This window comes from Cynara cardunculus, assembly GCF_001531365.2.
Source record: "Cynara cardunculus var. scolymus isolate 2C chromosome LG 13, CcrdV1, whole genome shotgun sequence".
In the NCBI taxonomy this organism is placed as follows: Eukaryota; Viridiplantae; Streptophyta; class Magnoliopsida; order Asterales; family Asteraceae; genus Cynara; species Cynara cardunculus.
This window is the reverse complement of record NC_037540.1, coordinates 34,741,516-34,806,508: the sequence shown is the minus strand read 5'-3', so window position 1 is coordinate 34,806,508 and position 64,993 is coordinate 34,741,516. Positions and strand designations below refer to the sequence as shown.

The window sequence follows — 64,993 nt, the reverse complement described above, 5'->3', positions numbered from 1 at the left end:
ATATCGATATATTTTTGTCAAATTTTTATGATATCGTCAAACATATATTTTATTCAAAAATAAAAACATTATCGCTTTCTCAAAATCATATAAAGTCATATTATAACATCGACTGAGATAAAGAATAAAATGAAATATTAAAAACACGATGTATCTCGCTGCATTGCGCGAGTACGCTTCTAGTATATCTAATATGAAATATATTATGTTTACATCTCATTTATTCTCAAAATACAGTTTTCTTCTATTGTTTTTTTTGTTACACCTTTGGAAGGCAAGGAGTGTGACAGCATACATGCTTCCCTTTACTCCACAAATTGCAAATACTAATTTGTTAAGAATTAATCAGATTGAAACTCATGCCCCAGGAATCCTAGACACAGGGGGTGCGAACTATTTTTTCCCGGTTTTCAATTCCTCTCCGGCGAGGTTAGCTGGCCAGCATCAACGAGCAGCGGGTCAGTAAAAAATATGCTAGTGTTCTTTTGTCAATTTTAATTTCAAAATGACTTGTGAAACTGAGAAAATAAGGTTGCATGTCCGTGTTGGAGGAACATGGGAAAAAGTTAACGATGCTATGGAGTATGTATCTCTAAAAGTTATGCAACATGACGTACTTTTGGCATACAACATTAGACATTCAAAGTTGGTTAGCTATGTTGCAAAAATAAATGAAATAACTAGTGCCTTTTAGGTTATCGTACAATTATGATGAGTGTATTTTTTTTTAGTTAGCCGACGATATCGGTTTATGGATTTTGCTGTCGTGTTAAGAAGACCGTCTATACTTTATGTGTCGGTCGAAACTTCTGTTAGTGGTGGTATTTGATCAAGTAGAGTAAGCAATGTCGGAGGAGGTTCCAACCCACCTCCGATCAATGAGGCTCAACATCAATTTGTTCATTACAGTCAGTCTATTTATCAAAGTCAATAGCAATTTGCTCCTCAAAATCAACCTCTATTTTTTGATCAACAACAGTTTCTACCACACGAGCAGACTCCGTATGTGCCCCAATTTGTGTCCCGAAAGGAGCCTTCTTATGGTTATAACAATGACTAGATTCCCGAGACGGAAGAAACTGATAAATATGCTAATGTTCTTAAATTGGGTATACCTGAGATCAATTCAGACTCTGAAGATGGTGAAGAAGAAGGAGTAGGAGAACAAGAACATATTTTTTTTTTCACAGCTAAAATAAATTGTCGATAAATTAAAGATTATTATAAATTAAACTAGATTGAAATGATTAAACAAATTGATTACGATGTGTAAAGATGACTACTTAAATTGCGAAAATATTAAACGACAGTCATGATATAAATAAATACGGAGCAACACTCTTGCAGCATCCCCTCTGAAATTGCATAAAATATCTAACAATTAGCAATTAAACTCAAACAATTAGGTGGCGTTTGGTTCGCATAATGTGAATGAATCTGATGAAATTGGAATGTTTAATTCCTTTGACGAAATTACATTCCATTGTTTGGTTCATTCTTTTCTTTGGAAGGAATCTCTAAAATCCATCAGATTTCACAACCAAAGAAATTGAACATTCTTTAACAACTACATGATATTTTGATGGAATGAAATTTTATATTTTCTTAATACCAAATATACCCTCACCCCAATATAACCTAATGTCATAAAACACAATATGACCTAATCTAATAAACAAGAAGCCGACACCTCCAAACTCGATTTCTTATGGGTTCTGCATCGAACTCCATCACAAACCAAACTTCAATCACATAACCAGGTTCAATTTATACTTGATACCTCTATTCAATTTCACTAGGTTCTCTATCGCACTCTCTATTCGTTTTCTATGTGGTTGATTTATGTCTAGTTGATTTCTGTCATATACCAGACTTTGACATTGTAGAAACCATCGATAAAGCAGGTCGATTTCGAGATTTGAACTCGATTTTTGAAATTTGTTTTCTCTTCTCGATTTGAAGTATAGAATCTGTGATAAATCTATATATAAATCTATTTTGTATATAATCGTTACAAATTTGTATATAATCTATTTTGTATAATCTGTATAAAAATCTGTTTTGATAAATCTATGAGGGTGAATTCAAAAGATTTGTCTATAATTTTCTACAATCTGTTTTGTTGAACGCATTTATTTACAAATTAAATTTATCAAAAAGGGTATTTTAGTCATTTACCATAATTTCATCCCAATTTTATAGGTACATTCTATGAACCAAACATACATATTCCAATTTCTTTAACGGATTCAATTCCAGTTCTGCCAAACAAAAGGTGGTTAATCCTGACAACATTCCATTCCAATTCATTCAAAGTCAAATTGTTTTGACATATTCAATTACATCCAAAAACATTTTGCAAACCAAACGCCATCTTAGGCTCTTATACTACATTTATATCATAAATAAAAAACTGAGATATTTAGTTAAAAAGACTAAAAGTTTTAGATTTTTAAGGAACTACACTAACGAAAAACAACATAGAAGTGGCCGAGAACATAAATTAAGTCGATGTTTATCATGGGTTGTCAATATTATACAAAATACACCCTCCATTGCGATGTGTGGATGTATTAAATTATGATAGAGCTTTGACAAAAAAAAAAGCAAAAAGTCAGACGACACATTTGGTTGTGCGACTTACATCTGCTTCACAAGAGTGTTTATGTCGTTTTCTCATTTGATATAATTTTAGGGTTTTATACCTCTTTTAACCTTCAAAATTTTCAAACCCCTCATTTTGGATTTAAAATGCATTCGTAAGGGTATTTGAAGCATGTCACTTGAAATCAAGCAGTTTTTCGGATCAGATTGACATTATCCTCGTTTCCAAAATTGCTTTGATGGGGGTACAATTGATGTTTGTCAAGTGATGACCAATTAATATGATGTTTAGTATGATTGTCCTTCGAGTGGCTTCAATTGCATATATAAGAGTTAGGACTGTTTACCAAACACTTACTTGTGTAAACACTTACCAGCAAAATTTAACATTATCACTTAGTTACCGGGTAAAATTTTAGTCTACCGAAACAGTATCATATGCAACGATTTACCCAGTAAGCGCTAACTGTGGTAAGAGTCGCCACCCTCACTTATCGGGTAAGATTCTTTGCCACATTCACCCGGTAAAGTGATGTGACTTGATTGGTAAGCGTTTACCCGAGTAAATCTAATAGAATACCATAAATCTGATAGAACTAGATATTATAACTTGCTCCTACGACACATGATTATATACACATAAAATACCTAATGGGATGGTTCAAGATAACCCTATTAATTTTAGAATTCAACTGATGTTGAACAAATAACCCGTTGTTGGTTTTACTAGAGATCTAAACCGATAAGATACGGTTCGTATATCGCTATACGTATTTTTACATATGTATCGAATGTACATATAAACCAAATCCATTAGATTTCTAACAAGATTTAAAAATACTTAACTTTTTGAGAAATCCTTCATTAGTTGTAAATAATTTAGTTTTCCAACATTTCCGATACTAGTTCTATAGGGAGCAGGTTATAACATATAGTTCTATTAGATTTAGAATTGACGAAATGTAGATGTACGCGAATCTATGAAAAATACACAACACGTATTATTAATATCGACGAAAACACAGTAAGGATAAGTTTTGTTTAATTTTCAAAAGCTCATAATATTTATCGATTTTCGGAACAACACAAAAAAACCCGCTCATATATATATATATATATATATGACATAATATGCATCCGTGTACAGTTACAATGGATACAACCATTAATTGCTAAATTTGAACATGAATGTAAAACTGATTTCCAAATCTTTTCAGATCAGATTAATCTATGACAGTATTCCACGTGTTATTTTTGGATAAAGCATATAACGTTTTTTTAATGAAATAATCCAACATGGTATATTTCATGTACCCATTTCACAATTATTTACAAAAGTTGGAATGGTTTTTCATTGATTTACAAAATTTGGATGATTTTAGCAATGGTTTTTAAAATGTAGTGAATAAACTATAATTAAATAAAGAGTAAAATACGTAAAATAACAACTTGTTTTTTATAAATTTTTTTATTATAACATTTTATTTTTAGTTTTTCTTATTACAATAATGTACTTTCAAAATATTTTTTATTAGGATTTCGTATTTTAAAAAGTTTACCCGTTATAGCATTGGATGACCTGTCACATTTTGAACAAGGTTTTTCTTTGTTAACGTGTCAAACTTAAAATGACATGAAAGTCATATAGGATAACCTGCTAAACATGGGATAACTTATATGTCATTTAAAAGAAAAATCTAATTTAATGGGTAATTTAATTTAAAAGGTTACCCAATGCTATAACTTACATGGGATAATGTACATGTAGACAACCTATATGGACGATGAGGTGACAAAAAAACCTAGTATAATGGATAAATTTAATTTAAATGTTACCTAATGCTATAACAGATAAATTTTTGAAAGTACAATGTTTTAATAAAAAATATTTTAAAAGTACATTGATGTGATAAGAAAAACTGAAAGTAGAATGCTATAATAATTTTTTTTATAAAAATAGGTTGTTATAAATTGTAATTAATTTTGGGAATTTTCTATCAATTTTAATAGTTTAGGGGTAATTTATGCAATAAGTCAAAACAATTGGGGATGTAAATGTGAATTTTTCTTTTTACAAGCGAGCAATTTCTGTATTTATATCAAGAAAAACCCCGTCTCGAACTTCAACGACCACCGTGTTCATACTCCCTGCCCTAAACTTCTTGCGTTCACAGCCAATTCCCAAATCCGAAAATCGGAGTTCTGACTTATTCATGTGCATTTACCCAAAAAGGAGATTACGATGTGAAATGAAATCGAATCAAGCGTCGAAGAACAACCATATATGGCAGTGGGATAGATGAATTTTGCAACTATACGTTTCAAACAAAGTGATTTTGCAAGCAACCAACTTCCTAAGTAGAACTTAAAGCGAGGATCGTGCACCCAATTTAGGTGCATCAGGTAATTTAATTAAATTTATGCTTAATTGTGCCCTAACATCCCCGTTTTAGCTGATGCTTGGGTCGTTTATGGTAGTAGAAACCCTATTTCGAAGACACTTGCTGTTATAATATGTGCTTGAAATCATTGACTATAAAAATCCATCTTAATATCGCTTGTGCTTAGCTGATGTGGTTTAGTAAATATTTGTTATCGTCATGTGTAGTTATCATTAGCGTTTCTCTTTGATTGTTCACCATGTTACTGGAAAAGATGCATTGGCCTACATGTCAGAATATTTTCTGCTAATATTGCAGCGAACAAGTAGTATGGCGGCAACTCCGCAAAATGTCGAGATGGAAGCAGCAAAGTTCCTGCATAAGCTTATTCAGGAATCCACCGATGAGCCCACAAAATTGGCTACGAAACTACATGTGGTAGGTCACATGTATGAGTGTATCTCTTTCTTTTCTTTCTGATTTTGCTGAGTGCATTTCTTTGATGATGATTTTTCTGTCATATATTACCCAACGGGTACTATTCTCAATCTATTGTGCATGCATAACAGCTAAAAATTTACAGAACTTTTATAGGAGGCAATTTTTATGTTCCAGTCCAACACAATACTTTCTTAAAACTAATCAAACAAAGAAGAAAAATAAAAGATTATCAAACCTGTACATCATGACTTCGTGATATCACTTAAAAGTTACATGTTAAATATCCCAACTGTTTCAGAATCTAAGCTATAAGATATGTAGGGGCTGTTTCTGTATGGTCTAATGAGCTTAATTTTATGGATGGCTTATTCACTCAGCCATATCAACATGTTTGTGTGCATCTTAATGGTTAAGCTCTTACTATTTTGGTTTATGAGTTCCAGCTTATTTGCTCAACCACTTTACCCTTATGTTTTTCCCAACCATTGCCCTTCCTCTCAAGAACTCCAACCCTCCCCTCGTCTATGTCCTCCTTCTGCTGCTTGGTCAGCCCTCTTGTTGCTTACTGTACCTTCTTCATCATCTCCTCTTCCCTCTAAACTTTTAATCAATGGATGGCTTATTTTCTCTTGCTGCTGCTCATTGATGGATCCAGTGAAGCCATCTAACCTCCAAATGGACATTTCATGTATGGGCAAACCCTAGATTAAAAAAATACACACACAGACACTTAAGCTAAGTTCTCTGTGTGTGTGAGAAGCAAATACAATCAATGGATTCCAATGAAAGGAAGTTGTTCGTAGGTGGGATAGTTTGGGACACCACTGAGGAAAGGTTAAGTGATTACTTTGGGAAATACGGTGATGTCTCTAACACCGTAATCATGTGCAACAAGATCACGAATGCCCATGTGGTTTGACTTTATTGTGCTCTCAGATCCGTCTGTTCTTGATTTTGTTCTTCAAGATTAGGGTACATTATTGATGATCATAATATAAGAAATTAAGGATTATTTACCTATCGGTTTCCTCCTACGTCTGTTTCTTTCTCAAAGACAGTCTTCGTTGTTAGCCCAAGCCTGATTTTCCTATGGTCATAGCTTTTTGAAAATCAATATCACATCCAAAACCACCTATGCTGTCTTTCTATCTGATAAGGAATTTTGTGATTACTTTTAGTATAAATTGGTGTATACTTGGACAGGATTGAACAGGACCAGAAAGGACAAGAGAACAGGACTAGAGAGTAGAGAGGACAAGTTGTTTGTTTGGTTTTTGGCATGACTAGGATTGGACAAGGAATGAGTCAGACAAGTTAGCCATAAATGTTGTTTAATGATTTTATATGGTGGTTGCCTGTGGTGGTGGAAGAGGAGGTAGTGATTGTGGTGGAAGAGGAGGTAGTGATTGTGGTGGAGGCGGAGGTGGTGATAGTGGTGGAGGTAGAGTTAATGGTGGTTGTGGAGGATGTGGAAATGGTTGAAGGTGGCCGTGGTGTGCGTTGACAATGATGGATATGAAGGTTGTGGTTGTGAAGAGGTAGAGGTGGTGGTGGCTGATGTGGTGAAGGTAGAGGTGATGATGGATGGTGGTTAGTCGCTGATGGTGATGAAGGTGGCAGAGATGGACGGTGGTAGTGGTGGTTGTGGAGGACAAGGAGATGGTGGACAGTGATGGCGGTCGACAGTGGTGGATATGGAGGTAGAGGTGGTAGTTGTGGAGGAAGTTGTAGTGGTAGTCGGTGGTGGTGGAGGTGGTCGTTGGTGGGTGGTGGTAGCTACTGGCGTTAGCGATGGGTGGTTGTGACCATTAAACCAAATACGACATATTAGGGTTATATATAAAATGATGGAAGATTGGTAATATTTTGTTCTGTCCCATCTTATTCCACCTATTTTGGTGGGGAAAAAAGTTGCAGGTGGAACAAAAAAAAGTCTTTTTTGTCCCATTCAATCCCATCATGTCCCTGTCCTGCGTCATGCCAAACATGGAACAGTGAGTTGGTCTTGTTTTGTCTAGTCTCATGTAACGAACACAACCTACGGGGTAAAATGGTCATTTATACCATTCACATGTTCAACACAACAAATACAAACTAATTTAGCTTAATCCATATGGACAACTTAATTAGTACAAGGACTAATTGAAAAATAACCATACAACTCCATTATATGTTATGTTGTGTTGCCTTTCTCAACTTCAGTACCGTCACCGTGCTTAGACCGCTTGTATGGTGATCAAGTTTGAAAAAAGAGCATCTGAATGCAGTTGTTACTTGGGTATCAGACTTTGCAGAATTGAACAATAACAAAGCACCTTGACACTTTCATCTATGATCCACTTGGCTCGGTGGATGGTTCAGTTGGGAGAGCTCTACTCTTGCACTTTACTGGTAGTTTCACTTTGATTTATAAGATTTAGAGCCAGAACTTGTGTAGTAGGGAATGATCATGCCCGTACACAACAATTGTGGCCATTGAGTTTATCAGGGCTGATTTCTTGCAGTCACTATTTGCCGGGATTAATCCGGGCATAACCTGGGACACCCTTCCTAAAAGAAAATAGTGTATGATATTAGATTAGGCACAAATAGCTTTAGACTTCACAATCATCCCCAACAATATATATCGTTGTCTAAGTTTAAATATCTAGAAGAGAGTGAGATCTAGGAGACACTATCAATAAATTATATGATATTTTTGTTAAGCTGAGAAGCAATTTTGGAATTTCATGTGGGTTGATTAATATGTAAAAGGTTGCTGAGGATATTTTATTCAAGTGATAAGATACATGTTTGGGAGATGGGTGTGGCGTAGCCGAGATAATCATTTTAAGATGGATGCATACGAAAACTATTGGGTGATTCATTAGGAAGTGAACTCGTGAGGAGATGGCTCACTGGTCCATATAAGAGTCAAACCAAGAGAACATGCATAACATATTTTTCATATTTTGTGTAGACCATGTAGTGTGTCCATGACAAGGAGTAGTATTATAGATATTAACAGTAATGGTGGAGGTAAGTAGAGACCTAAATTAAAATGGAGGATGCTTATTATGGAAGATAATCCAATTCCGGTAGCCTATTCATATTTGGCGTTGTATGGTCATCTGCTCACAAGTCACAACGTTTGCAGTAGGTATGAGGAAGGAATTGATTGAGAAAAGTGGCATCTCATTCTCAACAAGAGTCCTTGCCCTCACAGGGACTGAAACTGGCTGTCCAAGCCCTAGGGCAACAATAATATGAAGAGCTGATCCATTTGTTCGTTATGTGCAATGCAAGAAGTTTCTTGGCTCATAGGGGTCAACAAGTCACGTGTCATATTCAACCTATTTCCTTGCAAGTCTGGTAGATGCAATTTTAATGAGTAATTAATTAGGATGCTCTAAATAGTAAGGATCTTTCTTCTATCTCAATCGAATTTGTGAAAAAGAGAAGAGCTCCTTGCTTCTCTTTGCATCATTTATAATTCGAGGATTTGCCTTTCTGCAAAAAATCTCATTTCCTTAGAAAACCAAGTGGATTTCCGATGGAGTTTTTCTATCTCAGTCAATCATTATGTGGGACCTGCTGAGAATGATAACAGCGTGTCTTTTCTTCTGCTTACCATGGAAAAGGATGTCTGCCTCTCTTCTACCAGAACGTTTCTCTTGACATGAATTATATATGAGAAAGCCGATTCATGTAGCTGAATTGCTGTTATTGACATAAAAGGTATTTATTGGTTCTCTCTTGATCTATAACATATTCACTTATTTTTTCATGGTTCACAGATTTTGCAGCATATGAGATCCAGTGGAAAGGAAAATTCTATGCCATACCAAGTGATATCAAGGTATGAATGTCAACACCATGTGCACCCTGACAACCATTTTGGACTTTTATAGGGACACCAGTGGTTGTGTTCCTTTCTAGTTAAAAGTATAGTTGGGATCGATATCTTTATAAAAAGCCAACAATTTTTTTGTCATCATGGCACGGCTATAACGAGATCACATGCTCTATGCTGCAAATAATCCACTCCTTGGTCCCATTTTATTGTTCTTTTGCAAATGCTCTTTAGAAGTCAATAAATTATTGGAGCTCGTTTTTTTTATGATTTTTTCCTTGTATATTCTCACTTGTCAAATCAACATCTCTGGCAAAAATATTATGGTTAGCCTTGGAACTTAACTTGAGCTAATGAAGAACTTCGCTTTGGATCATCACAAATAATTTTGAACGGTACTTGGTCAATATTGCGGGAATGAGGAAGTAATTACAAATACTACAACAGCTTTCACTAGGTGGGCCATTAGGTTTATTTTAACAGCTTATAAGAATCCAACTAGTTGCTCAAACGGGTGAAATGGCTACATCTGCACATTGTAAAAACTTTGTGTTGCAGTATTTATATTTTGAATCCCATTTTTATTGTGTGATCTTTAATTTTGATCTTCTAAAGGGCTATGGAGACAGTTATAAATCAACATGGTCTTGACATTGAGGCTTTAATGGCATCACGTCAACCTTTGACCAGTGGGACTCAAGGTGGAGAGTCATCCTTGTCGCAAATTGCAGGTATGCAAGTATCCTGTTCCAGTAGTAAATTTTATATTTTCTATCATTTTACAAGTCAAGAAGCCTTGGTGCACTGGACTCTCCCATATTACATGATTTATTCTTCTACAATTCAAAATGATATAATCGAACTGTAGGTCCTTCACAGCAAGCTGCAGTGGAAAATGATTCCAAAAGTACTTTAACTGCTGAAGATGCAGCAAAAATTGCTACATTTTCAAGCAAGCCACTGCATGCAGGACATGATATTTATCAAGGATCTGCAAATCAACTTAACTGTAAGTGCTTGAGTTTGAAGGTTCCTTCATGTATTCCAAGTTTTTGGGCAAATTTCTAGGAAAGTATGTATGTTAAGAGTATTGTCCATGTTTTTTAGCATTCAAGTACTATACTCCCCAATTGCTTCACTCTCCATTTCTATACTCTTGCATATTGTATTGCCCTATACTGGCTAAACCACTAAAAGGAAAATAGACTATAATTAGTTTGATATTGACCATAACCATTTTTAACACATTTAGTACAAATGTCCTAATATATGTCGGTTGCTGCAAAATTGAAATCATACAAATTCGCTACAACTCTATAAGGAGGATATGTACGGGTAAGATATCGAGTTACTAGCAGGTTTCATGGGTTGTAAGTGAGTAATGTGGGTGTTCTTTGAAATTGGATGCTAAATTATTAGTGTGGCGCAAGTTTGTCTGTGCTGAATTTGACAAACAAATTTGAGACAGTGAAAAGGATCATACCAGAACTATGCTGTTATATCGGTCAGAATACAAAATATCGGTCAGGACCGATATTCGATATATCGGTTATATCGGTGATATATCGGTCCAAAATAGCGGTTAACATAATATTTCTTAGAATTATATATATAATATGCATTAATTAGAGTTTAAAAATATAGTTTTAAAATTAAAACATCACATCATCTAAAGTGTTCAAAAACGAGCTAATCGCAAGCAATAGGTTCGGCATCCGAGAAAAGAAGCCAAACCGTGACTCCATGAGAAGTCTGAAGTTGTGAGAAGTCTGAAGTCGTGATTCGTGAAGTGAACTAGGTGTCTGTGAAGTGTGAAGTCGTAACTCGTAAAGATGAAAAGAAAGGAAGAAGACCGTTGGAAGGCAGACTATTAATTTCAGACCTAATAATATACGTTACCAAGCCCAAAAAACTAAGCCCATGAAATAACAAAAGCCCAAATAATTGAACCCTAAAAAATCGATATATCGGTCCGATATATACATCAAAATATCGCTAAATATCGGGAAAAATCGGAAAATATCGCCGATAATATCGGGGACGATATTTTGACCGATATTTATGCAGCRATATTTTGCCTAGGTCCGATATCCGATATATCGACGATATATCGCGATATTAATAGCATAGTACCAGAATACAACACACTGAATTGGGGTTCTTTTGTGAATGCTTGATTACACTCTCAGCAAATGTTGAAGCTTGTTGAATCCAGGTCATTGTATGGGTTCTGTAAGTTTATACATGCAGAGGCTTTAGGAGACGTTCAGGAAGTGTGGCCATGGGAAGGTATCAATTATTGTATGTGCTATTGGAGGGATAGGAGAGTGCACAGGAAGACACCATAGTCCTGTATAATAAAATTAAGACAGTAGCATCATCTCTGTAATATGTTTGATTAACATGTTACATATGTATTATGATCACACATCTGGCTCTTGAAAGCTTACGTGTCATGAGTAACATAACAAGAGGTCGAGGTTGTGTGGAGTCATGGGTTGAAAACACTGGGTATAAAAGTATGCCATATGGTGCCGCTCATCCTGATGATTTTTATTTCGTAGCGCGGCATGTATTATGTTTGTCCTAGGAGTGCATATGTATCCATCAGTCTGCATGCATCTGATTTGTTGGTCTGTTTTAGCAGTATGAACCATTATGATTTACAATGTTATTGGTTAAACCACAGTTTCTTTATCAAGACGGGTTATTTTGTTTTGTGGATCATATAAAGTTCTATGCCACATCATTTTGCAGCTATCAAGAGTCATGGATCAGATGCCGGTTTTTCTGGCTCATATGAATCAGCAGAACCAGGGAACCCATTATCCATGCAGTTCAGCAATTCATATGATAACCAGAGTGCTGCGATGTTGATGCACAAAGGCCCGGCTGGAAAGGCATTGGAGCAAGAAGGAAGATTTCCAAATGTGATGGCGAATTCAAGCAAGACAGTTCAGGTACGACTATTATATCATTTACTTCCTACTCTTTCAACGGAACTAGGTTTTTTGTTCTGGTTGCACTCACTAGACAAGACTTTCTTGATGAGAAGGGGTTAATGAAATTTATGATGTTTTGTGCTCTTAACATTCGTGCCATCTGTTATATCATAAATATTTAGATTGTTAGCTCCAATTTTAACATGGCATAGCACATGCACTCCTAGAGAGGATTCCTTGATTTTTCCTTCTTTTGTGTCTCATTGATTAGCTTTTCAATTAGGATTTGTACCCTTAAGAAGGTTGATTATTTCTTCTGTTAGAATTTTAACATGTATATAGTACACCTTGCAAGAAATACAGTGGGTAGTCTTCTTATTTTTGGTGAATTCTTTCTCTGTACCCTTGTAATGCAACCAAGAAAAGTAGAAGCCATTATAAAAGTGGATGCCCGTCAGCTGCTATGGCTTCCATCTTATTTTATAGTTCAAAATGGAAAGCTAACCAAATTACGTAAATAATACGGGAAACCTGTATGTGAGGTAGGAGCAGGTATAACACTCTTAATCGATTGGTGGCATGCCGCCCTGTACATTATTTACGGGTCCTTAGTTAACTAGAAAATGCTCAAAGGTATTGTTATGTAGAATTATACACAAGATAATACTCTGAAATTGTGTCTCTTCGCCATTTTCACCATTACAAGACAACATCTTTTTGAATTTGTTTTGCTTTACTTTTGTAAAAAATAGATACTTTTGGCTTGAATGCTGATTATTGTAAAAAACAAATCACAAGTTTGTAACTACCTTCATCAGTCTTCTGTCATTGATCACAAGTGCCATTAAGCTGTATGCCACATTCTGATATACATTGATATTTGTTAGGTATAAGCTTCAACTGTTCTAAAGCTTCTTATGCAAAATCCAGGTTCCTTGTAGAAGTCTCAGTGATTCCTGGCTATGTGGATCACAAGTCACAACTCACTCATATTTGTTTGTCTAGATATGTGAAAACTTCATTACTTCTGCTCTTCTTTGTTATTATTTATTTGATAGAACTTGTTCTGTGTTTGTATTTTCTAGCAAATAGTTTAGCACCTCCAGCAGCCTTATACTATATACTGTGTAGTTAGAATAATGGAAACTTCTTTGATTATCACATCCAAATAAGTAATTTATCTACATGATAAATTGATAATGTATAATTGGCCTTGCTTAATATTCTTTTGTTTTGTTACAGTCACTTCCATCCTTACATAAAGTATGGTTTCAATGCTCTAGTTTAATCAGTTACCAGCTTAGTTTTGTTAGATATCATCCTCTCATGACCTTCCTTTGACAGGGTGGCATCTCAAACAATGTCGCTGAAATGGGAATGTTTCGAACTGACGCTTCAAGAGATACCGGAAAATTACCCGTCTTACAGGCTCCTTCTGTTGGACCTTCCATGCCTTTCAAGGAACATCATTTAAAGCAGCTCAGAGCTCAATGCCTTGTATTTTTGGCCTTCAGGTTGTTCGAGTGAACATGTTTAATCTGTTCGTTGTTAAATATCTGATTCTTTTTGATCACTTAACTATAACAAACCATTTTCTACATGTAGGAATAATTTAATGCCGAAAAAGTTGCATCTTGAGATTGCACTGGGGAACTTCTTTCCCAAGGAAGGTAACTGATCTTTTTGCATTCAACAAATGAATATTTCATCATCTGACAGACTACATTTTGGCTGCCTTCATTCTTCAAGAAAAGCATGCCTTGGCTGCTTTCTACAAAGATAACATACGAGAGCATGCTATGGTTATTATGTTATGTGCTCTTTCTGCTTGTTTTTTATCTGTGGAGGTTAAGTTAGGAGATTGGTTTAGTTGCTTATTTTTTTTAAGGTCATATAACTGGAATTTCTCAAAAGTAAAAGAGCTCTATTCTGTTGGGATGATCAGAATACCTGTCTACTAATGAGCTGCAATTCAACCATATGCAAATAACGAGTGGTATTGCAGATATAAATAGCAAAGAACAGATTGACCAGAAGGGGAAAGAGCATTCTATTGGTGGCCAGAGCATCAGTCATGAAGTTGGAATGCCTTCTTCTAGAATTGATAATAGGGAAACTGAAAGAACTGGTCCTGGTTATTCGAGCAGTGGATTCATTTCAGAAACAAACCTTTTGAAAGAAGGCGAGAAACTTGACAGGATGATAGATAAAAATGACCCACCTTCTGGTCTTCCTGAACATGGACAGGGGATGAGAAATAATATAATTCCAAGGAAATTTGATGCGGAGCTGCAAGCATTTGAAGCAAAAGAATTGCAGACATCTGCAACCAAAGTTGCACGAGCAGATTCTAACATTGCACCACATGCAGGCCTTTTTGGTGTGCCTGTAGGTGAAGGGAAAGATTATTTTTCAAGTCAATCGAAAAGCCATGCTGATAACCAAGGAAATCGGCATGGTCATAGTCATTTGCCAAGTTTCTCTCTGAGAGAAAGTTGGAAGTTTCATTCAGGAATGGAAGGTGAAAGGCACATGGTGGTGCCGAAGAATGCTAATGTTCTGGAAAAGGATGTAATACTTGGTGAGAACTATGACTTTAGATACAGCTTGTCGATGTGCTCTCCTTTTCCCTTCCATTGATATAGCACTGCTCTTATCAAATGAAGGCTACTTAAATCATCAGTCTGGTATAGGAAGTCTTTTAAAGGGGTGCACGCTGACTGTATGCTGCTTGTTACATACTCCATCCCAGCACAATCATCCACTGGTGAATTTGAAGTCAAAACTTACTTATGTACACTTACAGAAAAAAATAGATTTACAAGTCAGCTAGTAGCTGGTCTTAAAATGTGGAAAGTTCATGCAGTTTTCAATTTTAAATCACTAGGTTTTACATTCAGAGTGGAAGATGAAGCTTAATTGAGACTGAGTTAGAGTTTTTTACCTGAGGCATTTCAGATCTGTTTTAATGTAATTCTGAAGATGGTTAGCTGAACGAATTGTCTTTATTGTACCAGGAAATAATCATGAGGGGGAAGATAATTCTGAACCTAATGCTTCGCCAGCATCGCCTAGGTACACTACGTCTGAAAAGTGGATTGCAGATTGCCAAAAAAGAAAAATTGATGCTGATTATAATTGGGCTGTTAAAAAGAAGAAAACAGAGCAACGGATCTTGGCTTGTGTTGAAAAGTTAAAGGTTTGCTAATTGATTTCAATTTCCTTAAATGTCTTGGAAGTTGTATGCTATCTCAACTTATGGCTTCCTGAAATAAAATGGTTGATTAAAGTAAAACCTAGATTGAGATATGGTAAATTGTTGTTTTGCTTGTTGTATTGGGTTATTCTTTGGTCTCTTTAATTACCAATTCTTCTTAATGCCTCAGTGAAGGTCGAGCTTATTATCCTTGGTTCTAGACAAGTCATTTAGGCAATCTTTATTTCTCTTCACTACGTCTTTTTTACACATCAATAGAGGCCTATTTTGGCAGAAAAATGCAATGAAACTTGCATCTCATCTCTCTTCTTGTATATTTTCTTTAAAAGAATCTCTTGTTGCATGGTATTCCACTTTTGTTCCTTATCCGTTTGTTGCAGAAATAATTTTATGGATGTTCCTGTACAACCATCGAATGGTCTGAGAAAATTTTGATATAACAACTGAATGCTACTAACAATTAGGCTCCGGATGCTTTCTTCTATTGAGTAAGGAACAAGATGCACACATTGTATAGAGTTGAAGCAAACTAATCATATCATTGAGATTACTCTAAAGTCTAAGCCTACTGTAGCTGGGTCTCTTAAACATAAGGTAGTTATATAGATAAACAAACCCAAACTAAACCAAACCAGCCTGTATATCCCACCCGGAGGTGGCATCGGGGGTGGGATGCACGCACACTTGACCTCTACTCCAAAGAGTAGAGCAGTGTTTCCGCGAAGGTCCCCGGCTTTCAATGATGATTTTCTATTGATCATTTCTAACATCACAAGCAAATCAATGATAATTTTCATTACCTAATGCTTTGAGAAACTGAAAAATTTGAAACATATAAAAGAAAAGGAAACATAAAAACTGAAGACACCTCCATGTGAGTTTTTTTAAAAAGAGGAGAGGAAGATCAATCTGGTGGCTACACTGACTTGTAGAGAACAGAAATAGAGAAGGCGGGTACAATCTTAAAATTTTCTGTCTAATGTGTTTACAATGAGGCTTAACAAGGGCCAAGTAGGTCACAATCACTTATAAGAGTCGGATAATAGTCGAGAATAGATTGGAAAGGTCAGATGTTGAAAGCGGCAGATTGAGTTCCACATATGCTTCATGATCTTTGAAGATGTCAAAAGTTCAGCGGTTTGCAAGTCTAGGTGGGGCTCGATTGAGGATGGTTTGAGAAAACCAAGGCAGTGCTGAGCTGGTGGATATTGGAACATAGCCGATTAAGCCACATGAGGTGTTGGTACTCTTTCTTTATTTTATGGGGAGAACCACATCTATTCAAAGTAAATGTTTCAGCAAGCCTGTGAGGGCGATCTTCGCTCGTTTCGGCTCCAAGGCTCTACCCTGGCTTATAAGACAGCTCCATACCCGCTTTCTTATCCAGGGTAGTGGACCGAAGTTGAACTTCGGTCCTCGGCTGTAGCTCCTCAGTATTAGGCAGGGGGAACAAAAGCTGAAATGCCTTTCTCGCTTTAGAGAAATTGTAGCAGGTAATTGTTAATAAAAAGATATATCCTCAATTCCTCATCCGGATTGTAACTTTCCATAAATTTCCCATTTGTCACTCAACGGTCGAACTTTGCTAGAGGAGTATAGATCAGTCCCCCGGTGAGCCTTTAGCGAGGAGTGACCGGTCCGGCAAAACAACTCAAAAGATAAAGAAGTCTCGTTTGGTAATAGAGGTGCGTTCGGTATATCAATGAAGCATGCAAACATTGCATGTAGATATGCAGCCACCTTCTTCACCTCATCACATCGAGCAAAATCATTGCCTCACAAGCAGTGGACTTGTGGTAAGCGCAAATGTTGCCTTGACAAACTTAGACAAGGTCGCAAGAGGTGACGAGGCCTTGATTAGGAAGATCAAAGTCATTGTGGTGTCTTCAGGTTTGAAAAGCTCATGAGGCTTCAATAATTCTTACCCCCGAAACTTGGGCTACTGGTGGGCTCTGGTGAAGTTCATAGGATTGCACTCTTGACAAAGTAAAAAGTGGCAGTGCCTAGAAATTGTGCGACTATGGAACACGACTATTATCTGTTTTTGTGCAGGAGAATAGGCTAGGCAAAGCATTTCTGTGATTGCAAGTCACTGTTTGGGGCTGGTAGTAGAAACAAAACTGTCGCATCATCGTCCCAAGTCCTACCCAAAAACTGAGACCTTTCTGACAATTTCTAAAAGCTTCTTCCTGTTACATAGGTATATGTGTGTGTGTGTACGGGATGTCATAGAAAAAGCCGACTGATCATGGTAGGAAGGTAAATATAGTTATAATTCTACATGTAACTTAATTCCTTCTTCTAACAAACTTCCCATGCATGAGTGATTTGCATGGTTCCACTGCTGCAGCACAAGTGAATGAGTAATATGAAAGGCCTTGATTCATTGGAGAATCTTATCTCAAGAGTGAGGTTACATGTGTGTTGTGTTATATGGCTATGCATAAGCTTTGGGAGAGTATTGATTATGCTTTATTGCTCTAGGGGGGAGAAAAATAAGGATAATGTTTGAGATAGTAAAATCAATGCTGACGCCTGCTTTCAAGATAACTCATGCGACATTCTTGATGGTTGGTTTAAAGTTCATACAAGATTATGTTTTGTGGTCATCTCTTTCTCCATGCTTATGTATCATAAAATCATGATTGGAGTTGCTCTCAAGGGGTTTTGAGGCATGCAATCTGCAAAGAAAGGGTTTGGCATTCCATACATTTTGCTAGTTATGCATGCCTTTTTTCTTTCAATATGCAGGAGGTATTCCAGGGAATGCCACCTGTTTGATTTTTCAAATTTCCCACTCTAGTGGTGGCATATGATTTTTCAAAATTTCCCACCTAACAGATGGCTGTTATATTTTGGCATTAAAGATTCTGAAACATTGTAGTTCTATTCCTGGATGCAAACTTTCTTGTCTATGCATTACTTTTGTTTCTGTCAGTAGTTGCAAAGATATCAATATCATAGCTTATTATAGGTTGTTTAAACTTTCAAAGTTATGTTCTAACATTGAGTGATTGAGATGAATTTGAAGAAATTTTCAATGGGATAAACTAATTTGTTCAGATCACATAAGAGTTGCAATTTTTGCTCATTTATCAAGCTACCCGTCTTGCAACTCTTTTAGAGTACCTAATGTACCACAATCTCATACATGTACAATGAACTAAAAGGCATTTCTAATCTTCCTCGCAGCAAGACTTCTGAAAGCCAGTTGCTAAGAAAAAGATTAGAACAAGAGGGCTCTGGCGATTTCGGAACTAGCTTGACTTGTTCCACCCAGCAAGTCTGGGGTGAATGAGAACTAGTTCGTCACCAACATGCTTAACTCCTAGGACTTTTGCATAGTAGCATGTCTGAATGTGTTTGTTAGTTGGCAAAGTTTAGGGTAGTAATGATTGATGGCAGATGACCTTTGTAAAGTTGATCTTTTTTGTGAATGTCGAAAAAGGCCAACATTCATGAAGGTGCATAATAGAATGAGGTTTTATATTTGTACTTCTTGTTGGATCATATCTCTGTTTCTAAGTTCATTTTTGACAATGGATATGCAGGAAACAGTTAGCTCTTCTGAAGACATTTCTGCAAAAACCAGAAGCGTTATCGAATTAAAAAAGCTTGAACTCTTGGATCTCCAGCATCGCCTCCGAAGGTAATTTCTTTTCTTTAATATATTTATGTGCTTTGTTCAAGTTGTTATGTTTTGAACCTTGTATCTTGGAAAGAACTCAAACACCTTTTATCTTCAATGTTCTTGTTGATTCATGTTAACTATCCATTTGCTTGATATACTTGTTTTGTTGCAGTGATATCCTGAATGATTTTTTTAAACCGATATCTACCGAGATGGATCGCTTGAAATCAATTAAGAAACATAGGATAGGCCGAAGATCCAAGCAACTTGAGAGGTATGAGCAGAAGATGAAGGAAGAGCGTCAAAAGAGAATTCGAGAAAGACAGAAGGATTTCTTTGGTGAATTGGAATTGCACAAGTATGTATACCTGATTTATTTACTTGCTAAAGTTTTTGTATTTTGTTTTTTCATCAATTTCGGTTCCAGGCATAATTTTGTTAAGTGTTGTAAAAGGTTTCCAAAATACTATCTTACACAAGTGAATACTGCTTTAGGGAAAGACTGGAAGATGTATTTAAATTTAGGAAGGAACGGACGAAGGGCTTTAACAAGTATGTAAGAGAGTTTCATAAAAGGAAGGAAAGACTTTACCGGGAGAAGATCGACAGAATCCAGCGAGAGAAGATCAATCTTTTAAAAATCAATGATGTGGAGGGTTATCTACGAATGGTTCAGGTGAAAACTGTGATCTATCAATAGGATTCAACAAAGATCTGCATTTTAAGATTGGTTTGGGAAATAATATAAATTAATTTTTACAGGATGCAAAATCAGATCGGGTAAAGCAACTACTGAAAGAGACTGAGAAGTATCTTCAGAAGCTTGGATCTAAGCTGAAAGAGGCAAAGGTTATCAGCAGATGCTTTGAGTCAGATATGAATGGTCTAAATGATAATAGTGAATTTACTATCGAGGATGAAGATGAGACAGACCAGGCAAAGGTATTCTATCTTTTGTTTTCATCACTTTAAAAGTCCATCTCAATTGTTTGCTTGCCTTTCTATGTTATTAAAAATTCATTTGGCTTCTACAGCATTATATGGAGAGCAATGAAAAGTACTATATGATGGCTCATAGGTAATCCAGTCTCTTTTATCTCTGCTCAGGAAGTGATAATGATTCCTGATGATTGGCTAGTCCTGGTTGAGATACATTTTTGTGCTTTTTCTCAAAGCCAGTCTTTTATTTCTATATTTTTTTTCTTCTCTTGTAATTCAATCTTTATTGATGTTATAAGTAAGGACCTGTCTAAAAAATGTAAGCTGTAGGCTATCCTGTGTTTCTTGTTCTCTTCCCTCTAGAGTATATATTTAGTTTCTCAGACGAGGATTTCCTGTGTGCGTCATGTAAAAATTGGATCTTTCTTAGTGGTAATGAGTTTTAACTTTTCTTTGTCAAACTCATTATCATTTGTGCTGCAGCATCAAAGAGACTGTAGCGGAGCAGCCAGCATCTCTTATTGGTGGAAAATTGAGAGAGTAAGTTACAGAAACATGCTTCTAGGAGTATCTGTCATTCTCTTGCGAAAGCAGTTGATAAATTTAACTTTAGAAAATAAATCAAGTAGATTTCTTGTTATCATGCTCTTTCTTGAGTCCTGCATGCGTTGTCCCTAGGTACCAGATGAATGGATTACGATGGTTGCTGTCACTTTACAACAACCATTTGAATGGAATTCTTGCAGATGAAATGGGCCTGGGGAAAACCGTTCAGGTACTTTGAGGCTAAAATTTGGCCATGCATTGTTTGTCCAGTTTTCTTTTTTAATTGTTTTCTTGTTTACTAGTTTATGTGTTCTTGTTTGGAGTAAGACATGGGCCCGACACGTTGTTTCTGCAGGTTATTTCTTTACTTTGTTACCTAATGGAAAATAAAAATGATAGAGGGCCCTTCTTGGTGGTTGTGCCATCCTCAGTTCTGCCTGGATGGGAGACAGAAATTAACTTCTGGGCCCCAAGCATCAACAAAATTGTCTACGCTGGTCCTCCTGAGGAGCGCCGAAGGTTATTCAAGTATGATATTGGGATCCAAAGTTGTCGTTTGAACTCTCAATGCAATCTAATTCTTCAATAATACCACCTTATATGCATCACTGCAGGGAAAGAATTGTTCAGCAGAAGTTCAATGTTCTTTTGACAACATACGAGTATCTGATGAACAAGCATGACAGACCAAAACTGAGCAAAATACATTGGCATTATGTTATAATTGATGAGGGCCATCGCATAAAGAATGCTTCTTGCAAGTTAAATGCTGACTTGAAGCATTATCATAGCTCTCACAGATTGCTTTTGACTGGAACTCCTTTGCAGGTTTGAGTGTGATTCTGGGCATCTTTTTTTCCATATAATTGCTCAAGTATTGTTCGCTTTGTTTGCTTTCTAGCCATATGGAATCTGTATATTACAAGTTAAGAACTCCTAGAAAATACATTATTATTTGCAATCCATGTAAGCAACAAGTCGTCGTCATAAATCTAGGTTACTTATTTCAATTTGCAGAACAATCTTGAGGAACTGTGGGCACTGCTTAACTTTCTGTTGCCAAATATTTTTAATTCGTCGGAAGATTTTTCTCAGTGGTTCAACAAACCATTCGAAAGCAACGCAGATAACTCCCTTGAAGAAGTGAGCATTTTGATAGCTACATGCATACCCTTTTATAATCCTATGTTCATGAATTCTAAGTGTGATGGGTAACTAAAGTTTCTGCTGCTATGTACAGGCTTTGCTCTCTGAGGAGGAGAATCTATTAATCATAAATCGTCTTCACCAAGTTCTGCGACCATTTGTGCTTAGGAGACTGAAGCACAAGGTTCTACATTCTACATTTATGTTTACAGGGACCACTGAAATCACATAAGTTTCAGTATCTTGTTAATTGCATGCACTTTATGCACCCCGGCTCTACAATAATTACCAGTAGTGGCTTTAAGTATCAAGTTAACCTCTGCATGCTTTCTTGTATTGATGGTGATATCTTTCATCCCTACATTTACAGTATAAACTGATAAACATAAAAGTTGAAATTCCCTTATGTTATAAGCTTCGAGCTTTAGATCTTTGTTAATAAGCTTTCTCTTTATTTTTTAGTCACCATTTATATTTTATTTTGATTTGCTAGGTTGAGAATCAGCTGCCTGAGAAGATAGAGAGACTCGTAAGATGTGAGGCTTCTGCATATCAGAAGATATTGATGCAGAGGGTAGAAGATAGTCTTGGCGCATTTGGTGCTTCAAAGGTTGATTTGCAATAACTTTTAATTTACCGATCAGTTTTGATGTTTGGAGCATGATTCACCATGATTCATTTCTAGCACATTTAAAATCATTAAAATTATTTGTGATGTAAATAAACAATATTTTAGAACAAGAATATCATAGGAAAATATATTATTGCATGAATTCAGTAATAGATTTATGTTGGTTTCTGTTCGCAATTACCCTTTTAAGGTGTCATTTTTAATGTTTATCATTCTCTAGGCTCGAGCAGTGCACAATTCTGTTGTTGAACTACGAAATATATGCAATCATCCTTACCTCAGTCAGCTTCATACGGAAGAGGTTGGTCTTTTTTTTTTCAACTAGTTGATGTTTAAGTTGTTTTTTTTTGCACGAAAATATCTGATGCTGTATATGATTTCCTAGTATTTATGTTTCAGCATTACTTTGGCACTTCTCTGTATGCTTTTGGCATGCATAAAGTACTCATTTCTGCTTGAGCTTGCATATGCTCTGATATACATGGTTGCATTTTGAACTGTGAAATAATAAGTCACATGATAATGTGAACGTTCTGGTAGGTATAACACTAATATTCATTTTTCCCCTTTTACTTTGTCATCGATCTGGTGCTGATAAACAGACATGCAATAATTTTTGATTCCCTAATTGTATGTTCCAATCATTGTCGGATGGGCATCTGAGCACCAACATACATGTACCGATGTTGTGGTTCGAGAAACCAGCCACTGCATTAGTTTGTGGGTGCATTATATTTCAGCTGCTTGAGTAAGGGAATTTTGCCATTATTCTAGGATGCATCATGTAATACATGGTGTACAAATAAGTTTGCCATTATTCTAGGATTCATCATGTAATACTTGGTGTATACATACATAAAGTATCATCACAGCTACAATTTCCACAGGTGATGGCTTACACATGTGTACTATTCAATTTTCTTAATTTTGGTGTTTCTTGCTTCTTGTGAATATTTTGAGGACTTGGATGAATGTTGCTCTTTGTTCTATTGTTGCAAAATTTCACGTGTCTTACCATCACAAGAATTTTCTAGACTTGATGGATATATTTTATTTAGCTTTTGTTGATAGGATCTGCCCTCCCAAGAAAATTACGAGTGTGGTTACTTATTTGCAGGATACTGGAAGTCATGAAATTCTGTTGAAATCACTATAGTGGTCTTGTCCCTCCTTGAATGTTCCTAGAGCTTGACCTTCTTGGACTTTGCAGGATGATGTACGAGAAATCAAAACCTCTATGAGATTCATAGAAAATAGGAAGTATATCTTACTTAGAACACCTTTTTGAGTGAATATTGATTCTGCGGATTTTGGTTGGTAGCAAAGATGCTCCTAATGACCCCTTCCCTGTAGATGGTTGGGTCATGATAGACTTTGATGATTATGGTGGTACGAAGCAGGTTGATGTTGTGTTGATTCGTGCAATACTCATCCTTTCTAAGGCCTTCTCCACTTTTCTACATAATAACTCCGAATTTGTACGTTTTGTGTAAGAAACCATCTCCAACCAACCCCCCAAAGTCTGGAGTAATTTTGTGTGTAATGAGTTGTAACATTCCAAATTTGGATCAACTCCATTCATCACCTCTAAGAGCTTAAGTCATTCATGTTAACCCTTTTGGTTATTAAAATTTTATCCTGTTCAGTCATCATATTTTGATTAATTCACATAATTTGTAAATATTTAACATGAAAAGTAAAAGATCATTTTGCACAATATTACCATAATAAAGATCTCATCGAGACCTTTCAAATGAGGCCATTATTGAATATGATATGCAATTTAGTTTGGTATTCATTTATGGTTATTATTAATAAATGTTATGATTAATTAATTTTTCTAAATAAGTAAAAGTGCATCTAAAATAAAAGGTACATTAAGGTAATAGTTAACTACAACATTAGTTAAAAGTAAAATAGATTACAACCTTAAACTACAACACAGCTGAACAAATTTACAATGAAATGGAAGCACAAGAGATTATAGTAATCAGAGGTTAAAATTTGTAATAAGAAGCAAGAACGTAATATTTGTTGTTGCAATAATATTAATCATGCATATTAAATAATATTTATTTATTGTGAAGTGTGTGCATGCATGTATCGAGTTGGTACGGATTACAATATTTCTTTATTTCATTTCTATGATAGAGGGACACATTTAATCTATTTCAAATTTTGAGAAAAAATAGAATAGCCTATTAAAACATCTCTTCATTCCGTTTGAGATTAAATGCACCCCTTTACCATATCCAAATTTTGTATTATAGTTTTTTTTTTTTTTTTACTTTCTACAATGGTAAACCCGTTACATTTCTGCCATGCATCTATATATAGGCCTAGGCCCTAGCCCAATATTATATTCTAGAATAAATTGATAGTATAAATAGGGGCATGGCGGGAGAGTAGAGGTATCCAGAAAATTATTAAGAGTGTTCTTAGGAGTGCTCTGGCCTGTAGACTAGCCAGAAATTTTCTGTTTCATAGTTGAATTACTTCAGTCATCGGTAATTTCAGTTCTACTTTTGGAGTCTGTTAATCTAGCTTGATTCATAACAGTTTCACTTAGTTCGTAGAGGTAACATGAATAAGGGGTAATATGGAGAACCGAAGTAATAACACGTGTAAGAATAGTTTGGTAATTTTGCCTTGTAGGGAAGTGGTAGTGGGGAATATTAGATACGTGTAAGTGGGTTGTGGATGGGGGTTATTCTGTTTTTTTGGTCAGACCTGATCTTAATAAGTTGAGAGGAGAGTCTTAGCCTCTCTAAAGTCTAGCGATACTTGTAATCTTTTGATGCCATTTGAATAAACAAAACCAGTTTATACCATGCAACCGTGAGATCATTGTGGGGTTATCAAATTGTTCCCATGAGTTATTGATGCCACTTTCTTTGTTGCTTACTGAATTTCATTTTGTTCTATTTCAGGTTCATGATTTCATCCCCAAACATTATCTTCCTAATGTGATTAGGTTTTGTGGGAAGCTTGAGATGTTGGATCGACTACTGCCTAAGCTAAAAGCTACAGATCATCGGGTATAATATTTCTTCTAGGTTTTCTTGAAATGAAATCCACATAAAACATAGATGTTTTTTAGTTATTGCATGATATCTGAAAAATTTAATGTACTGAAAAGCTGAAAGCAATGTATGCATCTACCTTGAGAAAGTCAACGGCATTTTACGGCTCAATCTTCTGATTATTTACCTCTATTTTTCTTTCTGTATGTTTGTTTTTTGTTTTCATTTTCTTTCTTTAACAGCAATAGTTGGTAGGATGGCTGAGTAGGGAACAACTGTTAAAATTTAGTACATGCACCACTTCTCTAGCATGTGTTGGAAATCTCGTAATATCTTTGTTTTCAGATGCTTATAATGGAAATCTTATCTGCAGGTTCTTCTTTTTTCAACAATGACTAGACTGCTTGATGTCATGGAGGATTATTTGTATTGGAAACAGTATAAATACCTTCGTTTAGATGGACATACACATGGCGGTGACCGTGGGGCCTTAATTGACAATTTTAACAAACCAGGGTCTCCATATTTCATATTCCTGCTCAGGTAAAGAACAATTATGTTATGATTGGCATTGCAAGTTGTATGCTTTTAAATTATGGACTATGTGAAATGTTACGGCTCTAGTTGTAGTTTTGGTTGTTTCCAATGTTCATGGATGCTGGTGTGTAGGCTGTAAGTTGGTACTCATTTAATGGAGGCTCTGCCTTGTGAAGTGGCTGCTTTTGGGGTGCTGAGTGAGTTAATCCAGGCTATTGCACCAGTGAGAGTGTGTCCATGATCACAAATAGACCAAAGCAAATCTCCTGTTTTCTGGTTTCTTAATTTCTACTGTGATTTTTCTGTCTTGGTGTTATTTAAACTAAATCTGGTGATAAAATTTGGTGGCACTTCCTTCCCCTGCAGAGGGATGTGGTTAGTGGTACTGAGATCCCTAAGGCATGCAAATGCTCACACGATGAGCAGCAGTGTTATGTCTGGCCACAATCCAGTCAGGGGATATCCTGGTTTTGTCAGCATATAATCTAAGTAGACTGTCGTTCTTATTTTTGTACATAAAGGATGTGGTTAGTGGTACTGTTATTTGCAAACTGCATTGGTTATACTGCATCTAGGATGATTGCAAAATCCTCTTCTATTCAGCCTCTATCATACCTGTTGCACTCAGAAAACATGACACGTGGAAGAAGTTCTAACATGTGTTGTCAATGATTTGGTATAGATCCTTTAGAATGGTGATCATCAATCGTTTTAACTTCTTTCTCATATTCTTCTTTTTTATTTTGTTCATATTTTCAGTTTATGGCATTTTTGGTTGTATTTGGGTATACACACATGCCTCTACTCAAGATAATTGCACACTTGTTTTATTTACTGGTGCTGAACATCTGTTTGTGTGATTCATAGCATACGTGCTGGAGGCGTTGGAGTGAATCTTCAAGCTGCGGATACAGTTATCATTTTTGACACAGATTGGAATCCACAGGTAATATATGCATCTATAGTAAACAAGTTCTAATACGTATGCCATTGATTTTTTTTTCTTAGTGGTTTTTTCCCCCTCCCTATGGTTAGGTTGATCTGCAAGCACAGGCTAGAGCTCACAGAATTGGTCAGAAGAAGGATGTACTCGTTCTTCGGTTAGAAACTGTATGTTGTTCTCAGAACTTGGGTACCTTGTAGGTTACAATTTTCGTGCTTTGAAGTTCTCTCTTGACATTGGAGAGACTTAAATTAAAGATGTGTTGATGTAAGGTTAAAACGGTGGAAGAACAAGTTAGAGCTTCAGCTGAGCACAAACTTGGAGTTGCGAATCAGAGCATTACTGCTGGGTTCTTTGACAATAACACAAGGTAGCAGCATGTTATGTTTAGATGTTCTTTATAATGACATTGTGCTACATGTTTACTTGTGGAAACTTTCATCCGTTGCAGGAAGCGTTTTTGATTTTTTTTTTACTAAATCTTTACTTTATTATAAAGCATTTGGTAAGTCTTAAAAACAACTTATAAGCATTAGGTAGTGCTTATAAATGCATAATCCTTCAAATTTCCAGGTTACAAGTAATTACTTAATGCATACAACTTCTTAAAGCTTTTTGAATGCTATAAAACTAACTAATAACTAGCTGATAGCCAGGTATAAATACAAGATAACAATTGACCGCTATTAATATGAAATAATAGTCCATAATTATCTTTATCCCAAACAACTTCATCATTAAAACGAAAATAGATTTTCATCTTTTCTTTAAATCTAAAATATTTAAATTATAATAAAATTTTGATTAAACAAATTATACCAAAAAATGAGAATTTAATAATTTTGATTTGACAACCATATCGATATATCTTTCGGGTTCTTTTTACGGGGTCTCAGATCAGCAAGACATGTTCAACAAGCACTTGTAATTTCTATTTTTTTTTTCAAATATAAATATCGGATATTTTAATGAGAATTTGCATTTATTTTTAATTATCGGTTTACAATGAAATCCTTCTTTCCTCTGCATCGCACGGGTCAATGACTGGCATTATATATATACGTTTTTACATAATGTGCACACATACTACACACACTGTTTGTAAAGTTGGAAAAAATGAGTTGACCGTTGTATTAACTGGATCATAGTGCGGAAGACCGGAGAGAATACTTGGAGTCCCTTCTGCGGGAGTGTAAGAAAGAGGAAGCTGCTCCTGTTTTAAATGATGATGCTCTCAATGATCTTATAGCCCGGAGGTACGTTCTTTATCTTAATTGGGCAACCTGAAGATTGGACCTATCTTGAGTTTATGATATCAATTGGTCTTATAATATTCAGAATTCTGAGAACATCATTTCATCGTTGAGATAGCAGATTACATCAAGTATCTATCTACTGATTCCTAGTCTAGATTTAGGAAGAAAAACACATGCAACAATCAAACTTATCCAACTTATAAAAAGGCTGAATAACCAAGCAGATGAATACAATGAATGCATACCCTGGTTGGAGCATACACATTCTCATGTTTATCCAACTTATAAAAAGGTTGAATAATGAAGCAGATGGATTCAATGAATCCACACCCTGGTTGGAGGATATACATTCTCAATAAACCAAACAGAACATTTAACACTTTTATTGACAGTCTTCTTACTAGTAGATGTACAATAGAAGGGCCAAGGGTGTACTCTATCATTGGGATGGAGGAACAATCTATAAACACAGGAAAAACATGAAATGACCCATGAAGTAGCACTGAGTGAGATGATGCTCAGATCTTGGTTGTGTATCACGGATAGTAGCAGCGGAGCTCCAATATGGGTCTATTAAGCTGACGAGGTCAAATTGGAGCTGAATCATGTTTATTATGAAAGTCAAGGGGGGTGGTATGGGAAACAGAAGGTGCTTCACAGGGTTGCACTGAAAATTAGAAAGAACGAAGGAGGCAATAGGAATGAAGGAGGTAGGAAGCTAATGGAGATGGTTTGATGTCAAATCCACAGTTGTTAAAAGCGCCCCTGAGGCGCGCCCAGGCTCGGCGGCTCATAAGGCTCAAGGTCTTGGGCTTTTTTGAAGTCGAGGCTTGGCGTATTCACAAGGCCCAATAAGGAGCTGCGCCTTGGCTGAGGCGCCTTGTGGGCCTAGGCGCGCCTCATAAAGAGTTATTAAATACCCAGTCAAACCCTAATATTAAATAAGTTTTCTCATCTTCTCATCTCATAGACTTCTTAAAAAAGTTGTTAAACAGATGACATAAGTCAAACCCTTATATCAAATACCCAGTTCTTACAACTTCAAGCCTCCTCTATAAATATCTTGACCTTACAACAACTCCTTTATGGATCCTGCTTTCAACCCTTCTCCCTTTTGCCTCTATCGAAGTGCTATTGGTTGCTGCTTTGGAAGCTTGTACTTGCTGCATGTCTGCGTTGTGTATAATTGTGCGTGTGGGTATAATATTGATAAGATGCGCCTCACATTCCTGAGGCCTGCGCCTTGCTTCTAGGCTCCGGGATCCCTCTGCGCCTAAGTGCACCTTGAGCCTTTAACAATTTTGGTCAGATCTATCCCTAGTTTAGATTGATATAGGTCTTTTATGTGAATGATAGAACATGCTAATGTAGGTCATTCAAAGCTCCCACACAGGCCCACACAACGTTAAATGGGAGGAAACAGTGTCAACAGAGGTTGTGATCTCATTAGTTTGTTGCTGGTTAGAGTTTTGTAGTGGCAAGTGGAAGGTGGTTGTAACAACAGGTTTTGGCAAGGGTGTCACCGACTGTTTGAAAAAAATGCAAAGGTTCCTGAGGATTAAGATCTGGTAGAGAAGGGTTCCAAGAAGCGTTGCGATGATCCTTAGGGAATCTTTGTAGTGATTGAAATCAATTTTTGAAGACCAACATTTCATGAGAACTCGGAACACAGATATCATTATAGTGGAACCTTCTTAACCTTTTATACAGAGTCAACAGTCGAAGCAAATAGGGAAGGGATCACATTTGCTACTTCATGTTTTTTTGGATAAAGTTCCACTTCATGTTCTACCTTGCTCTATTGCATTCTTATCAGTACTAGTTGACTACATTTTTATGAATTTTCAATCTTAAATTTCACGTGTCATTCTTACTTTTAATTTTAATAATGGCAGTGAGTCTGAAATTGATGTATTTGAGGAACTTGATAAAAAGAGGCAGGAAGAAGAGCTGGTATACCTCTTAAGATTTTATCCGATTTGTTGCCTTAGGTAAAAAAGGCCTGCTTTATCTCTTTCTTGTGTTCAATTAACAATAATAGGTATATTGTGCAGGTTGTATGGAAAAAATTGGTATTAGAACAAGGGGGGATAAGTAGTGAACCCATACCTCCTCTTCCTTCTCGGCTTGTGACAGATGATGAATTGAAATCCTTCTGTGAAGCTATGAAGGCAATTGAAGTTCCCAAACCTGTGGTTGTACCTGGTATTGGGGGTAAAAGGAAGGGTGGACTTGGGAACTTCGATACTCAACAATATGGAAGGGGAAAGCGAGCAAGAGAGGTTATTGTTGTTTTTCATGTTGTTCATCTTGTAATTGTCGTTATGCATATGCCGTTTTATTTCCATCTTCTGATGTTTGTTGTTGTCTTTTTGGTACTCCGAGTAGGTGCGTTCTTATGAGGAGCAATGGACAGAAGATGAATTTGAGAAGCTGTGCCAAGTTGATCCACCCGATTCCCCCAACGCGAAGGAAGAACTGAAAGAAAGAGACTTGGCTATAGTCACAAGCGAATCTGGCATTGTTATTGGTGCAGAAGGAGGCTTGCCCAGCATACAGACAATACAGCCTTCTGAAGATCTCGCCATTCAACAAATCAAGGAGGTAAATCCACCATCAAAACGGGGTCGTGGGAGGCCTAAAAAGAACACGGCAGGAATTTCTTCATCTTCATTGGTTCTTCCGTCTTCTTCAGTACCTCATATTGCTAGAAGTGTTGCTCCAACGGTTCACCCATTGGGTATACAAAATGCACCTGCTTCTCAGTTGACAGTTATCGTCCCTTCTGGTTCCAGTTCACCGTCTGACGGTGGTCAGTCAACGGTTGCTTTGGCTTCTGCCTCTAATGCGACACTGACTGTGCCTCCTGGTTTTCAGCCAACAGCAAATCATCCTCCTGGTTTTCAGGCAACAGCCAGTTCCCCTCTTGGTTATAAATCAGTGACCACTCCCCCTCCAGGATACCAGAAAATGAGCAGCCCCCCTGGTTATCAGCAGATAGCTCCTGCACCCCCTGGGTTCCAACCCTTGACCACTTCACCTGCTCCTCTGGTAGGCTCACAGGTTACAGCTTCTCTAGTTTCTGCCCCTCTATCAACCCCCAGTCTCCCTGCTGGTTCTCAATCAACCCCTACTATCCCTGCTGGACCCCAGTTAATAGCTGCGTCTCCTCCCAACCATAATATACCACCAGCTTCTCAGTCGAACTCTGCACAGTATTCTAGCTCCATTTCCAACACTAATCTCCCTCCTGGCACTCATTCTAGTGCCACCTTACCTGTGGGTTCTGTCTCGCTGCCAATGCTCCCGCCATCCTCTCCCGACTCTCAGTCTGCTGTATCTCCTTCTATAGTGACACCTGGGAGAGGTCGGGGTCGGGGTCGGGGTCGACCACGAGGTCGAGGTAGAGGTCGTGGTCAAATAATTGAAAGCGGAGTTGATGTGCCTCAACGTAGGGGTAGAAAGCCAAATAATGTGGTATTAGCTATTCCGGGTCTTCGGGCGTCTTCTCCAGTCAGCAAGCCTGAAACAGGTTCCCTAGTGGTTCCTGCTACTACTTCTGAAATTCAAAATCAGCCTTTAGTTTCTGACGCTACTGCTGTAAATGTTGTCAGTAACATACCAACTCCAGGGACTGTTGGTACTCCAGTAACTGTATCCCCTCCTGAAACCTCCAAATCAGATATAGCATTACCAAAAACATCAGTCCCTGCTACGTCTTTTGCTGCCTCTTCTATTTTTGCTGACCCTGGTGAGACTCTGGTAGATCCTGATGTGGGGACTACTCAGATGCCGCTTTCTGTTTCTGTTGGTTCTCAGCCCACTGAGCTTGGAACTTTGAGTTCTCAGATAGCCGCCCCAATTGTCACTGTTCCGCTTGATTCTCGTTCTGTGTCTCCTTCTGATACTGCATTGAAGCAAGGTAGAGGGCGAGGAAGAAAGGCTCAAAGTGGATTGGAGGTACCCCGTCGCAAGGAAAAGAAGAAAGAGGAGATGGTAGATGCTCAGGAGCAAAAATCTACCAGACCAGCACAGAAGAAATCACGTATTTCTTCTGGTAGAAAAACTGTTGCTACAAGAAGTATGTTACGAAATGAAGCTCAGAAGAAAGCTTCTACAACAGATGATCATTTCAGCCAAGGTTCTAAACTAGCTGAACCGTCACTGAACTCTTCCCTGAATGTAAAAGAACAATTAAGCGCATTAGCAGAAGCTGACAAGTCTGCTGATACTAGCACAATGGATAATAGCACAAGTAACCATGGAGAGAAGGTTGTGGAAGCAAAAGATATTTCAGTGGCAACTGAAACAGGGTCAAAGACTCATGATGCTGTTGAAAAGACTGAGCCTAACTCTTCTTTGAATGAGAAAGAACAACCAAGCACATTTGCAGAAGTTGATATGTTAAGTTCTGCTGATACTAGCACAGTAGATAATAGCATAAATGACCATGGGGAGAAGGTCGTGGAACCAAAAGGCTTATCTGTGGCTACTGAAGCAGGGTCAAAGACTCACGATTCTGTTCAAAAGACGCAGCCGAAAGATGAACCGGATCCCAATAAATTAGTTTATTTGGAGGTGAGTACACACATATTTCTTGCTTTAGCTAATCTGAAAACTTATAATAATTGACTATGAAAACTTAAATGCTGAATTTTGCTGGAGAATCTGTAATCATGCTGATTCAGTCTTGCTATATATATATCCTTTCTTAATCTGGAGATAGTCCTTCTTTGAGTTATTTTTCTTTGGACAAGAAACAGAGAGTATTCTTTTCTTGACAGGTTATAATCCGTTCATTCTGCAAGAGTTTCGCATTAGTAGAAGTAGGCGTTTATTTGACAAATGTTTAAAATACCCATGCACATCCCCATGGCAGAGACCTCAGAGGCCATGGCTTATGTGTTGAAATCCCCTTCCCTCCATGGTTTCTCAAAAACAAAACCAAAAATGTTGTCAATGTCAGAATTTTTTCGGAGCAGAATGAATCACAACTGCTTTTCTATAATTACTCAGTGCAAGTGGTAACTTGAGTTGAAATTTTTCCAAAGTGAACTTGTTGCATTCTTCCGGTAAAGAAGGACCACTACCTAATATAGTTTAGTGGAGTGCACTGCATGATAGATCTCAAAATCTTCTCCCTGAAAGTTGAAAAACTCATGACATTTATACTTCCAGAGTTCATGAAGACTTGCCAAGAAAGTTGAAACGCATAGTTTGTCTATTTTATTCCCTTGTCTGTATATCGTGTCGTCTTCTATTGTTTCTTGAATGTTGGTAATAGGGCCTTCTAACCAGTCTATATTTTATACCAATAATGTCGTGACTTTTTCACTGGGCTTTCTGGAATATGGACTTACGATGGTATCTTATGGTATTATGCAACATTTTCTTTGATATTATTAGACTTGCTTGGCAGTACATTCTCAAGTCTGTTTTACAACCTTGTGATGTTGCATGCTTGCCTTTTTTTTCGGTTTAAAGATTTACAATCTTGTGTTTTAAGGTTATTTTTGTCTAAGCTCTCACTTTTACACCTGATATTTTTAACGGGTTGTGCAGGAAAAACGAGAATCCAAATTGGAGACTCTAGATGGGAGAGAGCCCAAATCTTCTAAAGAGGTTGAGAAGAGGTCCCACAGTGGGGATTGCTTGCCTCAAGAAGTTGAGGTATCCAAGGCTGAAACTGAGCATGAGGAACGAGTAACAGAGGGCAGTGCTTCAGAAGACGCTGGCAAGGATAACATAGCTGAAGCTGGTGTGGCTGAAAGTGAACTTTGTGCTCAAAAGAAGGTTTCTAATCTAATTGCTTTTCACTTCTTAGCTTTTTATTCAACGTGTATGTAGCTTCCTTATCTTCATAGTGATTGATTTATGGATCTGCAGACTGAAGAACAAGATCCTGGAATCAATGATGAAGACACTCTGGAGGCCATGGTGGCTAACCCTGCTGAAGAAGTTGTTGCATCTGTTCATGGAGAAACTGAAGCAATGGCTGCTGTTGAAGAAAATGTGGTTGAAATTGTGCAGAAGGTACTGATTCCTATTCTGCAGGTCGTAATTTAACGATGTAACATGTATGCTTTTATATTTGTGTTGTATGTTTATGTGCAACGGTCTTGTGTATATAAAGGTGCAGAGTGATACCGAGAGCACTGCGATCACTGTTGTTGACTCCCAACTGCAAACTGAAGCCACTTCCCCTAAAAAGTTAGAAGGGATCTCTCAGGGAGAACTTGAGCATGAGGAGAAGGAGCAAGGAGCTAATGAACCCATAGGGGAGGACGTGGATAATACTGGCAATACATCATCAGAGCTTGCCATAATGCAGGTTAAAGTCAAGCAAACTTCACTTATTTAGTTCATAAAGAATTTTGAGACTTAGATTTTCAGGTTAGTGGGAGGGTGGTTTATTTGTGTATATCTTTCTACTTGTATTGTTATAGCCATGTCTGAGTGTTATCAGAAGGTCTAAAGGTGGCCTAGGCACAAGACACGGTCTGTATCTAATTAAGTAAGGCCCCACGGCATATGGAAACTTCCAAAAGATTAAGGTGGTGATTGGTGAAGACTGAAGAGTCATATATACTTGAAATTGAGTTTATTGTTGTTAACAGGAGCTAATATTGACATTAACATATTGTATCAAGAATTATGGGAATTCATGTAAGACTCACCGATTAACAATTTTACAAGCCACAAACAATTATTAATCTAGGAATATCAATACTAAAATTTTAATGCATCGGTTGACCACTGACATTAGCTAGTTGAAGAATCATCAATTGAAATTTACGGCAAGCTATCTTCATGCATCAAATCAACCTAAATCCCATAAAAAGTAACCATATGGAGGAGGTGAAAGATGAAATAGATTACTATATTTACTGAAAAGGTTTTTATTGTGTTTGGAATTTATTTAAATAAAAAAGGTCTAAAATAATTTTTTTTGATTAATTAAAAGTTGCTTGAAAAACCAACTTGCATCTTGCTTCAATGAAATACATACCTCGGATGCCTCACACCTTGCACATCATATCCCAAGATGCATGCCTCGTTGAAGCCCACAGACTTTACCCAAGGAGAAGGGCCAAAGTTCTTTGTTTAACTATGAACTGTGCAGGGTGAGAGAGAATGTATTGCAACCACTGAAGGAAGAAGCCTGGTAGATGGAGATGCCCAATCCTTCAGTGAGGTTGCGGATGCCTTTCAGGAAGGAACCAGAAGTGACAATAAAAGGGCATTGGAAGCCAGTGGTGTATCAGATGATGTTGGGAAGAATGTATTTGGAGATGAGAAGACGCCAAGTGATCCTCCTGTCGAAAAAGTAAATTAGAAAAATTCTGCCTTTCAAATATGTTTTTATATCCATCATGTGTAACATTGTATTTTCTTGCTGTTGTATGAGCTGTCTCTTACCATATCCTTTTTCTGCCGATGAACCTTGTAGGTTGAACGGGAGGATTCTGACGTTGTAGGCACTCCGATGACAGGAGAAAAATCGGAAAAGGTCAAGGATGCTTCCCAAGGGGAAATTGAACACGAGAAACCAGAAGATGATGTTGGCATTGCAACAAATGCAGTTGATTATGTGGAGACAGCATCAGAGCTTCCTGTTGGCTTGGTATCAAATTTCGCTTTGTAGCGACTTTATGTGTTTGAGTTTGTGACAGGTGTCTGCTCATTTATTTGTGTATAAGCTTAAGTCTCAATTATTTAAATCGTTCAGGGTGTCGAAACGAGTAATGCAGTGGACACAAATGTCAAACCCTCTGAAATGGGAGAAAGTGAAAATGAGAAACAGGATGCATCCGGTGGCATTAAGGAGAATGCAACTGAAGAGGAGCAGACAACAATAGCACTTCCTGTGATACTGGTAAATCAAGCTGTCCTTGAGTTCTCTCCTAAATATTTATCGGGTTTTATTGTTTATGCTTTCTATTTCTTTTCTTATTTATGATCTGTGTAGGGGGATAGAGAAGATGACAAAAACACTGATGGAGGCCCACTGGTGGAGATAGATAAAGAATCCTCTGAAAAGATGGATGATGTTCTCATGGGAGAAACGGAAGTGAACACAAGTGAGGTGGGAGGTGAAGATGGTGCAGGTGGCATTGAGAAGGATGTGACTGAGGTGGGAGGTGAAGATGGTGCAGGTGGCATTGAGAAGGATGTGACTGAAGATGACCAATCGTTTCCTGCTGCACAGGTAAAAAAGCTCACCTTAGTCTGTTAGCTTCATTATGGTTGTATACGAGTATTATGTGTCCCATTAACGGATATGACATACTTGTTTATTTAGTTCTGTTCTTATCCTTAATTTATGGACGATGTAGGAGGAAATAGAAGCTTCTGAAACCATTGATTCTAAAAAGGAAAATGATGACACACATGGAGAGACTGTAAATGAAGCTGAGCAGAGAAAAAATGTGATCCCTCTTGTACAGGTAAAGCAGAGCTTTGTTTCTTTGTTTTTTTTTTGTTAAAAATGTATCAACCCGTAAAATTCATGGTTGTGATTATTTAATTTTATTTTTTACGTCTTTTAAACTAAAACAGGATGTAATAGAAGGCAATCTAGATACCGATACAGAAAATCTGCAAGTAGAAATTGAATGTGGGAAGCAGAAAGATGAGGTAAATGTGATTGGAGGGGTCCAAACTACTACTACTACTACTACTGTTTCGTTGGTGTAGAATAATATTATTTTGTTTCTATTCTTATTTGGTTTTTCAGATGTTGCAGGGTGAAGCTGAAATGATTAACGAAAAATCTCAACAGGCTAAACTCTCCCATGAAGTAGATAACGATCACGAATCGACAATAAAAGAGCTTCCAGTTGCTGTAGTAGCAGCAGCAGCAGAGGTGGAAGGTTCAACAGATGTTGAAAAATTAGCTACAACAGACGACACCAATGACTTGATTGTAGAAAAACCAGATATTGTTGCAGAAATATCAGATTCTAGGTTGGTCAAAGAACATGAGAATGAGAAAATTGAGGAATCTGAAAATGGCGGTGTTGCTACAGATGAAGCAGAAGTTGCTGCAAATAGCTCAGAGGCCACGGAATCGAAAGAAAACAAGACAGAAGATGTTGGTGAAGAAGAAAAGGAACTTAAGCCTTGTGAAACAGACAAAAATGAAGATGGTGATAGGGGTATGGATGATTCTAAAAGTGGGGTGGAATTGGATATGAAAGAAGAAAAACAAGAAGTTGGTGCTCCATAAACAGAAACAAGCAGGGTAAAGATATTCAATGAAGTGAAAGCAAACAAACAAAAAACAGAGCATTGGATGGAAGTAATTATTTAGTATAATTAGCTTCTAGTATTGGTAGCTGTATCATGCATATATATATATATATATATATATATATATATATATAACTGCTCCTCAATATGATGCTTAGAGTCTCTTTTTTGGTTAAGCCATATATATATTTATATATATATATATATATATAGTATATATATGTTAGCTTCTTACACATCATCATAATATATCATGTCTAGTTGTGGTTACATTTCTCACTATCTATATGTGGAATTTACTTATTTGACAGTTTTATCCTTAATGATAATAGGGAGTAACCATTTTCTCCATCTTATAATTAAGGGGAGAATTGGAGAGTTAGGGGCCGTTTAGCAAATGCTTACCCGGGTTAGTGCTTACCAAGTCATGTTACCATACCGGATGAATATGAAAAAGACCAAAATTCTTACCCGGTAAATACGAGACAAGGATCATGAATCTTACTCGGTAAATGAGGGCGGCGACTCTTACTAAAGTAAGCATTTACCGGGTAAATTGTTGCATATGATGTCGTTTTGGTGGACTAAAATCTTATCCGTACGTAAATAATAGTGTTAAATTTTACCGGTAAACACTTACCGGGTAAGTGTTTGGTAAACGGCCCGTTGGATACTTCTAAAATAGATACTTATAGACAAATTAAAATTTGTGGAGATATAAAATCCTCATCCTCTTCTTGTTGTACGTTGATCATTCTCTTCTTCCTTTACATTGATATTTTTATTTTCATTAAACCAAGGTTTCTTTTAATATTTATAATAAAGTATCACAAACTATGAAAAACTTTCGAAGTTGATGTGAATCAATATAAGATTGAGGGAGTATGAAGGAACTAAATTTTATTCCTTTCAAAGTTGGATCAAAAGAATACCAAATGAATGAGAATAAGCTTGGTTTTTGGATAGCATAAGAGTAGTTGGCATGGTCTAATTTGAAATGTTTAGGCACATAAGGTGAATTAATTGTTTGCTGAGTTATACCTAAGACAGACTAAACATCAGTATACCTCACTTAAAGATAAGGTCTAGAAAAGGTACAATGGATGCAGATCTTTCTTCCGTTCTTAGAATTAAAGCCGTTGTTTCATGAAAAAAAGTACAAGTCACTTTGAGTGTTGTTTCTATATGAATAAGATCGAGTATCGGACAACGGTCAATGTAATTGTATACTTTTCTCAACCACAATATAATGTAAGTACCATTATCTTATTCATGGGGACCGAACTATCAAGAAACAGGGTTTTTAAGAACTTGAAGTAATGCAAATTTCAATTAGAAAGAAGTAAATATTTTTGGACGTCTGTAGAATACAATACTTTTACAGATAAAAAAAAGTTTGATACATATGCAAGCTTTGCTTAAAGAGTTTGTCAAGCTTAGTGGTTATGTTTATATTGATAGTGACCAGTCCAAAAAGGTGTGACCTCAACAACATTCATTTTTGTCTAAATTTCAAGGTAAATGGCCTTCTGTGCGATATTTCATTAAATGACCCTTTCGAGACCTTAGTTAATCTAAACTTCATGTGTCCGCCTCTTTGACAGTGATCACAATTGTTGCTAGTGAGTTTGCCAGCCAAGGCTTCCGAGATCTTAAGAACAATCAATATTGTGAGCACGTTCATATTCCTATGCAAGGTTATAACTCTATACATACAATAGATCGTTTGTTGTTCATGCTATGCAAGAATCCATATTCATATGTGATAACTCTCATTTTGAATGTTTTATGTGTTTTTCTTCCTTTTTAGTGTGTGTTTCCTCCTTACCTCTCCGTGTTTCTTCTTTTTATTAATTTATTTTTATTTGGAGCTGTTGATGACGTTTTTATGGTTATACACATCATATTTAGAGCTGTTGAGGATTTGTTCATCCAAAAAATGCCTACCTAAAAAGCTTAAATAATGGAAAACGAAGTTTGAGCTTTCATGAAAGAATAGAGGAAGAAGGCAAGGAACCTTTGGGTCAAAGAAGGCTTGAGCTTATTAAAAGCTTTTGTGGGTAGAACCCTCCACTACCCTTTCATCCTCCACTGTATAAAGAGACGTTGGATTTCATTTGAGAAGGAGACTCTCTAACAATGTAGAAAGCTCCAACCACTTCTCTTTCTATTTTATTTTCTTAGATAGTTGTAGTTGTAATTTACTTTCAATTATGTAATTTCCAGCATTGTTCGCCACTATGGCGACATAAATGGCCACAATTTGTAGTTTATTTCTTAATGCAAGTAATCTTTAAGTATTCTTATTCTTCTATTATATTCTTTACTTTTAAGTATTAGCTAATCACCCTTTCGGGTGTGGGTATGAGTCAAAACTAAGACTAGTAGGCAACGCCTGGGTGTTGCCATTTTTACTAACTCTTAGACTTGGTTACTTGAGTCGGGACAATAAGCCAATCACTTGTAAGTGTTAATATTAGATCTTAGACCTAGAGATGGGAGTATCCGGAAATACGACTTGATTGATGCAAGAATATTTGAGAAAGTCTTTTATGACCATGTAGAGATACGGGTTCTGCATGATTTTGACTAATGTTCAAATGTTGGTTGGGATTAGTGCTACAAAGAGATTTGAGTATTGGTCCCCACACCGGTAGAACTACGACTCTTGGAAGTCAACTTAGTTGGATCGACAAGTTGTTAGTTGACCAAAGTGGTGACTTTGTGGGAACATGTGGCTACTCTCTATGGAAGTTCACTTTTGAGAGATAGGGAATTTTATAGATATCTTTGTGGCAAATATCTTTGACCATATCATAACTATAAATGTCTTAGTGAAAGCTTGCGCATATACCTTTTTCTTTCAATTTAATTGTTAAAACCGTCAAACTCACTCAAAGATATTTTCTTTTTCTCTAATTCAAATCTTTGTATTCTCAACTTAGTACTCAAAACCCTGAAGTCCGATCCCTGTGGATACAATCTTGGTATTACCAGCACTCTATTACTTATAGCGATCAAAGACTCAAAGTGTTCAGTGTGCACTTGCACCACAACTGTGGCAAGATAGGTGGCCACTTCTATGGACCTATACGATTTCCGGTATCAAGTTTTGGTGCTGTTGCTATGGATTGGCGTATTTCTAGAGTTTCTTGAGTCATAAGTTGAGTCTTTCATTGGTTTATCTTTCACCTTAATGGAATGTTTTAGTTGAGATTCCAAATTCTAATACTTCTGGTTATTCATGGGAACAATATTCTAATTTTTTTGATAGATATTCAAGATGATGATACCTACACTTCATTTTCACCTCTCTATCAAGACTGGAATGACACGTTTATGAATACATTTGACCAATCATGGGAAAGGAACTTTGATTACTCTCGTGATTTTGAAGAGAGTGAATTCACATATTTTATTTTCAACAACCCACCTGAGCATGCTTTTGAGTAACGCGAACCATCTTACTGTTTAGAAACATTTTCCCCAAGCTTAATGGAAGGCTTTACATTATTTATGTAAAATTTAATATCTTTTGAAGTCTTGAATACTAAGATGGGACAACTAGTAGACGAAATGAAATATCAAAGTCAAGGTCCCTTACCAAGTGATAATGAAAAATTAAAATGTGCTGGTAAGGATGAGAGTGATGTTAAGAAAGAGTTACAGATTTTAAAGGAAAAATCTGAGCATATGAACAAGCCTTCTTTACTTCCCAATAGTGAAGGAGTGCTTCAAGATGCAGAAATTCCTAATTTTAATAATTTTACTCATGTTGTGTAGCCTTCTTTTTGTGACCACAATGCCCCTACGTGAGTCAATGACAAACCGTAAGGAGGATTTGTGTGATGAAAAGCTTGGGAACTTTTCCTAGATCGTGTTCTTTGGGTGGTGGAGTTGTTGCATAAAACTTTGGTATGGTAGAGGTGGATCTTGAAACTACTACACTTTTTGAAGATGCATTCGTGGGGTGGTGAATCGCATCCTACATAACCTTGATGCAAATTTGTTTTCTTACTCTCAAATCCAATTTTTTCGCTTTATTTTAAATTTTTGTGTGTGATTTAAGTCTGTTCTTTTTCGACTAGTATCACTTTTTTGGGATAAAAAAGCACAAAAAAGCAAAAAAAAAAAAAAAACAAAACAAAAAGAGTTAAGAGTCTCATGCATCTTATATCCTTGGATTTTTTGTTTCATAGTTTGAATAATCTATCCACTATTAGCAGATTTCTAGAACTAAGCAATCAATTCCCCAGTATCCATATTGAACTAACTTTGAAACTCTAGAAATGACATAAGCTGTCATTATTAAACACGTGGTCGATACATATTTTCTCTTTGTTACCTTACCCAACCGTGATTTTGGATATTCGCACCACAATAAAGACAGATGGGTTTTAATATGAATTCGTAACCGTTGAAATGCAGCAGATATATATATTTTGGTTACAAAACTAGAAAACATTTGTTAAACAAAATCCAAGCCGGATCCAATGACAATTTAATATGAATGTTATAATACAAACACACCATAGGGTGTTTAGGGATGCACCTTTCGGGATTTGTCGTGGTTGAACGGAGAACTTAGAAATCAAAGTATATTTTCTCTAACAATATCCACATAAGAACACGTGTAGTTCCACCTGATGCTAGCCAAAAAGAACCATAATTCTAATATGTGTATCACAAAAAGGAAAACGTTTATTTTTCTGTGTTTAATAGCCAAATCTAAAATAATGAATTGCCCCAAAATTTGATTTGGCCAAACACCCTATTTATATGGACTGGTATTAATGATGGCCCATAACTCAAATAAGGTTTGACGTTTATCTGTAAATAATTGGATAATTATCTAAAACATTAATAATTATATTTATTTACAGATAACACGCTATAATTATTATAATTTCATTTCAACACATATTTTATAGTTATTTTTCAAGAATAATTATTTAGCTGTCAAAAATGACTTTTTTGGGTTTCTTTCTAATGGAAGCAAACGTATTCTTTTGTGTGCGACCCTTTAGATTCACATACTCTTTAGTAGCATTTCTGTATGACACCTATCGTAGGCATATAAAAACTTACATTCTTCCACTTGCACACGATACACAGTAACACAAACAATGGTAAGCATCTAGATACACATTACCGCCTCCAAGGCTATATGAATATGCTTTTCCCTGAGCATTCTGATTTATCCAATCAATCATATGGTAGTATCACTTATTATCCTTTTTTTTCGTGATATTTTATTTTGAACTTAAGACACAGATCTATTTCATCCTTTATAGTTCAAAGATTGTGTTTGTCGATCCCAACATATTTGATTTAGACAAGTGCTATTAGTTCAACTAACCCATTTGTCTATGGCCATATGAATTGTGATAACCGGGTCCTGGTTATTACCCAAGGTATTTATTATGTGAATTAATTGTTTATATAAATACATGCTTACATGAATTAAAAACATGAGTAGGTATGTTTTGTGTATGGGTATTGTATGCACAATATGATATGTGTATATATATATATATATATATGTGTGTGTGTGTGTGTGAGAGAGAGAGAGAGAGTTATATATGTATGCATGATCTATGTGCATGAATTGGGTATGAGTGTGTGCATGCATGTATGGTAAGGGCGGTTTAGCTGCCTTACCTTATTTAGCAAGTATAAATATGAGGGAGAGACCCTCATATCTCTTTTTCCTGGCCATTTTTAAAGAAGTGTATGATTTAAAAGAAAGGTTGACCGAATATCATAGTATCTGATTTCAAGAAGTTGAACTTATTTGATTTTCAAAAGAAATTGCATAAGGTGAGTGATTTTAAATGTTTTACTTTCTTGAAATGCATAAATTGTTGGTATAATTTTTTATTTGGTTTGAAGTTTAAAACCATTTGGGTGTTGTCCGATCTTGATTTAAATCGGACAAGTATTATACGATTTAGATAATAACCGGGCAAAACGTGAGCAGGTTAAGACTAAATCACTGGTTATATATCAACCGGTTTAGCCTTAAACCGGACAGGGTGTAAGCGATTTAAGTATAAACCGCTCAAGTGTTAAGCGGTTTAGTTTTAAACCGGATATGTCTTAACCGGTTTAAGGATTGAGCGATTTATGAACCTTGACTTTATGATTAAGTGTTTCAAACGGAAAAGTAGGAATACGACTATGAGGTGGCTGATTTATTTTAAATCGGACATAATATATGGAATGTTAAATCGGGTGATCATGTATAGTGTTGTCTGGATTTGTTATCCGGACAAGGTTTTGTAATTTAAGCCAAGTGTTAAATCGGACAAGCTATGTGAGGTGTTGTCCGGATTTGTTATCCAGACAAGGTTGACCAGATTACTCGTTATCTTGTCAAGACATGACTCTTTTGGAACAAATAATGGGAATTTTGACAAAAATGAATTTGAACTGATAATAATTTCATTGACTGCTGTCTATTCTATATAGAATTGTTTATGAAATCTTTTGATGGGGAAATAAGGGTGACATATCAAGGAGAGGTGTACCATGGAATAAGGGTGACATATCAAGGAGAGGTGTACCATGGGATAAGGGTGACATATCAAGGAGATGGTGTACATTTGGATATAAGGGTGACATTTGTATGTGTATTATGTAATATAACTCTTACTATTATATCCTTTAAGATTACCGTGGTTTGGAATCTTTATTTCTTTGTGACTTAAAGGTTTAGGATCAGGGTTCTTATTGAAAATCATAGTCTGGATGTTATTGAGGAGAAGATACCAGGTTGGCCTGGAACTTTGATTAAACCTTATTTGATTTAAAAAGGTTTAAAAGTGACATTGTAATAATGTGATTAGTATATACTTGTTGGGATTGATATAATGTTTACAAGCAGAGATTATTGGCTTGAAAAGTGAAAGGTATCGATATTATGTTCTTACTTGTTCATATATTTGTGATATATATGAAAAGTTGTTTTATTTAAAAGTTTTGGTGATTTTCACCCTGCAATAACATAAATATGGTATCTCACTAGACCTTTCGGTCTAACCCTCGTTTTGTGATTTTAAATATGTATTGCAGGAAGTGCTGACGGTAAGGGGAAGGAAAAATGTAATATTTTCCCTATATGTATATCTGCATGAAGATTGGCTGATGATATGTATAGTTTTGATAGATGAACTGGTTTAGTGCAAGAATTGTATTTTGAATTTTTGGTTCATGTATTTTGTACTGGTAGATTCTTGTACTAAGGGAACAACGTGGTGTATAAACGTGTATTTCTTGTATATGAATTATATGTTACATGCAATGTGTGAATGGGGTGTTACATGAATCACTCTGTGTCAATAAGGGACCCAAAAGTATCTTTCTGAACATGAAAGGAGCAAATCCCATATTGCATGTACATGACTTATACACAATTCATATTATACCTAACATATCCCTTATGATTAGCCGATTAAAGTATGACACTCCTTATATGTTAGGTACCAATGCACAACTCAGTCTGACGATAAAAGCGTCCACCATTTCAAGACTCACCTTATAAAGCCGATCTATGAGATGCGCCTGACTATGAGCCTTTGTCCAACACTTGTCCCCCGGACAAGCGTATATGACTCTAGTTGCACCCAGTACACTTCCAACTTGGACTATAACCAGACTTCACAATGATATTTATTTTTATTACCAATCCCCTAGTAATAACCGACCATGGACAATTTTAACTAATATGATTATTATTTTATTTAAGGATACTTAAACATGTTAATAATGAACACATAAATGTTTAATATAAATACTCATATCCAATATACCAAAACAAATAAAAACATAACTGTTTTATTATTCATATAATTTAAAGTTCACTAAAATTTTACAGATCAAATTAGTGTATTATAAAACCTCAAGCCTGTCAAATTAGTATGAGCATCATGTTTGCTTTGACTTATAGCCTTGGTCAGAGGGTCTACTAGAAACCTCGATCAATGATCTCTCGAATCAGGTGGTGTCGTCTCAGAATATGCTTGGAGCACTGATGTGACCTTGGTTCTTTCGCTTGAGCTATGGAACCCTCATTGTTATAATAAATCTTGACAAGGTCATATATGTTACTATGTTAGGAACCATTCTCAGGTCTGAAATGAATTTCTTCATCCAAATAGCTCCCTTTGTGGCGTTCAAAGCTGTAATTTACTCCGATTCTATAGTTGAGTCTGATATCGTACTTTGCTTGTAGCTCTTCCAGCTCATAGCTCCATCGTTTAACATAAACTCATATCCCGACTGCATTTAAAGTCATCACAGTCAGTTTGGAAACTAGCATCTGTATACCCTTGAATACACAGTACTCTTTCCTAACCATCGTACAATAAGAACATATCCTTAGTTCTTCTCAGATACTTCAGAATTTTCTTCACTACTTCCCAGTGAGCATCACCTAGGTTTGATTAATATTTGCTCATCATGCTTAAGGCATACGAGACATCCGATCTAGTACACAACATGGCATACATGATTGAACCAATGGTCGAAGCATAAGGAAAACCCTACATACAGTTCATGTCCTCTTTAGTACTAGACACTGTCTTCCTTAGTTGTATGCCATGTGCCATTAGCAAACCCTCCATTTTGAAGCATTTCAAGATCTTTCCAATGTATGCACTTTATCTTAACCCAATTAAGAACTTAAATTTATATCGATAGATCTTTGATGTATGTTGCCTCTCCTAGATCCATCATCATGAAACACTTCCTCAGCCAGGATTTTACACCTCCAAGCATTGGGATGTTGTTTCTGATGATCAATATGTCATCGACATATAAGATCAAGAATACTACAATGCTTTCACTAACCTTCTTGTATACACAAGGTTCATCTTCGTTCTTTAAAAAAAAATCAAATTTCTTGATTTTCTCGTCAAAACGAAGATTTCAACTAAGAGATGCATGCTTTAGTTTATAAATGGACCTATGCAATTTGCAAAGCTTTTCAGGATATTTCGTGTCTAAAACCTTTTTGATGTACCATATACACGTCCTCGCTTTTAAATCCCGTTACAGAACACATTTTTGACATCCATCTGCTATATCTCATAATCATGATACACAACTACGAACAAAAGAATCCTGATAGATTTAAAAGTAGCTACTGGAGAAGAAGTTTCATCTTAATCTACTCCCTGAGTCCAAGTGAAATCTTTTGCTATCAACCTAGCTTTATAGGTATGCATGATCCCATCCATGTCAGTTTTCTTTTTGAATACCCACTTGCATCTAACAATTTTGCTAGTAGCAAGTGCATCTACCAAGTTCCAGACGTGGTTGTTTGACATTATTGTATTTCAGCCTTCATTCCATTTATCAGATTTCCAACATGATATGGACCGTGGTAGGTTGTAGGTTCATTATGAATTGTATTATCATTTTTAGTGAGATAACCATGTCTCTCTGGCTCTTGATGGTTCCTACCTGGTCTTCAGATTGTTTGTATCTCATCATTTTCCTCAACAACCTATTGAGGTTCAATATCTTGTTGATGGTCAGTGTCAACCATAGTTTCATCTTGTGGTTCTTGAATTTCTTCAAGTTTACTCTATCCCCGTAGTGGTTAAGCTAGCCCATCATCACTCGATTTCTTCTTGCGAAAGATGTAAAGACTGAAAAGTAAATAACGGAAATGGAAAATACAGAAAAATATATTACTGAAAGTAAAGAGCGGGAATGTAAGTAACTGGAAAGTAAAGTGTGGGAAATTAAATGACATAAGTAAAATGCGAGAATGAACTGACAATAAAGTAAATTGCGGGAATGTAAATGAAGGTAAAATAAAGTGCGGGAATGTAAATGACAGTAAAGTAAATTGCAGAAATGTAGATTTCAAAGAGGTAAAAGAAAGTAAAGAAACTAAGACAGTGTTGCATGATTATTATAGTACTTAGTAATTTGGGCCGCGAGCTACGAAACTTGCATGGCAATTTACATCACAAAAGTAAACATTTTCATTCAAAACACTTGGAAAATAGATTTTCAACTACAGGAGACTAATCACGAGCCACAAAAGGATTAAGAATCCAATGTATTGCCATGGCTATGGATTAGCTCCGAAAATTAATTGAAAAATGAAGTAAACATGAAAATGGAAAATAACTGCTTTGAATACTTTGGAAGATTGAAATTACTACTAATGGAAAAATTACGAGCCACAAAACAATTGAAAAATCCAATGTAATGCCATGATGATAGATAAATTCCAAAACGTAACCGAAAATTAAGTAACTTGGAAAATCGATAGTAAGAACAAGTAGAGGAGATGAATTCAAAGTAACTAGAAATACTTAAACACAAAATATTGAGATTGATAATAAGATCGGTAGCAACATGAAAGCTACAGTTCGAAAGAAATTCTAAAACACAAAATATTAAACTAGAAAAACAAATAAACTTAGATAATTGGAAACCGAAAGATTGATGTTTTGAACACAAGTTAATGCCTCCTATTTATACCAAAAGGGACTTTTGGGCTCTAAGTTAGGTTAAGTAGTACAAAAGAAGTTTTGCCCACAATTGCTCCAAATCTGCAGTATTCGGCCCGACCCAAAACAAGGAGAAAAGAAGCCCGCAACAAGGTCCTCCATAATAGCTACAACATCTCAGCCTTCTTCGACAAACACTCCTATACCAAATATATAAACAGGTAAAACCTAATACCAATACCTTTTCAATTCCAAGCCAATCCTTTTGCTTAATTGACATATCCAAACCTAAATAGGTTTGTACCAACCAGGTTCCTCATATTACCACTTTTAAACCTTTTCAATTAGAACAAAGTTTATTCAAAGTTTCAGGCCATAAACCTGTTATCATCTTCTCAATAACATCCAGACTATGATTTCCAATAAGAACCCTGATTCTAGATCTTTAAATCACAAAGAAATAAAGATCCCAAATCACAATACTCTTAAAGTATATAATAATGAGAGTTATATTATACATCACACATACAAATGTCACCCTTATATCCAAAGGTACACCTCTCCTTGATATGCCACCCTTATCCCATAGTAACTTCCTTAATATGCCATCTTTATCCCATAGTATACCTCTCCTTGATATGTCACCCTTATTTCCTCATCAACATATTTATAAAATATTTCCAATTAGAACAGACCGTAGTCATAAATGTCCTAATGGAACATCAATAGTTCAAAATCATCTTTATCAAAAATCCTTATTCTTTATCATTATAATAGAATTTTAAAATAATGATTGGTTGAACAATAACTTAGTCAAAGCACAAATCTGGTCAACATAGACTTGGCCGGACTTCATCTCCGGTCAAGTCTTGACCGGTAAACTAATCCGGACAACAAGTCCTTTTGTCCGATTACAAATTCTGACAACTCAATATAAACTCGTCCGATTTATCAATCCGGACAACATTCAAACAAGTCCGATCAAAGTGCAATCGATTTATACTACACCGGTAAACCCTTGATCGATTTTATGACTAAATCGAACAACATATCGATCGGTTTATAACTAAACCGAACAACTTTTAATCGTATTCCTACTTCTCCGTTCAAAACTTTTATCCGATTACATATCAAAATCTCATCCCCTCCAAATCGCATGACACTATGGTCGGATTAGAAGTAAATCAGACAACACGTGTCCGACTTAATCATAATCCGGACATCACTTGTCCGATTTAAGCTAAAATCCGGGTAAACTTCATACTCAAATCAATTAAGCAATTCAAAATACTTTTTAAAACATTCACCACTCACCTTGAAATACTTTTGTCTCGAAATTCAGATAGAAAGCAATCCAATCAACTCTTACTTTTAGAATTCACTCTAAGTTCAAAATGGCAAGAAAAATTCAAAATGGCAAGAAAAATGGGTATGAGGCCTCACCCTCATATGTATACCCCTTCTAAATTAAGTATGGTGGCTCAATAGCCCATTACATGTATGCATGCCAATGCATACTTACCCATGCATGAACCAATTTTTATGCATAAAAAGCATATAATGCATGTACAAATTTCAATCATACATATTCACACATTATGCATACATTCTTATGCATAAAAATTTCACATATTCTCATGACCAAATATATCAGTTTATCATGATGTGACGTAAGCATATAAAATAATCACGTATTAGTTACATCAGGTGAAAACCAAGATCCGGTTATCACAGGGAAAATAAAAGAAATGAAAAAGGTAAGAAAAATAATGTAATAGGGTTAATAAATTAACACCTATCACTTAGTCATTCAATTGGAGTCATGTTTTTGGACTATAATGTATTGGATCCATAGGCATGTGAGTCGGTCATTGTGGTATTTGAGTAGTTGATATTGCAGAGAGAAATCTGTGTGGGTTGGACTCCGGGACCGTAGTCGGTATTGCGGAGAGGAATCCTTGTGGGTTGGACTCCGGGACTATGGCTATTTCAGAGGTGATCTCTTGTTGAGTCGGACTCCGGGACCATGGGTATTACATTGATGAACTCGTGAGGAGTCGAGCACCAATACCCATGTTTTGAAATTTTGGCCTAGTATAATTGACACTTAGTCATCATGGTATTATGGGAATGAACTCGTGGATAAGGTCTTAGGACCTTTGGCTTGTAAGTGTATTTCTATGGTGAGTAAGTAAGCATTAAGATCAAGGGTATTACAGATTTGAACTCGTGTGGGGTTGGCTTTGGGACCTTAGGTATTTGCCGTAGAAACTTAAGAGGAGTTAAACATCGAGACCGTGATCTTAAGGCACTACTTGAGGACATTGGCACATGGGTTGCTTTGTGTTTCACTATAGTTGATGGAAACATGTCTCCTCCATCATCGAAAGGTGTTGTTTTAGATATCGAGTTCTTCCATGCTTTCAGTGATTCGGGGTACAAAGTATTACCTCATTTTGAGTGTTTTGTGGCATGAGTTTTACCACTTATTATTGGTGTGGGTTGGATGTCGGGTTTGATCCAAAACAAGTATCCTCCATTATTAGATCTCGTTTGCTTTTGTGAAGATATTCCTTTTTAGCTTCAAATTATTTTAGTTATAAGGAATTGACGATTTAAAGAGAACTATACTGGTTTTACTGTTTTATGATTATGAGATAATACTGCTCTAACTCACTAGGTATTAAGCCTAATATTTTTTCTTATCGGTATGTATATCATATCTTAGTGGGATCTGATTAGGGTTCGACGCTTAGTAGAGGTTCTAGTAGGATAACTCTAGAGGTGTCATCTGGTTTTGAAGATAGCAAATTTGATGTTGTAGTAATACCCGACTTATTCCAATGTTGTTTTGGAATTAAATAATCATATTTAGAACTCTAATACTTATCTAGTTCTCCTTTTTATATAACCTTTATGTATTTATGTATTAAAGTTATTTTAACTTGAAAGAGTTCAGAAGTTTTATAATTTTGTTATTTTCGATTTTAGGGGTGTTACAACATTAAATACAAGAATCTGACTACACAAACGAATTGTACAGGTTTTATCACAGTCAGGAAAATAAATAGCATTGATGGAAATGTACAAATCGTCCGTTATTATCAGAAGAAGTGTGTGTAAAACTCATATTCTTATGTTCACATGTCATTGCAGCTTGTCAATAGAGAAGATATAACCCAATCATACTCGCGAATGAGGTTTACACAACTTTTATACAGATGTCAATATGCTTCATATTTTGTTCCACTTCTTTATAACGATTGTTGGTTGGAAGCTTGACGTTGTTTAAACAAAAAAGTTTAATCAATCGTGAATGGTCGTAATAAAAATCGAATCCAAAAAACAATCGACATTACGATAAATCTCGTAAATGTGAAATGCAAAATCGGTTATAATAAGAGAAAATGTACAAAACCTTAACCTAGATTTAATATCTACTTTTTCTATTTGGATGATTGCTTGTGGATTTAGGGGCCGTTTACCAAACGCTTACTCGGGTAAGTGAACACCAAGTCATTTTACCTTACCGGATGAATATGGTAAGGATCAAGAATCTTATCCGGTAAGAGCGAGACAAAGACCAAGAGTCTTACCCGGTAAGTGAAAGCGACGACTCTTCACACGGTAAGCGCTTACCGGGTAAATTGTTGCATACGATACTGTTTTGGTGGACTAAAATCTTATCATATAAGTAAATGATAATGTTAAGTTTACGATAAACATTTACCGAGTAAGTATTTGATAAACGACCCCTTAATCCTTTTGCAATGTAATATACACACCATCTTTGTATTATGGTTGCTCTTGCAAAAATATTAACAATGAATGCAACTTTTTTGCTCCTAATCACTTTGTTGGTGTGTATTAAAAAGTATTACATCTATATAGATTTTTAGTTATTATTTAAATATTCATTTTATTTTAAATGACTTTTTATTAAAAAAAATATAACTACAAAATAAAATATAGAGAGAGAAAAAGAAAAGAAAAAAAAGAAAACATGTTTTGAAAATATGGGATATTTTAGAAAGTATTTTTTTTATTAACCTGGATATTCAACCCTTTATGTGAGCCGACTAATCCCAGGGCGACCACCTGCTTTGTAGATAGCCCGGATTCACCGTATTTGAACCTCCGTGGCCATAAGGGGATTTTTATTCCTCCTTGGATTTGAACCTGAAACCTCCTGATACTTTTGACTTTTGGAGTCAAACTCAAACCAATCAGACACCACCCTTGTAGTTATTTAAAAAGTAGTTTTACAATCAATAGTATGGAACCTTTTTGTGTTAACCAACAAATCTCAAACTAAAAAAAATCCACATTTAACGGAGATTACAATATGAAATTGAATCAAGTCTGAGAAACAAAACAATGATATATGGCAATGTGAGACGCGAATTTTGCAACGATACGCTTCAAACGAAGTGATTACGTCAGCGATCTTAAGTAAAACTTGAAGCGATCATGCACCAAATTTAGGTGTGCATCTAGTAATTTATCTAAATTCACAGTATATTCCCCAACATCTCTGACGAGATGATATTTGAGTCTTAGACCCGTATATCTTACAAATACTATAAAGGGCAAATTGTGTAAGAACACAATGTGTTTTACTTCAATTTATTTTTGGGAATATACTTTCAAAATACACATTTAAGGGTCTATGATATCACTTTGCAATCAATAAAGGGACTCAATTGCCTCTTATATAACAGGTAAATAATAACAATTATTAAATTGTAAAACCAGAAAAGGAAAATCCTGTTAAAACTCAAGCGACGTTTTTATTTCTACACCATCTCCTCGTAGATTATAAAAATGGATCAAAATTCTTCATTCCAGTTTTGCTATTAAAAATAATCATTGATATTTTTGAATTAAGGTTTTTAACTTTGATTTTTGAGGTTTTAACATTTTGTGATGTTTTTATTTTTTAAGAATATTGCAATTTATAATATTAAAAAAAAATATTAATTCTATATTTTTATTAACGAAATAATAAATAAGTGAGTTATTAGATTAATAAGATTTAAATTTTAATTGGATATAGAATTGTCATTCAAGAACCAATGAATACAATTCCAATATTCAATTTATTTGGCAAAAAATTTCCAATTTATCTAACGGTGTTCAGAAAAACTATTGGACCGTTCAAATCGAAAGTCAAGTTAAACCGGACTGTTTTTTAGTGGTTTGAGCAGTTTGGCTGTCCGGTTTGATCTGAAAAATAGTCAAACCACTTGGTTTGGTTTGGTCTGCGTTTTGAATGTTTTCTTAAACGGTCTCGACCGAACCGACCGCCAAAAATACGCATGCATTAACAATGTTTAGTTTATGTTGTAGGATCAATTTTTATGACATAATTAAAAAAAAGTTCGTCAAAGACATTATGTTTTTAGTTTTTTCATTTCTCAATTGACTATGTTATCTAAACTAGAAACAATCTGAAATCCGTCAAAAATCAAATCCAAAATTCCAAATTGTTATTCCACTTGCTCAATTTTGTCGGTGGTTTTGATGGGTTTTGAATATAAATATTATATTTTTTTAGTTTAAAGTCAATAAATCGTCCAAACCACCTAAATCGATCATACCAGACCGTATTTTTTTAGTAAGATTTGGAATTTTTCTAAAATACCGTCACGATCTCGTTTGAGAGTTAAATCTCAAATCCGACCGTGAAAACCCCTGAATTTGCCGTTGAAAAACCAATTTGTTAACTCAAAAAGTGAGTTAGGTTGCTACTAACCAAATAAGATTTATTTAACTACATTTTGGTGCATCAAGAGTTTTTTTTTTCCAAGAAACTGCAGGTTCAAGTTAATTATGAGTTATAGAAAAGTGGCCAATCAAATCCCTCTACCAGTTCGAAATGCTCTAATTTCGATCCAAAATTGTAAACTTGAATCAAACCCACCGTCATTTCAACCAAAATATACTGCCAAACTATCCACTAATCTCATCAAGGCTTACTTTGATACTGGTTTACTTAAACAAGCACGCCAAGTGTTTGATGAAATGCCTGAACGAGACGTAGTTGCATGGACGGCCATGATTTCTGGGTACACAGCTTGTAATCGCCTCAACTTTGCATGGATGATGTTTAAAGATATGATGAGTGATAGTTTGGAACACCCGAATGAATTCACATTTTCGAGTGTTTTAAAGGCTTGTAAAGGCATGAAATCTTTTTGTCACGGTGCTTTGAGTCATGGGCTGGCTTTGAGGCATGGCTTTGTTGGTAGTAGCATATATGTTGATAATGCTCTTTTGGACATGTATGCTACTTGTTGTATTACCATGGAGCATGCTTGTTTGATGTTCGGAGAGATTCTTGTGAAAAATCAGGTGTCTTGGACTACTATTATGACTGGATTCACTCATAGGAATGATGGGCTTGCAGCCCTTGAAGTATTTCGACAAATGCTTATGGTATGTTGCATGTGGGGAAAGTTCAATTGAGAACCATAAATATTTTGAGAACCATGAGAACCAATATATACATATATTCGCACTGATGCATGTACACTGATGCATGTACACTATCAAAAAATGTATCAGTCAATTAGTATATTCATCAATGTGTATGACTATATATGCAAGTATATATGCATTGGTGCATATAACTGAAATTAATTTCATTCAATCAGTTGGTAAAATCTGATATCCAATGGATTTCAACCAATGAATTGGTACATTAGTATTTCATCAATGTGTATGACTATATATGCAAGTATGTGTATGCATCGATGCTATAACTGGTTCTCATGGTTTTTAAAATATTTATGGTTTTCATTTGAACCTTCCTGTATTCCATGTAATTGAAACATGACAAATGTTTAAATCCCGTTTCATGATTTTTCTACCAGAACTATCCACTCAGATTTCTTTCACCCTTTTTTGACAGGAGGATGCTGAACAATGCCCTTATAGTTTCTCGATTGCAGTCAGGGCATGTGCAGGAATTGGCTCTCTTACTTATGGCCAGCAGATACATGCTTCAGTGTTCAAACAGGGGTTTGATCTTAATATTCCAGTAACCAATTCTGTACTGGACATGTATTGCAAGTGTAACTGTTTTCATGAAGCAGATGAGTGTTTTAATGGCATGAAGGAAAGAGACTCAATTACATGGAACACTTTAATAGCAGGATATGAGAAGTTCGATCCAGTGAAGTCTTTGCACATGTTTTTGCAAATGGAATTTGTGGGTTGTACTCCAGATTGCTTCACGTATACCAGCGTTATAGCAGCCTGTACTAACTTGTCAGTATTAAGATGTGGGCAACAGATTCATGGAGGAATCTTCAAGAGAGGCCTTGAACAGGACTTGCCGTTGGCAAATTCTCTGATCGACATGTATGCAAAGTCTGGAAGCATTGAGGATTCGAGCAGAATCTTTTGTGAAATGTCTTGTCGGGATCTTTTTTCTTGGACATCAATGATGATTGGATTCGGGAACCATGGATATGGAAAAGAGGCTGTTGAGTTATTCAATCAAATGGTGAATTCAGGTATAAGGCCAGATACAATTGTGTTCATGGCACTTCTTACTGCTTGTAGTCATGCTGGTCTTGTTGATGAAGGATTAAGTTACTTTAAATTGATGACTAACGAGTACAAAATTACCCCAGATCAAGAAATTTATGCGTGCGCTATTGATCTTCTTGGTCGTGGTGGAAGGGTCAAGGAAGCGTATGATATGATACTCAATATGCGGTTCAAACCTGATGAATCTGTTTGGGCAGCGTTTCTTGGAGCTTGTAAAGCACATGGGCATCCAATTATGGGGAAGATGACTGCCCAACAGGTGTTGGATTTGAGGCCTAGGAAGGCGGGGATTTATGTACTGCTGGCTAATATGTATACCGCTGAAGGTAAATGGGGTGATCGAGCCAAAATGAGGACTTTGATAAACGAATTGGGGAATAAGAAAGTGGCTGGTAGGAGTTGGGTGGAGATCAAAGATCATATCTATAGTTTTGTTGCTGGAGATGGTGGTGGTTCTCACCTAGAGTCAACGTATCAGGTTCTTGGAATGTTCGGTCGCCACATGATAGAGTGAATCGACATTTCTCAAGTTGAGATGAAGAGGCCAGTTACCAACACAAATTGGTTAAATGCTAACCGGGTAAGAATGCAGTCTGAGTAAGAGGTTCAGTCAAGGTAACATTGACTGAAAATGGCTTTTTACCAAGGATTTTGTAGTGAGTGCTTAGCGATAAAATACCTTTATCATCTTGTGGTGACCTGGTAAGTGAAATAATAATGCTGCCGGGTAGGTGCTTTGTCAGTACCATCAGTCAGATCATTCTTTAGGTTAACTAGCTGATGTCGACAGCATCAGCCATACTGACCGAGCAGTAGGTAGTAGGTAAACAGACCCTTACTGAGCACTAATGCTTACATATATACATGAAAGAGTGGCTGACGGTGGCGCGTGAGATTATATCTCAAATCCTTTTCTTCCCTGAGCTGACCAGAACAGAGATTTTTCTTCAGTAAGTATGAAGACAAGTTTGGTGTTCGATTTTGTGGATTCAAACAAAATATTTGTCAAATTCATAATATATATACCTCTTCTTTAATGGATGTAGTTTCTCCATCTTTTCTTTTTCTTGGCAAACAAAAAAGTTATTATTCATTTTGAAGTGAAGCATGACCATTTCATACATAGAAGTAGAAAATTAGTTCTGATTTTTAGATGCAGTAGTAACACAGTTGTAGTCGGTCCAGCTTCCTCCTGAGATGCTATGATAAGCAGTGATCGTTGGTCCAGTTCCTCCCAACTCTTGACATTTCTTGATCAAACATGGTGACTTTTAGATTCGATATTTACATCTCCTTTTGTAGTTTTTTATAGTCAAAATACGCTCATTCTGATATATTCATTTACTTGATGTAAGTTATCAATGATTTCCACAAATTGGAAATAATTCTTTGTCAAGTTGCAGTTCAATTATTTTTTTGACGACAAAAGTTAAGTAGGACTTCTTTTGGGCTGAGGGCAAAGTTTTCTCAGCTTTAAGGCAGTGCAGTCTCAAGGCAACATACAATCAATCAAAGAAGAACCTTATACCTGAGAACCAAGGGGATCCATCAACTGGTCATAGATGTCAAAGTTGCAAAAACCAATCAACTGGTCATAAAGCCTTTGTTGACTTTCATGTTGTCAGTAACACACCAACTCCAGGGACTGTTGGTACTCCTGTGATATGCAGCAATTTGATAGAGAATAGAAATAGCAATTTGGAATTAACACAGAAAAATACTATGGAAGGAGGTTATTAGATTGAAATTGGAAAGAAAAGAGAAGAACAATTGACAATCCAGGGAATCTTCCCTTCTCTCAGCTGGAAGCGAGAGCCAAAACGGTGAACGTAGCAAAACCCAAAAAACTGTCCCCTACCCTGCCTCCCTTCCAACAATAAAGCTACTCTCCTCTAACCGACTTAGCCCTTTTTCGATTGTCCCTTTTTAGCCCTCCTTTTATAAACTTTTAACATTTTATCCCCTTGAACTAATTTATCCCGATCCTTATCATAATTTCTGCGATAGCTTGTACTGCGTTCGCGTCTGTTTTGGGTTCCGGTGAGAATGGTGAGAGTATTTCTGAACCATGGGATGAGTTGGTTTTTTATCTAACGGCTAAAACATCACGGACCTTCAACTACCTTCGTCAACCTCAATTTTCACTTTCACTCGCTTCTACATATCCTCAGTTGCTTTCATATGCATGAATTTGTAATAGTTTCAATCAATGATGATAAAAGTAGGTCAATGAAGGTAGTTGAAGTTAGATGAAGGTTTTGTTCTCATGTTTCTCCCTATAACTCTTATTCTCACACGGCCCCAATTCTATATATATATATATATATATATATTTATCGTGTCTAGTATTGACTTTTTCGGGTTTCAAGATTGATAACCTTGTGTTTTACGGTTGTTTTTGTCTGCATTTGACTTCTTTAGCTTTGCTACTTTCTTATTGTGCGTAGTTTCATTATCTTTATAGTGAATGATCTATGGATCTGCAGACTGAAGAAAGAGATCTTGCAATCAGTTATGGAGCAAATGAAGTAGTGCAGGAAGGTAGCGGTGTAATGTAATGGCTGCCATTAAAGAAAACTTAATTGAAATTGTGCAGAAGGCAACGACTCCTATTCTGCAGGTTGTAATTTGATGATGTTAACATTTATGTTTCTAAAATTGTCTTGTATGTTTATGTGCGATGGTCTTGTGTATATAACGGTGCAGAGTGAGACATAGAGGACTCTGATCACTGGTGGAGGCTCCCCACTGCAAACTGAAGCCACTTCCTCTTAAAAGTTCACAGAGATCTCCCAGGGGCTGTCAAGAAAAATTCATTTATTTAGGGGCTGTCTACCAACACAAATTGTGTGAGTGGTAAACCAAGTAAGAGTGCTGTTAGGGTAAGCGCCCGACTGAAAATGGTTGTTTACTAAGTGTCTGGGTAAGTGTTGACTAAAACATGGAGAAAGCAACACCTTCCTTATGGGGTCAGCATTTTGGTCAACATGTGTGTGACATTGCATTTTCTTGCTGGCTCTCGCCATGTTCTTCTGTTACCAATTGTTGGGAAAATGAGTTTGTGGTCATACAATACTTTGGATAAGTTTCTAGATCGTGTAACGGAAAACACTTTTCAAATACTATATTTGCCCTTTTAATGTTTTGGATTTTCACGAAATTAGTACTGGGATAATTTAAAAACAACTGCATACACGAGTTAAGGCACTTTTACCAATTGTTGGGAAACCGAGTTTGTGGTTATACAATACTTGGATAAGTTTCTAGATCATGTATAGGAAAAAACACTTTCCAAACACTATATTTGCCCCTTTAATACCTTGGGTTTTCACGAAATCAGTACTGGGATAATCTAAAAACTACATACACGAATTATGACACTAATTTTGTGTGTGTGTGTGTGTATATAGGATTGGGTTAAGGGGAAAACCGTAAAAAAAACGAAAAACCGAATAACACCTTAATAGACCTTGATTAACTCTAATCCAACAATGATCAAAAATAGCTAATTAAACAATTTATTGAATGCAAAAAGGGCAAAATGGTACATTTCATTAATGTATAATCATTTCTATTTATTGAAATTCTTTAAATAAAGGAAATTTAACACAATTTAAGAAAACTTCAATTATTCTCTAAAAGTTCAAGACGTGTAGTCGGACGTTTCCGTCGTTTCAAGATTCCTAATGTCATAGAGTCATCCACAAGAAACCTAGAATCAACAAAGACAAACGAAAACCGCCACCATACATGATGTTCCCCGACGAAGATAAATCATCGCTGCAATTCCCATCGTCATCGAAGAAGAACAATTATTCATATTTCTTCTCTTGGTCGTAAGTTGTAGAGTTAGATAAACTCTAATTTTGAATGATGGTTACTTGTTAGGCAGTGATATCAAATATGATACGAGATTTTTTGATTTTATAACTCTCATTTAATGATATAGGAGCTAAATCAAAAAAGAAAATTACATAAATACATTTTTCCACTTCACATATGTTTGTGAAATTGTAAATTTAAAAAAATAAATTTTTACCAAATCACTTTTTGTGCGACTATATGAGAGGTCGACAATTATGGGTTATGAGCGGTTAAAATGGTTATAACCATTAATGGATAAGATTAGAGAGCAATTACAACTGTATCTGAACTTTGATTTTACAGAGTATAACTCTAATTGCAAAGAGTACACTCCAACAAATGTACCCACGTTAGCTCAACTCACCTTTGGGGTTTCTCCTCATAGACCACAAGCTCGAGTCTTGCAAGGTTACTGGACATTTTCCTGATCGTTCTCTGAAATACTTGGGATTAGTCGAGGTGCGCACAAGTTGACCCGAACACCTAGGGTCAAGAAGAAAAGTTGACCCAATTTGCACATCATCTGGTACAAAATTAGAGCCCACAATAATAATCATACTCATAGTACATAGATACCAATAAAATCTTGGACACAAAACACAGAAACAAATAAAGACATAAATCCCTAGAAACAGCAATCAAATGTAAACCTATTCAGAAGATTGCTATCAACTATAATAATACAGCAAGCTAAAAAAACAACGAGATCGAATGTATTCATTTCCTTCCGGATAGCCATAAAACTCGGATTCAGTGTTGTTGAAACAATAAAAACTATGATTTTATACCGAAATTTCCATTCGTTTGATCAAAACTCACCCAAAAAAACCATTTTTCCCATCTAAGAACAGCATCCGCCTTTCTTCACCGCCGATACGTCATCAACGTTGATCGTCTGCCCCTTTGGTAACGCAGCCGGATCATCTCCAGATTCAAGTGCTTTTCTGCTGACAATATGATAGATCTGTGTAAGAACTTCTGTGAAAGCATTTTCCACATTCAGAGATTCAAGCGCGGAAGTTTCCATGAAGTAAGTGTGCTCTTTTTCGGCAAATGACGTGGCATCGTCGGTTTGGACGGCCCGTAAATGGCGCAAATCGGCTTTATTTCCCACAAGCATGATAACGATGTTGGAATCTGTATGATCCCGGAGCTCCTTCAACCACCTTTCTACGTTCTCAAATGTGACATGCCGTGTTACATCATAAACAAGCAATGCGCCAACTGCCCCTCGGTAGTATGCACTTGTAATTGCACGGTACCTTTGTCAAGAAAAATAATAATTTAAGACTTGACTATTTCTTATGAAGATAGATAAGAACATCATTGCTAATTATCAAATGAAATGGAAAATAGTACTACAAGATAATAAGATTCTACAATTACGCTTGTCTCCTATCCTATATTTATGTTGAAGCAAGTAGGTCTTTAGTTGGTTGGCTCTTTCTTTCTCTTTTTCAATGCCTGAGAAGTGCAAATTGTTATTGTTGGAGTCCCATATCGGCCGGACATGGTCCATCTAGCCTGTTGGAACATCTCTGGCTCTTTAGAGAGAGAATCATGGTTTAACATATTCTAACATGGTATCAGAGCTAGCATCTAGGGCCTATGGGGGCTTGACACACTCGACACCCAATCTAGCCTAGTCTTCATTCTTGGGGGCACTGTCTAGCTTCCATTCAAAGAGACCTGTTAAAGTCTCACATCTGCTAGACATGGTTCGTTTGTCGTCTATATACGTTGGACCCCAACTCTTTACAAGAATTCTAACAGTTAATAAAGAGTACTTTTATGATTATGTACATACATGGGCATATATATATGTATGCATGTTGTTGGGGGGGGGGGGGGTGAGATATATCCTCCAAATCAATCCTTAAGATTTCTCTAACTTATTTCAAATATTTACAGTCCCTAGCAATTTGGTTCCATATGACCATAAAGCTCCCGCTCAAGCTCGAGCACAGATATCGATCATGCTCAACTTGTTAGAAATGTAATCAATACATGTCTTATTTGCTACATTTGTAAATATATCTCCTAACTGATATTTCATTCAAACATATCCTTTTGTAAGAAATCCTTCTTGTTAATAAAGTGAATCAATCTCAATATGTTTAGTTCATTCGTGAAAGACGGATTTGAAGCAATATGAAGGGCAGCCATATTATCACACTAAAACGATTTTGCAAGTGCAAACGTATAACCAATCTCTTTTAGTAGTTGATGAACCCACATTGTCTCATAGACTGAGTAAGCCATGACCCTATACTCTGATTCAGCATTGGAGGGAGACTCATTCTGTTTCTTACATTTCCATGAAACCATATTCCCCCAACAAACACAAAATATCTTGAAGTGGATCTTCCGTCATCACTGCATCCACCGTAACTTGCATCTAAATAAGTTTCAATTAAGTGAAACACTCTACCTTAGTGTGACCAAGGCATCAATAGAACAATCCACGTGACGGCACTCCTTTCAGATGGCAGAGAATTTGTTCTAGAAGGACTCGATGATTAACATTGACTACTATGCAATGTCCAAACGTGTCACCGTACGAGATTTCAGTTTTCCAACAAGTCACCTATGCTTCTTGAGATCATGAAATGGTTATCCATCGCCTCATCCTTCCTTGGGTGTACATGGGGAGTTAACAATGATAATGTGAAAATTTGCTTGCTTTATAGGTGTCCTAGATCTACTAGCCATCACCTTTGAGTTAAGGAAAGCATATACCGAAACTCCATTATTCCTAATTCAGGAAAGGAAAAGAGTTTTGATCCCTAGACTAGCTAAGATAAGATTTTTCCTTTATCCCAATTCCAATTATACAACGCATTGAGGAAAAACAATTTTCGGTTCATCACCTATGTGGCCAATTAACAACAAAAGAACATCACTGTGTTTATTTAAATTTGAATCATTAGTAGTTCACTTGCTACAAGCAAAGTTGTTAAAGGCGCAAGGCGCACTTAGGCACAAAGGGGTCCTGGGGCCTAGGCGCGAGACGTGGGCCTCACATATGCGAGGCGCATCGTGTAAAAAGATAATATATATACACACAGTCACACACACTACCATTATATAGAAAGTAGTAATATCAACTCAAATACCATTACATAAAACATACTTCAATTTCAATTTCCAAAAAATAGTAATATCAAACATATCTCAATAAAGTCTTGACTAATAGGTCGATAGTCACTCATCATCATCATCATCAAGTGTGTGTAAGGTTTAAAGCCATGACAGAGAATACAATGTATGGGACGTATGTATGGGAGGTTTTTTATAGGAGATGACTGATTAGAATTGAATAGAGAATTAGATAGACTTATCTAATAACTCTTTTGTAGAAGTCTAGGAGGTTAAAAGACATAACTACTATTAGGTTTTTACTTATTTAATAACAATGTTTTGTAGAAGTCTAAGAGACAAGAAAATTATTTGAATTTAGGGCAGATCTGTACAAGGCGTGCCTAAGCCCATTTTGCGCCTCAGCCAAGCGCTGCACCTTGGTGTGCCTCAGTACCTTGCCAAGCCTTGACATGGAAAAATCCCAGTCTTTTGCGCCTTATGCGCCTCAGCGCACCTCAGGAGTGCTTTTCACAACTATGGCTACAAGAGTAAGAGATATTGTGTGTGTACTTACTTCCTTAAGAATAGCAAATGCAACAGAAGCATATTCTACTATAGCAGTTGGCATACAACCTTATTTCAGCTTCCACATGGATTTACAATACATTTATTCATAAAACGTCTTTTAGACAAAGAAATTCACGCACTAAAGCATACTACTTCGTGGTGACAAATTACTTATTTCAACAGGACAAAAAACGTTGATAGAATCTTTGATTCTGGCTTTTCTTGTAATATTGAACAATTACGTTGCCTGCCTAACAAGATCTTTTTCCATTCAAAATGGCTCTTTTCTTGTATTCAAGAACACGAATATGGTCCACACCAATTGCACTAATTTAACTATGGCCGGAGGATCGATTACAAGCAGTGCTCCCAAAACAAACCAAGACCTTGTTAGCGTCAAACCTTCTCCCCTTTCCACTCGAGAGACTTCTAGCAAAGATATTTCAATTTTGTTATAAAGATCCATGGCTATGCTGAAAGCTTTTTTTTGTCCACTTTCTCATGTCTTCGTGAGTCAAATAAAGACTAGAAGATGCCTTCATTTCAACATAGTGCAGGTTGTAAACTCTTATTAGCAAGATAGGTTTTCTTGGTTATGTAAAATTGATCTTTTCAAACTTGGGTTTCATGAATATTGATTCCCATTCACTTTAGTAGCTTAATAATTGTGTTTCCCTCATACACAAATTTGAACATGAAACCCCCACCTTGGCTCCTACTCTTTAGGTTGTGGTTGTGATTAAACCACATTGCCAAACCCACAAACAAGAACTATTCAATTTTGGGTGGGCTCTTCATCCTCAAGTTTTATCGAAGTGAGCTAAAACATAATGCATGTCATTCCACATTCATGAAAAGCCAACTTTTCCAATATGAGTCCGTCAAGACTAATATGAAGAAAGAGTTCATACTAAAATAATTAACGGTGTTTCTCATTTCAGTTTCCATCTTACTAAAAATACTGGATAAAATGACAAAGGCAACGATTGAAGGAAATTTGGTTCTGCTACGATTTGAATAAAGAATTGGATTCATGAAAGGAAAAAGAACATTTCTTATAGATATATGCACCCATGAAAGCAGGATGAAGTAAAAACAGAAGTAAGCACATGGTCGAATCATGAAAACACTCATTTATTTCATATCTTTGGTATTAGCTCCATGGTCGAATTGACCATCTTTAAACTGGGGATAGATGATTGATTCACTCTATCCTTGCGTCTTACATCCAAGGGAAAGAAGAGGAGTGTAAGTTTTGTGTCAAATGAACAAACAACAGTTCCTTTCTGGTGGGTTTTTCTTACTCATAAATTTATTTAACCAATTAAAATGATGAAGTCCAAATCTTCATGAAAGCCATGTCCGAAATGACCTGTGTTACAGGACCAACAAATCGCATCTTGCTAGTAATAAGAAAGATAGAAGTTAATTCATATCTATTTGCCAATTTGCAATGAAACAGAATGGGTATAATCGTACAAGAAGTCGACAAATAAACCAAGGGGAAGATAAAAGGCTCAAATACAAGTAAATGTTGCATTACAGAAGCATCCACCACCTCTCAATCCTAACGCCATAGAAAAATTGATGGTCCTCCTTGACAAAGAATGAACTTATTATGTAAGCTGCCACCAGAGTTTCACATTCCCAGAAAGACATCAGTAAGTAGTGATGTATTATAACAATGTCAAAGGTGCAATTAAAGAAAGTCTGTAAAGGATCCAACCCGAAGATAGTCTTGTAAGCATGGTTTCTTCCATTTGCTAGATCTAGGATAGCCAACTCAAAGCAAAAGTCTTTTCCCAATTTAAATACCTAGCGGATGTGTGAAGTGACTATAAAGCTGAAGAAAATTCATGCCATGGTTATAGGACTAATTTCCAATTCTATTATTTATTTAATTGATTCACAACTCATAGTCGGGAACGAACAACCGATAGTATAAACATTCTTTTAACTACATTCTCTTCATCTTTTCTCTGGAATTTTATTTAACACTATACACTGTGGGGGTAAGAACTAGAGAAAAGTGAATGTCAAAGCTTTCAATGGGCTAAACCCATGTTGCTGTTGAGTTTCATATTGTGGTCGTTGGTCAGTGAGCAATAGAAAACTTTTGTTTAGTAAAATAAAT

The 64,993-nt window shown here is 36.2% G+C and overlaps 3 protein-coding genes across 11 annotated transcripts in view; 2 read left to right on the top strand and 1 right to left on the bottom strand.

Annotated features, from left to right (window-relative positions):
• The first annotated feature begins 4,729 nt into the window (after positions 1-4,729).
• Positions 4,730-37,385, top strand: LOC112524238 (chromatin structure-remodeling complex protein SYD). 8 transcript variants are annotated; one of them, XM_025133990.1, is made up of 42 exons: positions 4,730-5,007; positions 5,304-5,423; positions 9,203-9,264; positions 9,874-9,989; positions 10,127-10,267; positions 12,016-12,218; positions 13,545-13,714; positions 13,806-13,870; positions 14,146-14,781; positions 15,218-15,399; positions 18,969-19,066; positions 19,221-19,406; positions 19,544-19,724; positions 19,811-19,990; positions 20,083-20,126; positions 20,471-20,527; positions 20,666-20,762; positions 20,889-21,061; positions 21,148-21,361; positions 21,551-21,676; positions 21,774-21,863; positions 22,173-22,289; positions 22,531-22,611; positions 25,241-25,348; positions 25,707-25,876; positions 26,738-26,816; positions 26,906-26,980; positions 27,086-27,183; positions 27,962-28,069; positions 29,965-30,022; positions 30,124-30,351; positions 30,458-32,647; positions 33,632-33,862; positions 33,956-34,102; positions 34,203-34,400; positions 35,193-35,396; positions 35,520-35,693; positions 35,799-35,945; positions 36,039-36,278; positions 36,406-36,516; positions 36,629-36,706; positions 36,807-37,385. In XM_025133990.1, exons 2-42 carry the CDS (start codon positions 5,316-5,318, stop codon positions 37,296-37,298), a joined length of 8,463 nt encoding a protein of 2,820 aa, XP_024989758.1. In that variant the 5' UTR covers positions 4,730-5,007; positions 5,304-5,315; the 3' UTR covers positions 37,299-37,385. The 8 variants fall into 8 exon arrangements, with proteins under 8 accessions (XP_024989758.1, XP_024989763.1, XP_024989760.1 ...); XM_025133995.1 differs by lacking the exon at positions 5,304-5,423 and having other exon boundaries at positions 4,733-5,007; XM_025133992.1 differs by lacking the exon at positions 4,730-5,007 and having other exon boundaries at positions 5,015-5,423; positions 14,206-14,781.
• A 16,237-nt stretch (positions 37,386-53,622) lies between these two features.
• LOC112525996 (putative pentatricopeptide repeat-containing protein At1g56570) lies at positions 53,623-56,199 on the top strand. Its single transcript, XM_025136343.1, has 2 exons — positions 53,623-54,228; positions 54,704-56,199. Exons 1-2 carry the CDS (start codon positions 53,623-53,625, stop codon positions 55,859-55,861), a joined length of 1,764 nt encoding a protein of 587 aa, XP_024992111.1. The 3' UTR covers positions 55,862-56,199.
• A 3,288-nt stretch (positions 56,200-59,487) lies between these two features.
• LOC112524509 (ras-related protein RABA1f-like) overlaps positions 59,488-64,993 on the bottom strand; it is a 6,779-nt gene continuing 1,273 nt past the window's right edge. Inside the window, exons 2-3 of one of the 2 annotated variants that reach the window (XM_025134356.1) lie at positions 60,031-60,473; positions 59,488-59,734 (exon numbers count right to left, since the gene is read on the bottom strand). In XM_025134356.1, coding sequence (XP_024990124.1) covers positions 60,053-60,473 — 421 coding nt within the window. In that variant the 3' untranslated portion in view covers positions 59,488-59,734; positions 60,031-60,052. The other variant, XM_025134355.1, reaches the window with a different exon arrangement.

Excerpts from the sequence above, each read along its gene's own strand:
- LOC112525996 (XM_025136343.1), top strand. The coding sequence starts at position 53,623 with ATGAGTTATAGAAAAGTGGCCAATCAAATCCCTCTACCAGTTCGAAAT. Across the intron at positions 54,229-54,703 it reads TATTTCGACAAATGCTTATG|GAGGATGCTGAACAATGCCC; the intron begins GTATGTTGCATG and ends CTTTTTTGACAG.
- LOC112524238 (XM_025133988.1), top strand. The coding sequence starts at position 5,274 with ATGTCAGAATATTTTCTGCTAATATTGCAGCGAACAAGTAGTATGGCG. Across the intron at positions 15,400-18,968 it reads CTTGTGTTGAAAAGTTAAAG|GAAACAGTTAGCTCTTCTGA; the intron begins GTTTGCTAATTG and ends ATGGATATGCAG. Across the intron at positions 36,279-36,405 it reads AATCGTTTCCTGCTGCACAG|GAGGAAATAGAAGCTTCTGA; the intron begins GTAAAAAAGCTC and ends TGGACGATGTAG.